This window comes from Canis lupus, chromosome 4 (genome assembly GCF_011100685.1).
Source record: "Canis lupus familiaris isolate Mischka breed German Shepherd chromosome 4, alternate assembly UU_Cfam_GSD_1.0, whole genome shotgun sequence".
NCBI lineage: Eukaryota > Metazoa > Chordata > Mammalia > Carnivora > Canidae > Canis > Canis lupus.
Window position 1 is genome coordinate 10522212 of NC_049225.1, and position 72089 is coordinate 10594300.

At 44.8% G+C, this 72089-nt stretch overlaps 2 long non-coding RNA genes across 6 annotated transcripts; one reads left to right on the plus strand and one right to left on the minus strand.

Moving 5' to 3' along the window:
* The first annotated feature begins 18926 nt into the window (after window positions 1-18926).
* On the plus strand, window positions 18927-46586 carry LOC111095446. Of its 5 annotated transcripts, XR_005357829.1 has the most exons (8): window positions 22589-22762; window positions 23114-23187; window positions 23285-23514; window positions 34449-34641; window positions 36161-36427; window positions 43910-44060; window positions 44869-44910; window positions 45876-45931. It is a non-coding gene; the product is annotated as an uncharacterized LOC111095446 (long non-coding RNA). The 5 variants fall into 5 exon arrangements; XR_005357830.1 differs by lacking the exon at window positions 45876-45931 and adding an exon at window positions 46278-46586 and having other exon boundaries at window positions 23114-23514; XR_005357828.1 differs by having other exon boundaries at window positions 23114-23514.
* Window positions 46587-62024: 15438 nt separating this feature from the next.
* On the minus strand, window positions 62025-68688 carry LOC119871615. The gene is made up of 3 exons (XR_005357557.1): window positions 68471-68688; window positions 63802-64021; window positions 62025-62441 (listed from the first exon to the last, which is right to left on the minus strand). It is a non-coding gene; the product is annotated as an uncharacterized LOC119871615 (long non-coding RNA).
* Between the last annotated feature and the right edge of the window lie 3401 nt (window positions 68689-72089).

Below are 72089 nucleotides of genomic sequence, written 5' to 3' on the forward strand. Positions count from 1 at the left end.
AAACACTTGTGAAGATTGTAGTCCAGGGCTCAGGCTCATTAAAAGACTGAGTCCTAATCATAAAAACATAGATTTTCCCCTCCCCTTCACCTCACCACATCAGTAATGCTCCTGTATAATATCAAGGGAATACAAAAAAAAAAAAAAAAAAAAAAATTAAGGGAATACAACAACAGGACCATCATTATGTCTGATCATATTTAAGAAGACTTTATGGAAACCCAAGCATGGACATTGAGGGGAGACAAAAGGACACCAGAGGTAATTTTAGCCTGTGACACTTACAATGATAGTAAACAGTAAACACAGCCTAACTCCTAGCCAAACAAACATAAGACCTCACACTAAAAATCTGTTTACCTCAGTTCCTTTTACTTAGTATATCCTGTCTGGTTTCTACCAAAAAATTACAAGTCTTACTGAAAGACACAGTTTGAAAAGACAGGGCAAGAATTAGAAACACAATCAGGTTTGGCAGAGATGTTGGAATTATCAGACCAGAAATTTGAAGCAACTATAATTAATATGATAAGGCCTCTAATTAGAAAAGTAGATATCATGGAAGAACAGATGGGTAGTGTAAGCAAAGAGATAGAAATCCTAAGAAATAATCAAAATGAATTCTATAAATAAAAATCACTCTAACAGAAATTAAAAATGCTTTTGAGGGCCTCATCAGTAGACTGGACATGGCCAAGGAAAGAATCAGTGAGTTTGAAGAAATGTCAATAGAAATTCCCAAACTGAGATGAGTGGGTGGCTCAGTGGTTGAGCGTCTGCCTTCAGCTCAGGGCGTGATCCTGGGGTCCTGAGATTGAGACCCGCATAGGCTCCCCACATGGAGACTGCTTCTCCCTCTGCCTATGTTTCTGCCACTCTCTCTCTCTGTGTCTCTCATGAATAAATAAGTAAAATATTTTTTAAAAAGGAGGGAATTCCAAAACTGAGATGCAAAGATAAAAAAATAAAAAGATGGAACAGTTTAAGCAGTGTAAAACAATTATAAAATGTGTAATATACATTTAATAGGAATACCAGAAGGAAAAAAGAGATAAAGAACAGAAGGAATAATTGAAGAAATAATGACTGAGAATTTTCCAAAATTAATGACTGATACCAAACCATAGACCAGGATGTTCAGAGAATACTAAGAAGGACAAATGCTGAAAAATTTATACCTAGGCATATAGTCAAACTGCAGAAAATCAAAGACATAGAGAAAATCTTGAAAAAAGCCAAAGGATAAAATGCTTTACCTGTAGAAGAACAAGAATAAGAATCACATATGACTTTCTTCAAAAACTGCAAGCAAAGAGAGAGTGGAATGTATTATTTAGTGTTGAAATTAAAAAGCCACCAACATAGAGTTTTGTACCCAGTGAAATTATCCTTTAATAGTGAAGGAAAAAATAAAGATTTTTCTCAGACAAACAAAAATTGAGGAAATTTGTTGCCATTAAATCTGCCTTGCAAGAAGTATTAAAAGTTCTTAGAGAGAGAAAAAATGATGTGGGTCAGAACCTTGGATCTACATAAAGAAGGGAAGAGCATTAAAGAAGGAATAAGTGAATAAATAAATAAAACCTTTTATTAAAATAAAAGTTAAATAAAACCTTTTCTTTTTCTTATTCTTACTTAACAGAAATAATTTGCCTAGAACAATGGCAATGCATTTGGTGATTGTAGTTTATGGATAACTGAAGTCAGTGACATCAATGTTATAAAAAAACAGAAGAGAGAAATTGGAAATAGTCTGTTGCAAGGTACTTGTAATACTTGTGAAGCAGTATAGTGTTATTTGTAAGTGGGCTTGGATTAGTTGTAAATGTATACTGCAAACTCTAGGGCAACTACTAAAAAAAGTTTTATAAAAGGTTATAATTGATCTGTTATTCAGGATTCTCCAAGAAATAGGGTGTGTATGTGTGTGTTGTGTGTGTGTGTAAATAAGGAATTGGCTCATGTTAGACTGAGAAGTCCCAAGATCTGCAATCTAGAGACCCAGGAGAGCCAAGTACAGGTCCAATCAGAATGTAAGAGCAAGAGAACTAGGAAAGCCAGTTGTGTAAGTTCCAGTTCAGGTACAAAGGCAGGAGAAGACCAATGTTCCAGCTCAACATCATCAGGTAAGCGGAGAGAACTCTCTCTGGTTCAGCCTTTTGTTCTTTTCAGGGCTTTAACAGATTGGATGAAGCCTGTGCATATTGTGGAGGACAATCTGCTTTACTCTGTCCATTGATTTAAATGCTAATTTCATCCAGAAACACAGACACATTCAGAATATTCTTTAAGGAAATATTTGGGCATCCCAAAACCAAATCAAGTTAATACATAAAATTAACCATCACAATTGATATGCTAAGAGGGAAGAGAAAATGGAATTATATAAAATGCTTGATTAGAACTGGAGAGGGGAAAAAAAGAATAGAAGACAAAAACAAACAAATGAACAAAAAACAAAAGCAATAGCTAGAGAATTGTAACAAATATGGGAGATATTAACCTAGGTATATCAATAATCACTTTAAATGTTAACTGTCTGAATATACCAACTAAAAAATAGGCTGTCAGAGTAGGTTAAAAAAAAAGACCCAACCATATGTTATTCACAAGAATCTCGCTTTAAATAAAAGGCACAGATTAAAAGTAAATGGATGCAGAAAGATAGACCACAGTAACACTAATCAAAAGAAAGCTGGAAGAACTACGTTAATTTCAAGCAAAGGAAACTTCAGAGCAAGGGAAGTTATCAGAGATCAAGAAGGCATAGATAATGATAAAGGGATCAGTTCTCCAAGAAAAAGAACAATCTTTAATGTGTATGCACCCAATAGCAGAGCATCAAAACAGAAGACAAAAATGATAGAAATGCAAGGAGAAATAGAAAAATGCAGTATGAGAGGTGGAAGCTTCGACTCCCCTTTATCAGAAAGGGACAGATCCAATAGACAGAACATCAGTAGGATATAGTTGAACTAAACAACACCATTAACCACCAACAACCATAGTTAATTGACATTTACTGACTACTTTAGCCAACAACAGCAGAATATGCATCCTTTGAAAGTTCATACAGAATATTCACCAAGATACACCACATTCTGGGTCATAAAACAAACTTAACAAATTTAAAAGAATAGAAATCATACAAAATTTGTTCGCGGGTAATAATAGAATTAAACTAGAGATCACTAATAGAAAGATCCTAAGAAAATCCCCAAATAGTTGGAGATTAAACAACATACTTCCAAATAACACAGGAGTCACCAAAAAAAGTCTCATGAGAAATTTAAAGATATTTTGAACTAAATGAAAATGAAAATACAACCTACCAAAATTTGTGGAATACAGTGAAAGCAGTTCTTATAGGAAAAACTACAGCATTGAATGAATTTGAAGTATTATAAAAGAAAAAAGATCCATTATCTAAGCTTCTACTTTGGGAAACTAGAAAAAGAAGAGCAAATTAAATCTCAGGTAAGCAGAAGAAAAGAAATAATAAAAACTAGAGCAGAAATCAGTGAAATTTAAAATAGGAGATTAAAAGTGAAAAGCAATGAAACTCAAGCTGATTCTTTGAGAAGATCAATATAATTGATAAACCTGTAGCCAAGTTAACTAAGAAAAAAAGAAAAGATACAAATTACTAAAAATCAGAAATGAAAAGAGCCAACACCAATGATCCCATGGACATCGAAAGGATAACAAAGGAATAGTATGAACAATTCTATGTCCACAAATTTGATAACCTAGATGAAATGGATTAATTTGTTGAAAGTTGCAACTTACTGAAAAGCACACAAAACTCATAGAAGGAGAAATATATACCTTGAACAGGTCCATATCTATTAAAGAAATTGAACCAATAATTAATAACCTTCTAAAACAGAAAACACCAGTCTAGTTAGATTCATTGCTGAATTTTGCCAAGCATTAAAGGAAGAAACTATTCCAGTTCTTTATACTCTTTTCCAGAAAATAGAAGCAGAAGGAATACTTCCTAACTTATTTGATGAGGCCAACATTACCCTAATACCAAAACCAGAGAAAGACATTACAAGAAAGGAAAACTACTGATCAGTATTTTTTATGAACATAGATGCAAGAATCCTCAACAAATTATTAGCAAAATTGTATCCAACAATGGATAAAAAGAATTATACACCATGACAAAATGGGATTTATTCCAAGTATGCAAGGCCAGTTCAACCCTGAAAACGAATTAGTGTAATCTTATCTGCTCAGGCTGCTATAACACAGTACCATAAAATGGGCCTTAAACTAGAGAAATTTATTTTTTTCACAGTTCTGGGGACTGAATTTCCAAGATCACAGTGTTGGCAAGTTTGATTTCTCCTGAAGCCTCTCTCCTTGGCTTTCAGATATCTACCTTCTCCCTATATCTTCACATGGCCTTTCCTCTGTGTGCATATCCCTGTAATCTCTGTCCTTGTGTCCTAACCTATTCACAAAAAGATCAGTGGAACAATCAGATTGGACTAGAGTGCATTTTAAATTAATTACCTCTTTAAAATGCCCCATCTTTAAATATAGTCACATTCTAATGTACTAGGGGTTAGGACTTCAACATGTGAATGTTTCTCTCTCTCAAATAAATAACTAAAATGTTTTATTTTTAAAAAAATGTGTGTGGGGGAGGAGCCCACCTGGGTGGCTTAGTCAAGTGTCTGCTTTAGGCTTAGGTCATGATCTCAGGGTCCTGGGATTGAGCCCTACCTATGTCAGGCTCCTTGCTGCATGAGGAATCTGCTTCTCCCTCTCTATTTACCCCTCCTGCCCTCATATGCACATTCTCCACCCACCCCCCAAATAAATAAATACAATCTTTTTTTTTTTTTTTTTTTTTTTAAATTCATGAGAGACACAGAGAGAGAGGCAGAGACACAGGCAGAGGGAGAAGCAGGCTCCATGCAGGGAGCCTGACATGGGACTTGATCCTGGGACTCCAGAATCACACCCTGGGCCAAAGGCAGGCACTAAACTGCTGAGCCACCCAAGGATCCCCAATAAATACAATCTTTAAAAAAATGTGAATTTTAGGGAGGACACAATTCAGTCCATAAAAGGAATATAATCACTATAATTAATATTATATATAAATATATACAATATATTTATTAATTATTTTGAACAATATTTTCAAGATGTTGATTCTTCTCAATTTGGTCTATATATTCAAAGCAATCAATCCCAGCAAGTTATTTTGCGAATATAGAAAAACCGACCAAAAGTTTATGTGGAGAAGTAAAAAGCCCAGAATAGCTAACACAATATTAAAGGAGAACAACAAAGTCAGAGGACTAACACTACCCAACTTCAAGACTTACTATAAACTACAATAATCAAGACAGTGTGGTATTGGTAAAGGAATAGACAAATAGATCAATGGAACAGAAAAGAGAGCCCAGAAAAAGATCCACAAAAATATAGTCAACAAGACCTCTGACAAAAGATCAAAGGCAACTGGATGGAGAAAGGATAGGTTTTCACATAGTAGTGCTAGAACAATTGGGCATCCGAATGCAAAAATAAGAATCTAAACATATATCTTACAACTTTCATAAAAACAAACTCAAGGGCAGCCTGGGTGGCTCAGTGGTTTAGTGCTGCCTTTAGCCCTGGGTGTGACCCTGGAGACCTGGGATCAAGTCCCACATTGGGCTCCCTGCGTGGAGCCTGCTTCTCCCTCTGCCTGTGTCTCTGCCCCCCCCCCCCGTGTCTCTCATGAATAAATAAATAAAATCTTAAAAAAAAAAAAAAAACTCCTAGAGGATAACATAGGAGAAAAATCTATGTGACTTTGGATTTGGTGAGGATTCTTTAGATATAAGACTAAAAGTATGATCCATGAAAAAAATTGATAGCCAGAGTTTATTAAAATTAAAAACTTATGATCTGTGAAAAATACTATGAAGAGAATGAAAAGATAAGTCACAGACTGGGGGAAAAAATCTTTGCAAAACACACATCTGATAAAGATCTGGCATTCAAAATATACAAAGAACTTCTAAAAGCCAACATAAGTAAACAGACAACCTGATTAAAAAATGGGCAAAAGACCTGAACAGATGCTTCACCAAAGAAGATATACAGATGGCAAATCAGCATATGAAAAGATGCTCCCCATCATATGTCATCAGGGAATTGCAAATTAAAACAACAATGAGATACCACTACACATCTATTAGAATGGCCAAAATCCAAAACACCACTAACACCAAATGCTAGCAAGGATGGAGAGCAACAGGAACTCTATTCATTGCTGGTAGGAATGAAAAATGCTAAAGCCATTTTGGAAGATCGTTTGGTAGTTTCTCATAAAACTACACATACTTTACTATATCATCCAGCAGTCTTATTCCTTAGTATTTACCAAAAGGAGTGGAAAATTTATGTCCACACAAAAACCTACACACAAATGTTTTATAGCATTTTATTCATAATTGCAAAAACTTGGAAACAACCAAGATGTCTTTCGGTAGGTGAATGGATAAATAAACTATAGTTTATCAAGACAATGGAATATTATTCAGTTCCAAAAAGAAATGAGCTATCAAGTGGTGCCTGGGTAATTCAGCTGATTAAGCATTTGCTTTTGGCTTGGGTCATGATCTCCAGGTCCTGGAATTGAGCCCCACATCAGGCTCCCTGCTCAACAGGGAGTCTGCTTCTCTCTCTCTCTCCCTCTTCTCCTCACCCCCTGTTTGTGCTCTCTCTCAAATAAATAAAAATTAAAAAAAAAAAAAAGAAATGAACTATCAAGGCACGAAGAGACATAGAAGAAACAAATTCATTTTACGAAATGAAAGAAGCCAATCTAAAAAGGTTCATTCATACTGTATGATTCCAACTCTATGGCATTCTGGAAAGGGCAAAACTATGGAGACAGTAAGGTCAATGGTTGCCAGTGGTGGGGGATGGGAAGGATGGACAGGTGGATTTTTAGGGCAGCAAAGTATGATACTACAGTGGTGGATACATAACATTATATTCTTTTCCCCTCTACTCATAACACTTCTGACATCAAATGTGTGGGGTTTTCCCACATTAACCAATTCTAATCTCCCAACACCAACTAGATGTCCTACAATTCAATTCTGACACTCCTGGGAGCTGGTGAGGACTCACAAAACCCAGAAAGTGTAAAACACAAAGAGTGAGTGTTTAAAACAAGTGTCGATATTGGCTCACCAATTGTAACAAATGTATCACACGAACACACAATGTGGATAAAGGAACTTGGCCTGGAGAAGGTAAGGCTGAGCAAGTATATGAACTCTCTGTTTTCTGATGAATTTTTCTGTAAATGTAAACCTGCCCTAAAAACAAAAGTTTATTAATTAATTAATTAATTTTTAAAAATATTTATTCATTCATGAGAGACACAGAGACACAGGCAGAGGGAGAAGCAGGCTCCATGCAGGGAGCCCGATGCAGGACTCGATCCCAGGTCTCCAGGATCAGGCCCTGAGCCGAAGGCAGGCGCCAAACCGCTGAGCCACCCAGGTGTCCCGAAAGTTTATTAATTTAAAAAAATAGAAGAGCAGGTGGTTTGAGGTCAAGTAAATTGAAGAGATGACTAAATCAGAATGGTGAGGCAGATGGGAAGAGAGATATGACACAGGTATTGACATGGAACACACAGAGAGGGCCGGAGGAATGGGCATGTTGACAATGGGCCAAGGAGTCGGGAACTTGTTTTGACAATATCTCCACTCTGCCTGGTCAAAGAAGAGCCTTTCAGGGGCAGACCACTGGACCACAAAACCATGAAATATGCAGATAAGGCAGCTGAAGAACTTATAAAATATTTTGTCTTTTAATTAAGTAAATCTTAACCTGTAGTATAATTTTTCCTACTACTTTTTTTTCTTACTAATTTTTAAAAATGTATTTTATTTATGTTAGAGAGAAAGAGCATATGAGCACTGAAAGGGGCAGAGGGAGAGGAAGAGAAGCCGACTCCCCACTAAGCAGGAAGCCCAAGGCAGGGCTCCATCCCATGACCCAGAGATCATGACCTAAGCTGAAATCAAGAGTCAGACGCTCAACTGACTAAACCACCCAAGAGCCCCCATCCTACTACTTCTTTACCAAAACTTTTCTTTCATAGATAATTCAAAAGTAAACTAAATCCGAGTCCCTTGGTGATTCTAGGCTGGGGTCCAGGTGAGTGAAGTCTTCCTATATTACTATTCTATTCTGAATTGTCCCTGTCTGTAGTGATGAAGTAGTTTCAGTTTCTGGGTATTGTGGAAGGTAGTAGAAGAACAAGTACAAGCTCCACCAGCATTTGCCCTCAATGGTCAACCTCTGTGTTTGCTGCTAAAGCCTTATATACATAAGGGTTAAGACCCTTTAATCACCTCATAATGACTCAAATAAAGACCACCTGTGAACTCACAGCACCTGATCACTTTCTCTGAACTTTGGAATCATAAGCTCCTGCCAGTGGGATAGCTCCTTTCGGATGTCCACAGGTGCTCAAACAAAATGTGTCCGGCACTGAAGCTGGCTCTTCCTCCTGTGATCTGATCCCCTCTGACTGAGGATGGCACCATTGTCCTCCAGGTGCATAAGCCAAAAGCATTGTCTCTTTCTTTATTCTTCCTTCCCCTTCCATACCTGTGTGTCCTATAGAGCCTCCACTCCTTTTCCCTACCTTAATATAGAGCACACTTATTTGTCATTTGGAGGACAGTTTCCTTTGTTGTTTTCTTTTCTTTTTTTTTCAAAGATTTTATTTATTTATTCATGAGAGACAGAGAGAGAGACAGAGAGAGAGACGCAGAGACACAGGCAAAGGGAGAAGCAGGCTCCCTGCAGGGAACCTGATGTGGGACTTGATGCTGGGACTCTAGGATCATGCCCTGTGCAGAAGGTAGGCGCTAAACCACTGAGTCACCCAGGGATTCCCTTCTTTTCCTTTTTGAAAAAAGATTGATTGATTTGAGAAAGAGAGAGAGCATGAGCAGGGGAAAGAACAGAGAGAGAGGGAGAGAGAATCCACAAACAGACACCCCTTTGAGCATAGATCTCAGGACCCTAAGCCCATTACTTGAGCTGAAACCACAGGTCGGTCACTCAACTGACCAAGCCACCCAGGCACCCCTACTAGTTGTTTTCAAGGAACCCTGTTCTTTTCCATTGAAAAACTTATCTGTGTAATTACACACCCATTGTGATGGTTGATTTTCTGATTTCCTCTTTTGACCATAAGCTCCATGAAAGCAGGACTCTTTCTTTCTTCTCCCCATTTTATTTCCAGTATCTCTACGGAGCCTGGTGCATACCAGACCTTCATAAACATTTGTAGAGCTAGTGGGTGATTGAAACAACTCCCTAGTGATCTCCTGCTTTTGTGTTCTCCAATCCCTTGTCCCCACTGTAGCAAGAACACATATCTGATCATGATGTCATTTTCCTGATGAAAACTTTGCAATAGCTTCTCATTGCCCTCAGATAAAATTCAATGCTTGACAAGGTTTCCGATATTATTTTCCATCATTGCCCCTAAGAGCTGGGAGCCAGTCTCATTGTGTAAATCCTCCCTCCAGCTCCTTTCAGGCCTCCACATTTGTTATTCCCTCTGCCTAGATACTTGCTCTTTGATCCCCTTTTGTTTGACTTGATCACTATTTCTGATTTTGACTTGAATGTCACCCCTGCCGAGATATCTTCCCTGACCCCCTCCATCACACTAGTGCTCTACACACCAGACTATTTCCTCTGTCACTTTACTCATCTGACTATATTTTATTTGCATTCTTCATTGCCTATCTTCTTTATAATATATAAATCACCTAAGAGCAGACATCTTTCCTATTCATTGGACTCATCGTAGCTCTTGGCTTGGGGTAGACCCAGTCAATCCTTGTTGAATGAGTGAATAGATAAATGAATAACCAAAGGGCAAAGCATACTGGCTAATACTTCTAGGCTCTAAAAATGGGATGGGATATAGAGTTCATCCAAGATTTATTTAGTGAGCATGCATTAAGGACATGCTCTGTGCCAGGTCCTGAAGCACAGATAGTGTCATGGAGATGGACATAGAGAACAATTGTTGTAACAGATGTGGTGAGTGCCTTTAGAGCATGGAATTCCCATCACCACCACCACCACACTGGGGAGACCCTGCTCCACTGGGCTCCCAGAGACAGACAAGGAAGACGTGGGTGCTTTCCACCTCTCTTGCTATTTCACTCACAGATTTTGTCCCTTCATGTACTCATCGAATTTTTCTCTCACTATCTATGATGGAAAATTAGTCAGAAAATCATGGGATGTAGAGAAACTTGAAAGTCATCTAATCACTCTCTGTCTGGACTTACTACCTCTCTCCCATTGGCTCTACCTTTATGTTGTCATCCCTGCATACTAGCTCCCTCAGAGTGTGGTCTAAGAACTTCTCAGATCTAACTTGCCTTGAGGGTGATAAAAGGAATTAATTAGATCTCCATTTGTCAATATTGATTGAACTCCAAAACACAGTGCTGAATAAAGTTTGACAATGAAGCATACAGTACCTTATTTATGTAAATGAAATACTATATAAAGCAATAATATACATTTTATGGATGTGAACACAAACACAAACAAGTCAAGTGTGAGAGAAGGGATGGGAGGATGCAGTAATAATATGAGATTGTGTTATGGGACAGTGGGACCAGAAGCAAAGGTAAAGGGACCCAAAGAAGAAATAAATGTCAGCATGTATCAGACAGCCTGTGGTATGGTGCCACCAAGGAAATGGTGACTCGAATTTGTTCAAATTTAGCCCCCACAAGGAAAAACACACAACTCAAGGTATGTTACATGTAGAGGAGGCTCTGAGGTGGACAGAATGCAGAATCAGGGGAAGGGAGAGGATGGGTAAGAGGAAGACGCCAAGGGAGATGTGAGCAATGTGCGCATGCACTCTCTGGAACTTCTGTTACAAGGTACATCTGTCCACAGAGGGAAAGAAAAAAGAAACAAGAAATAAGAAAGTCCGAGCAGTGATGCAGGGGAAAATAGTCCAACATTTTTTTTTCTGGCGCTAGAAAAGATATACAGACATGTCCCCTGTGATAGAACAAACAATCCTACAAGAGATCTTTAGCTTTAAACATCAGATATGTTTATATAAACTGAGTAGCAGTTAACGTCATGACTTTGTGAGACTTAGATTTGGTATTTTTAAGGCAATGTCACAAAGGATTCATGGGCTTTTGAGGTTGCTGATATAAATATCCAGCCATTGACCCCTTAGGCTAAATCTCCAACTCCTGATGGAGGAGCCATTCCCAGTGCACGGTGGCACCCAGCACTCACTGTCCCAGGGGCTGGGATACCACCCACCTTATTCCCACATCCACATTTCTCTTTCTTGCCTTCAGGCTTGTTTGTGTTTCTTTGAACTTTATCTAAATTGTGTTATATTTTTAAAAATATTTTTATGTTATTATGTTTTGCTGTCTCATTGATCTGTCTCTGAACAGGGTGAGCACATTTCATAGAAAAACACAATTCAGTTAACTGCCTATTGGAAGTAAGTTATTTAGACTACAAAGCCCTAAGCCCACAATGCCAACTTGCCTGGATCTAGAGCCCTGCCTCTGGCCTGCCACTTGCTAATTCCAATTTTAGCTAATGGTGAATGTTCTTCCTACTTTCCCCTCCATAACCACCCAGCTTCCACCGCAATTACTGTTATACTTTGTAATGCAACAGTAAGACTCAGTTTCACCTGAGGCACCAGTCAGCAAATGGCCAGCACCCCCATGTTTCAAAGATGCGAGGCAGCCACCCTCCTAGTAGGGCTTTCAAAGGAGATCTTTGCACATGGTGTCTTGCTACCTATAAAAAAGGATGGACAGAGGTGAGGGGTCCAAGGGACAGAACTTACATTGTGGGCACACAGTGAGTCCTTCCCCTTCTGTGGGGAAAGAATAGGGGTGTTCCTCCTCACCTCCAGTTTAAGGAGAAAAGCTTTAAGCAGACACAGCTGGGCACTGACAAGGGGATCTAAGTCTGACACTGGCCTGAGAATGTGAGGGGGACACTTGACCGAAATGGCTGGAGGGAGTGAGAGTAGGGGTGCAGGTGGAAAGTTGTTAGTCCTCACAAGGGATGCGGCAAGGAGACGCTCTGGTCTCATGTGAGAGAGCAGGCCCTGGGCCTCTTTCCCCTTGATACCCCAGGATAGAATGCCCCCCACCTCCTCTGTGCAGATGAACCTCCAAAAACCAGGGACTGAAAGGGAGTTGTTGTGGCCAGCTGGCAGTGCATCATGTGACCTCCTTGAGAAAACTGGAGGTGAGAGGTCCCTAGAAATGTCAGGAGTAGGTTCCCAAAGGACTCAAAATAAGCCTACAAGAGGATCTTTAGATAATAAGAATATCTTATTCTCCAGAGAAAGGCTGTTTTTTTAATATCTGCTGTGGCCACAGGGCTCCAAAGCCAGAGAGAGAGAATCCTTCTCTCTGTGCTAAGGCTCTACCCCCTTTCCCTCCCCAGCTACAGTTCTGGAGAGGTCAGAGCTAGGGAGAGGGGGTGGGGTGGGAATGCTGGCAAAGAGAGGAGGCCTACCAGGTGTTACTGGTTAAATTGCATTTCCCCCACTCCCTGAAGTCATATGCTGGGGTCCTAACCCCCAGTCCCTCAGAATATGACTATATTTGGAGATATGTCTTTTAAAAGCTTTTTAAATTAAGTTGTAAATTTTAAATCCAGTATACTTAGCATACGGTATTATATTAGTTTCAGGTATACAATATAGTGATTCAACAATTCTATACATTACTCAGTGCTCATCAAGATAAGGGTACCTTAATCCTCCTCCCTTAATTCTCTCTTTCTTTTTCCTTTGCTCATTTGTTTTGTTTCTTAAATTCCACATGAGTGAAATCATATGGTGTTTGTCTTTCTCTGACTTATTTTGCTTAGTATTATACTCAAGCTCCAACCATGTCGTTGCAAATGGCAAGATTTCATCCTTTCTTATGGCTGAATAATAGTCCATTGTATGTATGCATCACATCTTCTTTATCCATTCATCAGTTGATGGACACTTGGGTTGCTTCCATATCTTATCTATTGTAAATAGTGCTGCAATAAACATAGGGATGCATGTATCCTTTTGAATTACTGTTTTTGTATTTGGGGATACATGCCCAGTAGTGCGATTACTGGACCATATTTAGTTCTATTTCTAACTTTTGAAGAACCTTCATGCTGCTCTCTAGAGTGGCTGCACCAGTTTGCATTCCCACCAACAGTGTACAAGGGTTCCTTTTTCTCCACATTCGTCCTAATACTTGCTATTTCTTGTGTTTTTTATTTTACCCATTCTGACAAGTGTGAGGTGATATTTCATTGAAGTTTTGATTTGCATTTCCCTGATGGTGAGTGATGTTGAGCATCTTTCATGTGTCTATTGGCCATCTAGATGTCTTCTTTGGAGAAATGTCTGTTCATGTCTTCTGCCCTTTTTTAATTAGAATAATTGTTTTTCGAGTGTTGAGTTACATAAGTTCTTTCTATATTTTGGATACTAATGCTTTATCAGATTTGTCATTTGAAAATATCTTTTCCCATTCAGTAGGTTGCCTTATAGTTTTGTTGATTTTTTTCTTCATTGTGCAGAAGCTTTTTATTTTAATGAAGTCCCAATAGTTTATTTTTGCTTTTATTTCCCTTGCCTCAGGAAACATATCTAGAAAAATTTTGCTATGGCTGATGTCACATAACAAAAAGAAATAAAAGGCATATAAATTGTTAAGGAAGAAGTAAAACTTTCATTATTTGAAATGACATGATACTATATATAAAAAGCCCTAATGACTTCACCAAAAGACTACTAGAGCTGATTAATAAATTCAGTAAAGTCACAGGATATAAAATCAATGAACAGAAGTATGTTGCATTCCTATATACTAATAATGAGGTGGCAGAAAGAGAAATTAAGAAAACAATCCCATTTGCAATTGCACCAAAAACAATAAAATATCTAAGAATAAATATAACCAAAGAGATGAAAGACCTATACTCTGAAAACTAAGAAATACTGATGGAAGAAATTGCAAATGACATAAAGAAGTGGAAAGACATGTCACGCTCATGGATTGGAAGAACAAATATTGTTAAAATGTCACCACTCAAAGCAATCTACACATTTGGTGCAATCCCTATCAAAATACCACCAGCATTTTTCACAACGTTAGAACAAACATTTCTAAAATTTGTATAGAACCATAAAAGACCCAGAATAGCCAAGGCAATCCTGAAAGAGAAAAACAAAACTGGAGGTGTCATGATTGCAGACTTCAAGTTGTATTACAAAGCTGAAGTAATCAAAACTGTATGGTACTGGCACAAAAATAGACACATAGATCAATGGAGATAGGGTGTTTCAAGGGCAATTAAGTTAAAATGAGATCATCGGGGTGGGCTGTAATCCAACCTGGTGTCCTATAAGAAGAGATTAGATTAAGGGAAGACCATGTGATGGCACAGGGAGACAGCAGCTGACCACAAACCCAAGAGAGAGGCCTCAGAAGGAACCCCTGCTAATATGTTGATTGTGAACTTCCAGCCTTCAGAAAAATGAGAAAACAGATTTCTGTTATTTAAGCCACTCAGTCTATGGTTCTTTGTTATGACCACCTAAGCGGCTAGTATACCATGTCTCTTTCTCTCTGCTGGCTTCCTATAATGGGCCTGAGTTTTCACTTTGAATGAGATTCACAAAGGGAGTGTTAATAACTGAACTACAGTCTTTCATGGAGCTCAGATTATTAGCAAACTCCGTGTTCATGGGTGGGAACATGAGCTATAGCCTCTCTTTTTTTGCCTGGGTCCTAGAAGAGCCAGCCCCATAGGTGGGTTTGCAGGAGAGGTCAAGGCAAAACTTGAAGTTGCCTCATGACTACGCTACAAAGGCCCTGCTCTTTTAGCATCCTCTTGATGTAATTCATGAAAGCAACAGCCCCATCACGGTCATCTTACAGGGCTCTCCCACATTTTATAGAGGAGCATACACCTCCTAGGTTAGATTTTTGGCTACACCAATTATTCTCTGGAGAAGATGGAAGTCAGAATTCAGGGTAATGAAGTTACTAAAGCATGCCCTGCCCTCAGCAAAGTCCTGGCTTTAGCTCTGCTGCTCACATCTGGGGTGATCTACAAGTCTTATTGAGGCTGTTTTATAGTCTATTCTCCAAAAAGATTCCTCTCTCCAGGCTTCAGTGACATTTCAGTTGCTCTCCTTCAAATCACTTTCCCAAATTTAGGGGCTTGTCTTGGATTAAATCTGCTGAACCAGGATTTGTTGCAAAAATGACCCTACAATTCCATAGAGGTGTGCTGAGTCCCCAGGAATAAGAAAATTGACCCCAAAGGAGAGAGATTGTTTTGAGCTTGTTCTCCAGAATACTCAGGGGGTGATCTGCCCCAGTGGCAGGAAGAGGCTGCAGAAATGGATTCTGAAATGAATGTTGAAATGAAGCTACCTCACCCTGGATGCACTAGCCCAATTTCCTAAGTCCACCCAACGAACAAGAGCAAACCCCCTCACTTCCCCTAAGACCAGCTCTCTCCCTCCCAGGAGGAGCACGGCCCCTTCCTCTCCATATCACAGAAATGGCCCTTGCCGTGGACAGCAGTTGAAGTGAATATTGAGAGGTCCTGGGGCTGTCGAGTTAAAATTACTTTAATTTGGAAGTGGGTCAGCCTCCACTCAGTCCTCGGTGAGGAAGCTGAGCACTCAGCACATTTGGCAAGGTTAATAAGACAAATCATGTTGTAGTGAAGCCTGTGAGGATAAGCAGAAGGCCCTGGGGGTGGATGCTGGGGGTAGCCTGGCCACCAGGCATCCCTGGGTTAACTCAAGGCTGATGCCGCATCAGTGCTGGAAACTGTTGACATAGGTCTTGTGCGTCATCGAGCCCTGGGGGTGGTCCAGGGATCCTGGTCCTGGCAAGCTCATAGAGTGCCTGAGGATGCTACTGCTGTGCATGATCGCTACTCCGTGTACCAGCAATAACTACTAGGGACTCAAGCCAAAATCAGCCTGCTGGGGGAGAAGAGTGCTTGAAAGACACGTTTGGAGGCCTTCATTTGGCTCCTTCAAAAAGAAAACCAATCGAAAATGGCACCCCCCCCCCCCCACCATCTGAGGATTCTTCACTAAATGTCCAGCAGGTTCTAGGAGCTTCTCAACTCCCAGAGTGATGCATTACTCTGCAGTTATTAGTCCTGTGCAGCACCACTGAGTATAGACCCATCAGTTCTTTGTGGGTACTTGGAGCCTCAACTCTTCTGAACAGGTACAGGGTTGCTTTTCTGAAATCCACCTCACCTGCTCCTGCAACATAGCCACTCCCAATTTCTCAGACAGCAGACACATTTCGAGAGAGTTGCTGTCAGTCTTAGGAAGCTTGAGTACACCTGGGGGAACCTGTTAAAGTCCAGATTATACATACCTATGAGAACGGTGAGGATTCAGAGCTCTGACCACCCTGGATGCTGTGGGTGCAACTGTAACAGTGGTCCCCTGCTGGTGGGGCAGGTTGATGGTGGGGAGACTGGGCATGTGGGGGGCTGTGGGGTGGAGAAGAGGGTTTATGGGAACTGTGACTTTCCACTCAGTTTTGCTGTGAACCCAAAACAGGTCTAGGAAAAATGAAGTCTATTTTTAAAAAAAGAGTTCAGATTACTGGGGACCCACTTACCCATCCAGGAGGGATTCTGATTCAGCAGTGCTGGAGCTGGGCCTGGGAATCCACATTTTGAAAAGTGTTCTATATGCCCTGGTGCCCATGGTATGTGGGTCTCCCTCAGAGGACCAAAACCACTCAGTCCTTGAGACAGCTGGCAGAGGCAGACAGAGTGCCACAGCCTGAGCTCCCCTCTCTGGGGGCCAGTTGCCCCCTCCCCCCAGCAGCTGGGGTGAGCTAGGTACCCTGGCCTGGGGGCGATGCAAGAGGGTCTGGCTTCCCCCACCCTATGGTCCTGCCCTTTGGGTTGGCACATTGGGGCGAAGGTTTTCAAATGTCTACTTACCTGGCCCAAGGTTTGGTGTAGGCGGAGGTTGGATTAGTACAGTGAATTCCTTCCTGGCTGTTCTCCCAGCCCCGGGCTGTTCTCCTCTGCAGCACCCATGCATATACTGACCACCCAGTGCTCCTCTTACACATTCCCATTATGCCATCTCCTTCCTCAGGAGCCTTCCCTGACTCCCTGTTACGTTTAAGGTCAACCGCCAACGCTGGTGCCCCTGATCTCCAGGTCTTCGGAAGCCCTGGGTCCCTCTGCTCCTCCCGGGCCCACGGAATGGCCAGCTTCAGCCAGGCCACTGTGCTTTCTGTTTCCTGGAGATCGGCTCTCCTTACCGCCCATCTCCCTTCTCGAGTATGCACGGTCCCCTCTCCCTTCCCCATGCACCTCATAGCTTAGTTTTGCCAGCACTTGGCTTACAACTTACCTCTGTGGGCAGCTTCTCTGCTTGATTCCCCAGGCCCCAGGGCATATAGAAGTGTCATTGCTGAGGGCCCATCTACCTGAATTTGCCTGGGTGTGTCCTTCCACCTGTTCTCACCCTGCCTCCCAGCGAAGAGGCTGGTACTAAGGCAAAGGAGACACAGGACAAGGACCAACAGTACGGAGCCAGGGGATCTGGCCTCAAGGACAAACTGCCATCTGGGAGCTCTAAGACCAGCACAAGTTACTTGGTTTCTCGGAGCTTTTGTTTCTTTACCCTAAAGTGAGAATAATAATGAATAGTAATGCCCTTTTCCTAGGACTGTCGAGAGAGGGAAAGGACAGTGGTCATGGATGTGAATGTGCTTGAAATTAGAAAGCACTTCCCAAGATTCAGCAGCTGTTAGGCTTTATCAAGCCTGGTTCCTCAAAGACCAGGCCAGGCTTGGCCCAGACACAGGACCAGAGAGGGGCCGCTGTCCTGAAGCCAAGACTTCTGTAGGACCTACAGAAACTGCACTCAAAGGCTTGGAGGCAAGAGCAACAGGAAAGAGTGTGGGCTGGAATATGCAGAAGACAGAGATGCAGAGCTGACCGAGTGGGCACCCGGGCAGCAAAATGTCCCCAAACTGAGGCCTGGACAAGATGGCAGGCAAGCTGCAGAAGGAGGCTGAGGACAGACCCCAGTTTCTCTGGTTGAGGTAAGAGCATCTGGAACATTCTTCATCCATGGTCCACCTGTGGCCTAAAACATCACTGGGGCAGTCCAAGAACATGTACCTGAGGTCAGGAGTCACAGAAACTCAGGAAGCTAACAGGTTCTCCATTAGAGGGTGGTTGTTAGTGCAGGATTTAAGGAATCTGGGTTGTGTAATGATCTGGGGATCTGATCTGGCTTTGAAATACTTTTCTGTGGCCTCTCCAGTGTTTTATAAGTTCTTGAAGCTTCAATTCGTCCCCCGTAGAATGGGGATACTCATAACTACCTCATAGCATTGAGGATGAGTATTTAATCAGATAAGGCACATAAAATGCTTAGGACAGGGCAGGGCATATAGCAAGTGGTCAGCAAATCCTAGTTCTAATTATCATTCTTATTGTCGCAGAGACTACTTAGGTGATCAGTAGAAGCTGGAAAGATGTGAGTCTTCCCTGTACAAAATATAGATAAGGAAAATATGAATCCACCTGCTGCCATCAAGATCAAGAGAAGCTTCACCAGGCTGATGCTGGGAAGAGCACCTCCCATGCTTGCTTCAGCCCAAGAATAAGTCTGTGTCTCCAAGAGGCAGACAGGGGCTGGGGAGCATTTTTCTAGATCAGTCTCTGTTGTCCAGACTTCCAAGTTGCCCATCCTTTCAAAAGACTGCTTTCCAGGATGGTTACCTTGAAAATGCTTGCTGCTGTCAAGCAGTTCATGTCCAATAACTCAACAGAAAGTTACCAAGTTGGGCACACAGTGACCTGCCTATGAGGGAAGCCCCAGTGGGAAGGGAAGCTGTGGGGCTGGAGATCTGGCCGCAGGGAGGAGCACAGCCTGCTCTGTGGTCCTGCGGCGGGTCTGAAGAGGTGCAGACTGGCCAGACCACAGGTAAGCGCAATGTCCGGGGTGACTTCTTTTGATCTGAGAGATAGCTACACCGTAACTGAAGGATTAAACTCATTTTGTGGGTAAAAATTCGGAAGCAGTGTGTTGAAGTTGGCAGTTCAAGACCACTAAGATAATGCTAGGAGAAGGAAGAAGAGAGAAGGGAGGAGAGGAGCAGGGAGAGCTGGAGGCTGGACCAGCTCCTCAACTATGAGACTTTTGACATGCTTAATATAAATAGTACTTCAATTCATGTTTACTTTTTCTAAAGACTAATTTGCTAAATGTTTCTCGCACTGCTGTTCAGCTGCTATGTGCTCTTAGGGGGATTTCTCTGAAGAGGTAGCCAGGGAGCAGCCTTATTAGGGTCCCACTTCTCAGAAGGCACTGCTGGTGGTGTTTTTTCCCAGTAGAATGACATTTAACCTCATGAAACGTTTGGGAACAAGTGTAAGGGGCGTAAAGATCCTGCAGCCCCAGTCTGCGTCAGAGCTAAGGGCGGGGGCCACGCCACGGCGGCTCTGCATCCCACCCGGTGCAGGGTTTGGAACAACATAACACAGAGCATGTGGGCTTTTCTTTGGAAAGCTGTCACATGGGTAGCAATCTGTGTGTTCTCCCATTATATAGTTTGATGTCTTGTGAGAATAGAAAGATTTCAAAATTAGCATCAACATTTGAGAAGAAATAAAATTTCTTCCATATGCTGCTTAGCTTGGGTGGCAGCAAAAAAGGCAGAGCTGAACCCCAGAATGTTCTGTTTATCACCTCTCCCCACGGTCCATCCAAAACTGTTTTCAGACGTGCTCCTGCCTCCACGGTGGCCTGAGTTCTGCTTTCTCTGCTCCTCGCTCTTTCCTGCCCCCGTCTCACGCCGGGCCTCTCTGGGCTGGCTTGGTGCCTGCCCTTCCTGCCTCAGCCTCGCCAAACATTGACATCAGGAAGGTGAAGGCCGGCCAACCTCCTCTTCCTCACTCCTTAGCTCTTCTGGCCAGGCCCTCCCGGGGTGACACAAGCCTGGTTGTCTTCCAATTGAGCCACACCATATTCTCCAGAGGCCCTGCCACACGGTCCCTTGACCTAAACATACAAACAGATGACACTGACCCTACGTCAAGGCTCTGATGGGGCCCTCAGATTCAAAGAGCAGAGACCCTCAGATCAAGTTAAGTACAAATTTATGGACTTCTCTGGCCTAGAAGTATTCTGTTTTCTGACTTGTTCATATTCTGGAGACATAGGTCTCTGGGCATTTTATGGTGCCCTATTGTCCAGAAAATAAACAGCTAAGACCTTGACTTTTTTTTTTTTTTTTTGGTAAACTAAACAGTCTCCTGTGTCTCACCCAAGTAAATGACATTTTTCTTGTTCATAAAAGCCCCTGCGGTAAACAATAAATTCTCATATAAAGGAGATAGCACAGAATCTTATTAGATGGGATTTTACTCACCCTGAGGAAACCACCCATTTGATCCAGGTGATCTATCTTGGAAAATTGTCAACTAGTTCAAACTATATAAAAATTCATTCTTGGGGCAGCCCGGGTGGCTCAGCGGTTTAGCGCTACCTTCAGTCCAGGGCCTGATCCTGGAGACGGGAGATCCAGTCCCACATCAGGCTCCCTGCAAGGAGCCTGCTTCTCCCTCTGCCTGTGTCTCTGCCTCTCTCTCTCTCTGTGTCTCTCATGAATAAATAAATAAATAAAATCTTTTTAAAAAAATTCATTCTTAATATGCCTACATCTTTCTATTTGGCCTTTTGTGCTGTCAGAACATAGAGACTCCACTGCCCAGGGTTCAAGAACTGGGCTTTGGCCTTGGGTCTTCCCCATCCCTCATCCCCTTCCTTCTTAAGACCAAGGAAAACAAAATAACTTTGATATTAATAAAAATTAATTTACATAATTTATTATATTAACAGATGGAAGTAGGAAGATACATTGTTTTCTTAACATACATGGAAATAATGGGCAGCATCCAACAGCAATGCATTCTAAATAATTATTCATGGACTTGAAATAGAAAGGAGCTTCCTTACCTGGGCCCTTTGTCATTGGCACAGATCAGTTTACTGAACCAGATAGTTGACATCTTGAAGCCTTTGGGAGTCTAAGGTCAGGAAAATGTCAGAGGAGAGGGAAGGGGAACAGGAATAGGACAGGCACGTGGGGATGGGAGCCAGGGGCTCCCCAAGGGCTCATGGGCATCTCACAGTGGCCCCTGGCATGCTGCCAAGTGGGGTGGTCCTCCCCTGTTCATTCTCTGTCCTCTGCCATCCCCTCCTGAGTGTCACACTCTAGCTCCTGTCCCAGACTAGGAAGACAGGAAGAAAGCATGGAAACAGCCTTAAGCCCATTCTTCTTTCCTGTCCTCAGAATTAGCTGGGGAGTGTTGCTGTATCAAGGAGGCCAGACAGAACAGACTCTGATTTCTCTCTCATGTAGCAGTCCAGAGACGGGAGGGTCCAGGCAGATGGGTGGGCTCAATGAGGGCCTCCTAGACCTAGGTTCCTCCTCTTGCTGCTCTGCTGTCTTCAGCTGTGGTCCTCAGCCACATGGCCACATCTGCATTGTAGCCTGTGGGACAGAAGTGGAGTTGGGGGACAGGATTTTTAAGGCGTGCCACCAAGAAGTTGCACTTAGCACTCTTGCTCACCTCCCATTGACCAGAGGCTAGGCAATGCCAACGCAACCTCTAGGGAGATGAAAAATTTTAGTGTCTAGCTGGGCAGCTCTGCGCCCTGCTAAAGCCCTAGCAGAGGGCAAGAGTAAGAGAATCGCTACTGGGAGCTTGTCGGCAGTCTTTGCCGCATCCTCCCTCCTGGGGTGGCCTGGACACTGAGGCCAGAACATGGAGTCCTGGGCTCCTGCCCTGCTCCGGGTGCTCCTGCATTTCAGTGACTGAGGCTGCATCAGTCCCCTGCCCCCACATGGCCTGATTTGAGGGGCTGGCTGACTACCTTGGCTTCTATTCCAGATTGTGTAGTAGAACTAAGGACACTATTTCCGGCTGCTGACCGCCTGCCTGAGCTTTGAGGATCAGCAGCTGAGACCCTGGCTCTGGCCCCTCCATGTGCCGGCAGGGGTGTCTCTGCTCAAGCAGCCTGAGTCCTCAGAGGCCACAGAACCCCCTTGCCCCCATGCCATTGTCTACCCTCGTAGGTCAGGCCAGTCCTTCTCCCTTGGGCCCTCCTCAAGTGACATGGCACCTGATGGGGTGTGGGAGAGGGTGATGGAAGAAGTGTCTGAGGGAGTGTGCTGGAGGCAAGCCTTGAGCCCTGAAGCACTCAGTGCCACAGGGGCTGTTATGAATTGTGCCCCCCTAACGCCCCATTCCCATGTTGAAGTCTTAACCCCACCACATCGGAATGTGACTGTATTTGGAGACAGGGCCTTTAAAGAGGTGATTAAATTAAAATGAGACTTAGAGTGAGCCCTAGTCCAATCTCACTGGTGACCTTTAAAGAAAAGGAGATTGGGACACAGACACACACAGATGGACGACCCATAAAACCACAGGGAGAAGATGGCTGTCTACCACACCGCGGAGAGAGGCCTCCGAGGGAGTCAACCCTGCCAACACCTTGGTCTCAGATTTCTAGCCTCCAGAACTGTGAGGACGTAAATGTCTGCTGTTAAAGCTGTCAAGTCTGTGGTACTTTGTTATGGCAGCCCTACAGACTGATACAGGGGTGAGTAGGGACAACTGAGGATATGAACTCTGATCACTTGGTTGTCAGGTGCACACTTCCTCACCCCCACTGTGGCCAGGACAGGGCAAGGGGCTCAGACTCAGCAGCAGAATGCAGGGGCTGAAGGAGATGTCAGCCTCCCCTGTGTTGGCAGGGCTCCCAGGGTGCTGTCTACAGCCCTGCATTCGGGAGCCACCCACAGGTACGAGAGAGGAAGGGGCAGCCCTATGGGGCTCAGTCACCATTCTCCAACCTCTCTCCTTTATTATGAGTCTCCAGTTTTTTTCTTAATGCATTTTGGGGTTCTGTGTAATATTTCACTTACCAAAAAGAATCCAATTGGTTTTGCAGAAAAAGAACTTAAAAGCCACTGACCTAGGACAAAACGTTCATTTTATACCTAAGAAAATCATTGGCCAGAAAAGGTAAGTGATGGAACTGTCGTCACATAGGGAGCTGGAAATCTCAGAAACAGAGTCCAGATCTCCTGACTCACAGCCCAAGCGTCTTCCCATCCCACAGTGACGTCTGTCCCAGTGGGAAGGATGGAAGGCCGCAGATGTCTCAGTACCTCTGGACCAGAAAAAGGTTGTGTTCCAGGATCCCAAGGCATCAGCCTGGAGCTCAGGAGGCTTGGGAAGAATGGATCAGTGAGATCTACAGCAGAGTGCAGGAATTCCAGCTCAGCCCTCCATGGGACATCCAGACTTTACTTTCCCTCGCTGTGATGTAGGAAGGGCACTGGAGGAACAGTGAGTACAAGTTACTAAGTGAATTGTTGTAGGTGTTAATGGGAAGCAAGGAGGAAGTCTTAGAAGGAGCAGAGTAAGTGGTCTTCATCAGTGCTCCTCAAATTTTCCATGCAGATTCTTACTGAGTAGGTCTGATGAAGCCTGATTTGAGGTTTCTCACAAGGTCTCAGGTAATGTAGATGCTGTGACAGCATTTATGATTTTATGTGTCAACTTGGCTGGGCCACGTACCCGATTATTTGGTCCAACACTATACCAGATGTTTCTGTGAAGGTATTTTTAGAGTGAGATTAATATTTAAATCAGTGGGTTTTGAGTAAAGCAGATTGCCCTCCATAATGTAGGTGGGCCTTATCCGATCAGCTGAAGGCCTCAAGAGAACAAAAACTGACCTACTCCTAAAGAGGGAATTCTGGCAGCAGACAGCCTTTGCGCTCAAACTGCGACTCTTTCTTGGGTCTCCAACCACTGGCCTGCCCTTCAGATTTTGAATTTACCAAGCTTCCACAACGATGTGAGCCAGTTCCTTAAGATGATCTCTCTCTCTCTCTCTCTCTCTAAGATTTTGGACAGGTTATTCCAGTATTATTTTTTTAAGATTTTATTAATTTATTCATGAGAGACACAGAAAGAGAGAGAGAGGCAGAGACACAGGCAGAGGGAGAAGCAGGCTCCATGCAGGGAACCCGATATGGGACTCCATCCCAGGACTCCAGGATCAGGCCTTGGGCCGAAGGTGGTGCTAAACCACTGAGCCACCCGGGCTGCCCTGGACAGGCTCTTCCAATTCTTTGCTGCCTTCTCTGTAAAATGGAGATTTTACATTTAGCACAGTGCCTGGCACTACTTAGGAAACTCTTAATAAATTCGAAAAATAACCTTCATCTACACAGTGGGGATTATCACCATAGTACTGGGAAAAACTGTTAAGAAGTCTCGGCTTCTCTGCCTTTAGGAAATCTTGCCTCCACTCCTTCTAAGCAGTTAAAAACCTCATCTTCGCAATCTCAAGGAAATGAGATTGTACTGACCTTTTCCTGAAACCCAGCATCTCTAGACTCAATCCCTCCAATTGTGTTTTTAGTCTTGCATCCTGTCCTGGAGAAAGCCCTTCCTGGCACGTGAAGGGACCAGCCCTCTTTTCCGGCCTGTCTGCTCAGTCCTGGTGGCCTCACTTCCCACCTCTTTCCTCGCTGCCTAGCAGGAAGAAGAAAGCAGCAGAGGGTTTTCCAGTCAGGACATGCTTGCCATCAGCTTTTTTGCTGTTAACAGAGCCAGCTTTCTCTTCCTGTTTTAATTGGCATCAATCTGTTTATTACCAGTGTGGTTCTTTGGAGAAAAACCAGAAGAACAATCTCATATCTGAACAGCAAAGAGCACTGGTCTCCTTTCTGCTTGCTGCTTGCTGTCTATCTTTAGGACTTCTGGCTCCTTCTGTCTCATGGGCGGGCAGGCACATTGAGTTAGTGTCATGTGTAGAGGAGTTGACTGGTATCAGGAGAAAGTTTCTGCAGCACTATGGGTAGCTCCAGGAGTTTTGCACAGAAGGGACTTGGAGGTAGGAATTTGTTGGCAGGTGGGGGAAGGTACTAGAATTGTCCTACACCTGTGTCTCTAGAGCAATCACTCTGGTTTTGTTCAGAAGCCATATTATAAAGCATGGAGGTGGCAAACTTTGACACTGGGCCAAATCTGGCACATCTCCTGCCTTTGTAAATAAAGTTTTATTGGGATACAACCCATGCCCACTCATTTGCCTATTGTTTATAGCTTCTCTTGTGCTACAGGGGCAGATTTGAGTAGTGGTGACAGAGACTGTATGACCTGTATGCACAAGCCTAAAAATACTTACACCTTGGCCCTTTGCAGGAAAAGTGTCCCAACCCCTGACAATGGCAAAGCAATGACAATGACAATAACAATGTTTATACAAACATGAGAATGCATCCTTTGCACATTTCAAATAATATTTGTATCTGGGGATGTCTTGGTGGGTGTGATAATAACGATGCCTTGTGAGGAGAGGAGCGTCTGGTTTTCCTAAGCTGCCCATTTGTACCGTGATGGTTCAGATGCTTGCTCCTTGGCCCAGGATTTGACTCTGCAGAATGTCAGCCCTAAGGTCCTGGCTTCTGCCTTGTGTTCAGGTCCAGCTTCTGCCCAGAGCTCCTGCTCTCCTCTTATTCTGAGTTGTTTCTCAGTTTTTTCAGGCCATGGGATCCACGGAAAATGACATTATATATAAAAGGATGAGGCTGCCCCCAGTGAAAATGCCATGTGTAAGAACTATGCCACCCCAGGCCCTCTCCAGGCCCCCAAGACTGAAGCCCAGGCCTGTGGATGAGGGCAAGGCCACTGACTGCCTGGAAGTTATCACCACCCCTGAGGAGTCTGAGTGAGCGCTCACGTGGGTGGTAAGAGCTCTTTGGATCTGCTAATCCAGGAGGTCAAGGAGCATGAGCTACACTTTCCTGCTCCTGCTCCAGGATGGGACCTCCTGTCCCCAGAGCTCCCAAATGGACTGACTGTACCACCTTAATAAGCACCTGGTACAGCATTCTAGATCCGTGGATGAGTTCTCCAGTGTTTTCTCCTCCCTTTCATTTAAGCCTAACTGAAGTTCTGACATTAGGCCAGACAGCTCCTACTCCCTCTGTCTGTAGCTGAGGAGATGGGACCTTGGAGAATGGAAGCAGGCTGCTCACGGTCTCATAGGACCCAGGCTGGCGAGGGCCCGCAGCACCTTCAGGGGTGTGCTGGTGCAGTAAGCAACGGGCTCTCTCCTGGAAGTGGGAGTGGAGAGTGTGCAAGCACAGCGCCCGCCTGGTCCTGGTGTAAGTCCTCCCCCAACCCCCTAGGCTGGGCTGGCACATGGGTGCGGCTGGGCCAGCGTGGCAGGAGGAAGAACGGGGACTGTGCGCCCAAGGCAGGCTCTCAGAAAGGAGGGTCAGGGTATTGGGCCCCTGCAGCTTGCCTGTCATGGCTTGACACCCGGCTCTGCTACTCACTAGATGTGGGGTCTGAGAGTCAGTTCCTAAACCTCTTGGGGCCTCCCTTCCCTTCTGAGGGCTGAACAGGCATTGTGGGTGCAGCATGGGAGCAGACCTGACACAGGAAGAGATCTGGACGCCTCACCGGGACTCTTGGACTCTGGGAGCTGGTGTGCAGAGAGCCCTGAGCGCACCCACCCCCATCACCCACACACAACTAAAAACGAATACAGCACTGAATCATATATTTACAAAACCCCAAAACATTCAGAGGTTTTTCTCATGATGCCTATATCAAAAAAGTTTTTTTAATGAAAATCATCAAAATCTTAAAAAACGAAAAGCGTTGGGGTCCCCATGTTGATATTATACTAAATTCTTACCTTTTCTATTGGATGGCCCAGGATGGAGGTAATATGTTTGGGAAAAATGGGCACCTGGTATCTTTCAGGACCCAGCTGGAAAAGTAGGAAGAAGTAAAGGTGTCCAGCTTGGGGTAACTAGTCTGGGCTCTATTTAGACGGATCCCCACAGGATTGTGCCCAACTAGCTGCCTTACTACTTGTCTCAACCTCTCCTGAAGTGTTTGCTGACTGCCTCCGAGTGCCTCACAAAAGGGTGAAATCCGTCTGCTCAGAGCTGGCTTCGAGCCCAGCGGGTGCTGCTGCCACAGTGGATGTTGGCCAAGGGCAGAGAAGGGTCAGGCTCGGGGGGCCTGGGGTCGAGTGGGGAGTCAGGAGATCACTGCTGAGGCTGGCAGCCAGGGTTGGCTCCCCAGATGGAAGGAGAAGCAGATGAAGACAGGAGGTGGGGTCAGCACTCCCCTGCCTCTGCTGTGTGATGGAAGGGTTTCCTTCCTCTAGCACCTCAATGGCTTTGATTCTCCCTTTGATCTTCTCTCCTGGTTTGGTCCCCAGCTTGTCCTCAGGTGAGAGAGCGGAGCCTCAGGTGAAGACCTGTCTGCTGGCTGGCCTCCACCGTGTGGGGGGGGCCACTGCTTTTCAAGCCCCCACCCTTGGCTGGGCAGGGGTCAGGAGAAGGGTGCACCTCCTTTCCTGGGGCAGAAGAATATACCCAGGACTCAGCTCTCCCTAAAGTCATCTTCACACCCCTCTCATGAACTCATTTTCCCAGTAAGTAGGCTAGAGGCGGGTGATGGGCTGAAATTCAAAGAACTAGTATTTGGCCACTTTTGGCGCCTCTTGAAGGTGCTCTATTTTGAGGACGTCTCTTTAGAAAGCAATGCACAGGGGATCCCTGGGTAGCTCAGTGGTTTAGCGCCTGCCTTCGGCCCAGGGCGTGATCCTGGAGTCCTGGGATTGAGTCCCGTGTTGGGCTCCCTGCATGGAGCCTGCTTCTCCTTCTGCCTGTGTCTCTGCTTCTCTCTCTCTCTCTCTCTCTATGTCTCTCTTGAATAAATAAATAAAATCTTTAAAACAAAGCAATGCACAGGTGCTCACAAACTGTCCTTTTCAGCAAAGATCTTAATGCAACAGGGCAAGTCCTCACGTGACATCCTGTTACACTCTCTATACTGATTCTACATCCTGACTGTGGGACCAAAGAAAGTCCAAAGCAATTTGAAAAATAGGCAAAAACGCAGCAAGGGTCTAGGTGCTGTTTTCTTAGTTGCTTGGCCATCCCTTTCAGTCAGACTCCTAAGGGGGGCTGTGCCCCAAAGAAGGGGAGGACTGCTGGTCTGTAGGGAAGTGTGGTGCATTGCCAGCTTCCTCCGCACCCTGGGGCTGCCTTGCCCACGGTCTCCTGACCCCTGCAACTCTTTCACCAGGTCCTTAGGTCCCCTTCCTCCACAAATGAGGCCTCATTTTCTAACTGGATTCTGATTTAAGCAAATGTTTTATGTTTTCATCATTTACCAGTTGAATCTGGGATCTACTGCATAGCTGAATCCTATTTCGTGGGGGCTCTGTGGCTCCGTGCAGGTGGATGCACTGAGACTTCCCCTGTGTGGTCCTGCCCACGGCCTCTGTGGGCACTCAGACCCTGGCGTGACAGGCTCCCCCATGTGCTCTGTGTCTGCTCAGCCTTCTGCAGGAAAATCCATCACCTACTCACCCTGTCCTAGCATTGGCCAAAGGACCCCTGACCTGTGGAACCAAACAGCTAGGAAGCCGGGTCCCCTGAATTTCCTTGGCAGACCAAAAAAAGCTAGGGACAAAGGCAGAAGGGAAATGCTGTCCTTATACTGCTTTCTCTGTTCTTTCTCAACTTCCTGATTGTCCTATAAACCTCTGTACTGTGAGTCTCAGTAAGGTGCTAGGTGAGGAAACAGAGAAGTGTTCCTGTTTTAGCTTAACTACAAACTCTGAACTTTGTTACTTCTGCTAAGTGACAAAGGCTATGCACTACTGGCCCTCAGGATGGTTGTGAGGACAAAGCTGGCGACCTGCAAGAGAGAGTTCCCAGGACAAATGTCTGCACAGATAGGGTACTTGGAAGAGGCGGAGGTCCTTGGGTCCTACCAGCCAGAGCGGAGTCCGATTAAGGCAGAACCGACCTGTGCTTTGCCAATGAAGAAATCTCTAAACAGAAGTGTTGGGAAAACACAGCAAATCCAATAGCAAGTCCTTTCCAGAGGCCTCCTGGGCCAGCGTCTGCACCAAGTCAGTCTCTTAGTGTCCCACACAATGCCTACCGGATTCGCGTTTGTTACTGCAGCTGCTGATGGGAAAGGCTCATGATCAAAGCTATGCTTATTTATATACCTCCTTTATAGACAAAATTCTCAAGTCTTTCTGTGATATTAAGGAGGTCGATGAGGCATGCCTGTTTTGTGCACGTGTCTGGTATGTGCATTTATGGACGTGAGTCAGAACCCAGGGCCACCTGTTCCAGACTCCCATGACAAATACTCAATGCTGTCAGACCAGCGCTCTGGGTCTTTGTGCCGTGAAGAATGTGGTCACAGTAGGGTTAAGCCCGGAGAAAACGGAGGCATGCAGCAGATCTTGTTCTTCCAAGGGAGACTTAGTAGATAAGACAGAAGGCAAAACCACAAACTGGATGCAGCAGGGACAAAACAGGCTCTTACTGTGACACAGATTGGAGAAATGTGCTGCCCTTGCCATTACCCTCCACCCAGTGTGAAGGGCAGAGAACGCTGTGAGCACCCAATGGCTTTATTATGGAGTAAAGTTTGGATGACCTGGGCATGAAGTCACAGATCTGGGTGGCCAGACCCACGGGACACCTCAGCTGTGTGAAATGATGCCAAGAGCAAGTCTGCACACCCCAAAGAGCACCACCTCCTTTCAGTTCAGCTTCACTTTTCATTTCACAAGAGGGCCTGTGAGCCAAGGACAGAGCATGGCTGGCCTTGGGTGGCGGCATCTCTCCAGTCGTTGGATGCTCAGAAGGCTTCTTACAGATATTTGCCTAATTCCCACTTTAGACTGCACCCCCTGGGTACTTGGTCCTGGGCTTTGCAAGCCCTCCGTGGGCTCTCAGGCTCTGTCTCACTCTTGGAGTACATCTGTTTTATGGCTGGCAGAAGAAATTCAAGACCTATAGGCCATAACCAGATCTTAAACAGCAGTGGCTTTGCTGAAATCAATTTCCCAGTGACAGATGAAGCATGGACTCCATCGATCACCTCTTCTCATAGGCTCCTTTCTCTCTCGTGGCACCTGCCAGCCAGCTGGTGCTCACCAAGCTGAGCTCTCTAGAAAACCATGAAGATAGATGTCAACTCCAAGATTTCAAGTCCTTGCGCCTTACAGAGCCAGGATTCTTGGAAACACCTGTCTGGGTACTTCTGTCGCTCTCTCAATTGGCTTGTCTGTCTGTCCATCTCCCACACACACATGCACACAGGGGCATGCACATACATGACCTTTAAAACTCCCTTTCTCTTTATTTTCCTTTTTCTTTTCTTTTTTAAGGTTTTGTTGTTGTTGTTCGTTTGTTTGTTTTAGAGAGAGAGAGAGAGAGAGAGCGCGCACCGGCACGCATGAGAAGGGGCAGAGGGAGGGGGAGAGAGAATCCTGAGGCTGATCACAGAGCCTGACCCAGGGCTTGATCCCAAGACCCTGAGATCATGACCTGAGCTGAAACTATGAGTCGGATGCTCAACCAACTGAGCAACCCAGGAGCTCCTGTTTTCCTTTTTCTCAGCATCTTTACTTATCACACTTAAAATACTGGATATGCTGTCTCTTCCCCTTGTAGGTCCATATCAACTTTACTCTCAGGTTTTGTGTAATTTCAGAAGGGACAGGAAAGAAAAGGTATCTTGGCAAGACCTTCTTTTATTGATCCATTCATTGATTCACCGAATCATTCAAGAAAACTCCTCTGCTACGTGCTTTGCTAGTGGCAACAGGTGAGATGATAAATGTGATGAGGTAGCCTCGCTCTCATAGTGTTGGGTGTCTGGCAGGAAGCCATCGGTGTTTGGAGAAAGTTCTCCTGCTACCACAGACGGATGCCAGCCTTGCCCAGGCCACAGTGTGAAGCCAGAGTTTGGTCTCAATGCTTCTTCCCTCATTCTTCCTCTCAATATCCACCCTTTTCTGCTTTCTCACTGGGCCCAGGATCCCAGGATGATGGGTGGTCCCTGTGACCTCATGGCTGGGCCATGGCTCCCCTCTCTGCATCCCTACTCTTCATGGTCATGGTCTGCCTGCTGACTGCCCTTCCCACACAATTGACCTCAAGAGTCACCACTGACCACTGAACTGAAATAATCACACCCACCCTGACCACCCCTTGAGACAGGGGCCCTCTCAACTGATATCCTAGCATATTTATAGAGATTGATAGCTTAAAGCCTTTTATCCCTAAAATAGTACTTGAATGAGGCAGTGTTTTTGTAGCATTTTAAAACTCAACACTGAAGCTAGGAGAGGTTGAATGACCTGCCCAAGTTCATGGAACTCCTAAAAGGCAGGATCAGGCATCAAACCCAGATGTCTGACTCACACCTGCTTCTCCCACCAGGTGGAATCATGAGGTGGCCAGGGTTCGGGGACAAGCTCTGAAAGCTGTAGAGTGCCAACCAAACACGAGGTACTAGTCTGCTTCTGTTTATAGTTGTGATTTTTAGGATTTTTAGGGCCTCAACCCAAAGTCCATGGGAGATTTTTTGAAACCTCAAACCCCCTACATGATAGTTCCACACTTTGCTGGGTGTTACTATGATTTATTGGGTATGCCTTCTTTAGTAGATGGGGAGGGCTCTTGAGGTGGTGAATATAGAATGTGTAGGGGATGGGGGGCCTGGATCAGGAGTAGGGGAAGTACATGAAGGGACCCAAACTCTTGGCTATGGAATTACTAATAATAAGATAAATATGCTGAGTTAGTCCAGGAAGCCCTTGGCATCTGAGTTTTCAGAAGGTCCAAGGTGTTCCTGGACACCCTTGGGAGCTGATGGCCCTGACCTGGCCTGCACCTCAGAGCTGATCATTGGTTTGCTGAGTTTATCCCCTGCTCTAAAGACGGCTTCCACTCTAGGCTCAGCTGAACTTCTCTGTTTTGAATCACTTTGCCAGCCTTTGGCTTCCTGAATGTTTGAGAGAATAGAAATCTGGATAATTATTAATTGGCCATTTAGCTGGCAAAGAAGGGTATGGGTCCTAGAGCTAGCAGATGGAGCAGCAGCAATGAGGGCACAGACCAGTCTCCCCAGCTCCTGGCCTCTTACTCCTGTTCTCCTCTGGGCCTCCTCCAGGCTGCCCCTGCCTGCAACTTGCCAGCTCCCTCTACTCTGCACTTCTCTCTCTGTTCAGTTTGATCCTTTCTCTCCCTGAATCTTTCTTTCTTCTCCCCTCAGTCCCCTTTCTTCATTAATTGAAGTTAATTCATAATATGACTTTGAGGCTCATTAAAAGTTATTTGTAGGATTTAGTAAGCCAAAACGTGTTTATTTAAATATTCATTGAGTTTAACATCTTCCATCCTTCTCACATTGAACTTCTCATGTTCAAGTGAATCCCAGTGGCTCTGTCCAAATTCTGTCTGTCTGAATTCTGTTTTAGGTAGGTCAGGGACCTTGAATGCTCACCCTTAAGGGCAATGAGGATGTGGATCTGGGCAGGTGTTCTGTCCACAGTTTGCTGCTTGGCTCTCACTCAGCAGATGTTATGCTTGATCCCTTAGTGTACTTCCCTGTAAAATACAGGCTTCCTTCAAGGAATGGCAGTTAATGCATGCCTCATTCTGAGCTGGGTGCCTGGAAGGACAAAAGAAGTAACAAAATACCTGTTATTCTGGGAGTAAGAATACTAGCCTGGGTATACTGGGAGGCTGGTTCAGAGAACTCAGCTGCATTTCCACAGAAGAAAAACAAGACACAAAGGATAGCTTTATGCCCTCACCCATTCTGCTGAGCTCCAAGACAGGCTCTCTTGGCTGATAGCCAGCCTTGGGAAGGGAGATATGCTTGTACACTCAGGCTGGCATGATTGCAAGGTGCCTCCTCATTAATTTCTTCCGTTGTCACTGTGCGTGAGCATGTGTAGCTTTAGGAGGAAGCAAGCAAGCATTAGGAGCACCTGACAGAAGCTTCTCTTTCCTCCCAGGTCTAGTGCGGGGGAGGGGGAGGTGCGGGGGAGTGTGTAGGAAACAGGGATATGCTCACAGGAGGTGATTATGCAAATAAGTAAATGATTTTATGAAGAGTTCTTAATAAACATAGGAAATGTTTATGATTTGAGGTTATGTAAAAAAAGGCACACTCCCAAATCACCTATTACATAGTGGGAACTCCATGGCCACAATGGTCCTGAGGGGGAACCTGTAGGGTGTCCTGCGTCAGGACCACATTCATCTCTGGGAGTCTGGTGGCCCTGTGGGCAGACTGAGCGCCGACAAGCATCCTGGGAGGGAACAAGGCCTGAAGGAAGAGATCTGTGCTTGGCCAGTGACAGGGCTTGGAGGGGGGGATATTGACCTTCACTTTGGCCCCGTCCTCATGGGTTTCCATCTCTGTCCTGAGAGTGCAATCTGGGAACACACAGAAGAGAGCCTTTGCACTCAGGGTTCTGTGGGGTGCTGGGTGGCAAGGGCCCAAGTGCCTTACCATCTGAGAGTGGCAAGAAAGGTGCGGGATGGCCCCTCTACTCTGCCTAGGGCTGCCTTTCACCTCTCCTGCAGAGGGTTCCGGGAGGAAGGGGCAGGGTACCTAATGCAGCCAGCACTGTCTAGGGAGTCAAGTCCCCCTCTCCAGGTGGCTTTTGTCCTGAATTAAATGTGTCTTTTATTTTTGGTTTTCTGATGTTTTGTCATCTGGGGCCTTGTTGACCCTGGAAGGACTGTTCCTCCCGGGGCTAGTCAATTCCTAAAGATAGTAAACAACTCACCCAAAGGTCTTGCTTTCCCAGTGCAAAGCAGCCAATCCAGAGCACACCCCATTCCCACCTCCTCATCCAGCTCTCGTTCTGGGCTACTATCTGCCTGCCCTAAGTGCCCAGGGCCAGGGATCAGAAAACAAGGGACAGGCCTCTGTCCCCAAGCCCTGAAGTTATTCATGCTAGCCAAACCTCAGCCTGCTTGCCCTGCCTCTCCCATGCCTTTGCCCAAACCATAGTAAAAGGCTCTTGCCCACGTTTGCTCTTACAACCCTCCCGACCCACCCCGATGCTTCCCTGAGTGTCCTACATGATCCCTCGGTGACGTAGTGTGCCCCTTTCTTCTGGAATCTGTGGGCCACAAACTATCTTCTCCTTGATGGTAGTTTCCTGATCTGTTAGCTTTGTTGTATATCAAAGAAGGCCTGGGCCTGGCCTGAGGAGGCCAGGGGAATAAGAGTAGGCCATGGATAAAACCCATGAAAGTCAGCAGGGAATGTGCCCAGACGATGCCAGAGTGGGTTAGGTGATCTTTTCTGCTTCTATGTACCCATCTTTTCCAAAGGTCAGCAGTGAGTATGCTGTACTTGGGTGATGGAGGAAAGGCTAAGTTTTGTTTTTGTTTGTTTTTAAGTGGTCTCGGTCTCTGCAGAGGAAAGATGAAACAGTGGGAGTGTGTGCTCTGCCAGCACCATCTCTGCTTCTTTGGGTCTTGATGAGAAGCAGCAAACCGGAACCTCTACACCCGGAGGCAGGAACCGGCCCCAGTGTGTCACCTGCTGATCAGCCTCATATCCCGGCCCCCCAGCTGGAGAGACTTTCACTCTGTGAGTTCAGTGAGAAACCACATGTGTTCCTGGAACAGATTCTCGGCCGACTCCAGGGATGCTGGTGGGGCAGCTGTGTCGAATTAGCAGGAGTGGGCAGGCCCACCCCACACAGCTGCAAGACAGCAGCCCATGGGGCCAGAAAGGAAAGGGAGGGGATGCTGCGCTTTCCCAGCCTTGGAGTATAGGGACAAGGCTCAGGGTGGGTCCCAGGCAGGCTGTCCTCAGTCTCAGGCTGGCGAGTGCAATGGAAGGCACCCAGCCTTGGCATCAGGAGACAGACAACCTTGCACAGTGCCCCCTGCCAGCTGATGAGCTTGCAGACATCATTTATCCTCTAGGTATGATTTTACCACCTGTGAAATGGAACCATCATGGATGGGTAACATTTTCAGATCCTGACTTGTGTAACATTTCAGATCCCTCCCCTAAATCTAGTAAAGATTAGGCTCTGAGTCCTGTGCCCTCAGGGTGGCAATGCAGGTGAGGAAGAGATGGGATTAAAGTCTTCTGACTCTTCTTTCCAAAAGCCTAAGCCTCAGAAAGAGAGAGGATTCATGGGGGTGGCGTGTGGATCCATGACCTTCAGCCATGCACCAGAGCTCCCCTTTGATCACATCCTCCTCAACACTTGTTTCTTTTCTTTTTTAAAAAAATAACGGCCATCCTAATAAATGTGAAGGGGTATTTCATTATGGTTTTGATTTACATTTTCCTACTGGCTAGTGATGTTCAGCACCTTTTCACAGACTTACTGGATATCTGTAGATCTTCTGTGGAGGAATGTTTGTTCAAGTTCTTTACCCATTTTTAAATTGGGTTGGTTGTTTTTGAGTTTTAAAACCTCTTTATATATGTTGGATATTGATCCCTTGTCAGATACATGATTTCCAAATATTTTCTCCCATTCTTTGGGTTTTGGTTTCACTCCCATGGTAGTGTTGTTTGATGCAACAAATTTTGCAGCAGTCTTATTTATATATTTTTTCTTTTGATGCTAGTGCTTTTTGTGCCATTTCCAAGAAACCATTGCTAAAACCAATCTCAGGAAGATTTTTCCCTATGTTTTCTTCTAGGAGTTTTATAGTTTTAGTTTTCATGTTTAGGCCTTTGACCAAGTCAGATTATTTTTTGCATACAGTGTAAGGTAAGGGTTCAATTCAACTTCATCCTTCTGCATGTGGCTATCCAAGTTTCCCAGCATGGTTTGTGTAGTCTGTCCTTTTCCTACTGAATGACCTTGGAAGCCTTGTTAAGAATCAACTGACCATATAGGCAAGGGTTTATTTCTGGACTCTATTCTACTTCACGGTCTATATGTCTATCCTTATGTCAGTTTCATACTATTTGGCTTTTGTTGTGGCCTCAGTAAATTTAGCAATCAGGAAATAGGAGAGCTCCAAAATTGTTCTTTTTCTAGATTGTTTGGTTATGTGGGGCCTCTTGAGCTTTAATATGAATTTTATCATATTAACTAAATCTTTAATTATGTGTTAACATTTCTCCATCTTTATTTCAGTTGAAACCTCTTCAAATTATTGTGGGATATGGAGAATAAACACATGAGCCCTTGGGCCGGTTGCCATGCATCCTGAGACTATCTGCAAGGGCCCTCCAGTACAAGTGCCTGATCGCACTTCATGCTGATGTCTTAATGAGAAGTTTAAGGACGGTGGTTGTAAAGGGGCCCACAGTGCTTCTGGAAAACAGCAACAACAAACTATAGTAAAGGATGACTCTCCTTTTCCTGGGAAACTTTACCCAAAACGATTTTAAATCCTCTACAGTGAGTTTATCAGTCTGATAGAAACTTCTAGTTTATTGTTACTATTATCATTATTAATTTTGTTTTATGTTGTTTTACCCATCTGTGTGTGTGTGTGTATGTGTGCACATGCTACAGAGGAGGCAGAGGAAGATTGATTGTTTTTCCATCCCTAAAGTGGCACAGAAGTGCCCACCTCACCTCACTCCTCAAAGGGACTGCCCCTTTACCTCCTGCCCTAATACACTCAAGGATTTGGCTTCATTATCACTTTCAAGGAGCTCAAAATTTGGCAAACTCCTTCTGAAACCCTTCACAACCCCCTGTGGAGAAGGTCATCTGATACCCATCCATCCCTTTGCTGCCTTTGGAGTTAACTCACTCCCTGCTCATGACTGGACAGCCAATTAATAGCAAAGCTGGAGAGAGAACAGGACTCAGGAGCTTCCCGTTGGTTCCAGAGCCTCCTGAATCCAACTCATTTAAACTCCTGCTGTGGCCCAGGATGGTGCCCAGGGCTCTCCTCTTGAACATGCATGTACAGAATTCTGAGAATGAGGCAATGAGTCCCACTCTTGTTGTCATCCCTTTCTTCAGTGCTCTGTCTGCTGCTGAGAAATCGACTTGTGAGCTTCCAAAAATGAATTTTAGATGGAAGAATTGATGAGAGATAAATGAGACAGGAAGAAGAGGCAGAGGAAGAAGATCTTTTTTAACAGCTGACTCCTCTTCCCCTCAACTTGTGTTTATAAGACAAGGAGTTCAACGGATGTTTGGTGTCACTCTTGGCTCTGTCGCCTGAAAACTTGAAACAGATACAGTGTGTAAACCTTTAAAATGAGTAAGAGGATATCTGGGCCGAGTGGGGAACAGCTCCCAGTGCGGCCAGATACCACATCCCTAGCTGATGCTGAGGCCTGGCCCAAGGACTTCTGGCAGGACTGCCCCCACCAAAGGTCCCAAGACCTGCCTCCACAGGAACCAGAAGGAGGGAACAAAACCTCCTGGGACAACTGGTCTATCCTACTAAAGAGTTGTTTTGAGCTCCCTTCTCTTGGTAGCTAATGTTCCCTTTTAAAAGAGAGACCCCAGAAATGCCACAGAGTAGCCTGTGCTAATATTCCAGTGCACAAACCACCAACCAATTTGTACAGTGGGCTGGTTTGGCCATAAATGTAAGATTTTTTTCCTCAGAGTCTATACACAGATAAGTGTGTTTGAAAATTCTAACTCCTTTGTGTGTGATGAAAGCATTCAGAAATTCAAACTGTGGTGTTCTGCTAAGGACTTATCGAGGCAAGACACTATCTAAACATTTAACTTTGACAACAGGCCAGCAAACAGAAATACCATATGTGAATTTCCTGCTTGTTCTTTATCTGAGACATTATTGGTGGTGGTTCCGTCTTTCCTCTGTAGCACCCCCATCTTCCATACTCATTTAATTATGGAATTAGTAGAAACTGATTTCAAAAATACGATCCAGAGAACAGGCCAGTTGCATGGGCATGAGACAGAAGGACCTGTATTTGATTTAGTTCTCTGCTGTCAGTGTCTCAAGATTCTTAATAACTTTTGGACAAGGAGCCTCATAATTTCATTTACCACATTTGCGAATTATGTAGCTGGTCCTGTTCGGATATACGACTTCCCATCTTGGCTCAAGCTTGTGGTGTGCCTTTAGACAAATATTCTACTCTTTGGGCCTCCGTTTCCTTGTCTAATTTTCTCCCCAAGGGCAGTGGTTGCATATTTATTTACTGTAAATTCCCAACCCCTAGCATGGTGCCTGACACATGTAGGTGCTCAGTAAATACCAGAGGAGTGAATGAATTAAGGTCAAATAAAATTTGTTGCTGGAGATTTGAGAAAGAGTGCTGAATTACAGAAACACATTTCCTAAGAGTTATAAAGACAAGCATACTGAATGGTCAATATGAAATGAGGATGACAACAACAACACTTCCCATCTGATAGCTTGGCTGGTAATTTACTAAATAGTGGATGAGAACAAAAGAATAGAGCTTTCAGTGAATAAACCTGGGACCGGTGCCAGACATTTCATTGGATCTTATGAATTCCTCATCTTTACATGAGCATTCATGGAAAAAAGCCTCACAAGCTATAAAGAAAGCTCTGGATATTACATTTCAGGCCAAGGTCTAGTTCAGATGCAATCTGGGAAAAGCATCATTTGGAAAGCTGTCTGCCTGCAGAATTTTATTCCTCATTAATATTTTGGTCTTACTCAAGACAGAGGCAGAACTAAAGCCTGGGCCTGGGAAGCAAGATTTCTTGTGAGGATGTGTTCAGGCAAAAGTGTGGGCCTAGCCCAGATCGAAACGAAACACCAACTCCAGCAAACTGGGAGGCATTTAATCAATGGCTGTGTTGGCCTCTGCCTCAGACTTCTTGATCATCTTCCTTGCCTCTTTCCCCATCCCTGGGCACTGGCATCCTCGGCAGAAGCTTCATTTAGAATGTGCCTTACCACTGAGCTTCTGGGGGATACAGGCACAGCTGTGCCTCAGATGTGAGCAGGTAACTGATCAACATAGCTGAGCTTTTACTCTTCAGTACTAAGGTTAGAAGGGAGGTCACAGACCATAGTAGCTACTGAGTATTGGATACCTACTATGCGTCAGGTAACGTGTCAGGTGCTTTGTGTATATTATGTTCAATCCTCAAAGTTCCTGAAAGAACCTAATATTATACCCATTTTAAAGATTTATTTATTTAGTTTGGAGAGAGACAGAAAGAGAGAAAGAACATGAGTGGGAGGGGCAGAGGGAGAGGGAATCTGAAGCATGCTCCACACTGAGCATGAGCCGGGTACGGTGCTCAATCTCATAAGCCTGAGATCATGACCTGAGCCCAAACCAATAGTTTTGGCTGAGCTTAACCAACTGCACCACCCAGTTGCCTCTATTCCACCCATATTAAAGGTAAGGAAAATGAGGCTTAGATAGGTTATTTGGCTGAGTTCAAGCATTTACTAATGGTACAATTGGGATTGGAACTCATAATCCAGATCTCTCTGTCTCTAAAGCTTATACATATGCTCGTTCTCATCTACTACCTGCCTCCTGACTTCAGGCTTGGCCATGACTCCTGATAGAATTTGGGTGGGTGTGTTGTGGACAATGGCTCTAAAAGCACTTGCCATGAGAAAGCGTGCCTCAACAAACCATTGTCCCTCAGACTCAGCCTCAAAATGGGCCGTGTGGAATAGACTGGAACTGGGTTTGAAGCTGGAGGGTAACTGAGTTTTGGGGCCATTTGTTCTACACAGCACCATTACAGCAATAGCTGATTAATACAAGCCTAGTGTCCCTCCATAGGAAAAGAGAGCTGAGGTGATACATATTATGAATTCAATAAATTCTTATTTATTGATTACTCACTCTGTGCATTGAGTTTAGTTCTGGGGAATACAGTAACTAATGAGTCAGACACCATAGGCTTCCTTGGTTTTGCTTGCTGATTTATCCTTTTCTACCCAACTTTTTTTTTTTTTTAAACAGATTTTATTTATTTATTTGAGAGAGAGAGCGAGAGAGCGCACACAAGCTGAGGGAGGGGCAGAAGGAGAGGGAGAAGCAGGCTCCCCACTGAGCAGGGAGTCTGAACAGGGCTCCATCCCAGGACCCTGGGATCATGACCTGAGTCCAAGGCAGATGCTTTACTGACTGAGCCACCCAGGCACCCCTTTACCCAACTTTTAAGTGTTAGCATGAAGACTCCATTATAGATCATCTCATTTCTCTATAGCCCTTCCTAAGCAACTGTGTCTCTGTCCAGAGCTTTAATTCCACCCACATCTATAAATCTCTGCTGTGCTGAGCTCCAGATTGGCAGAGCTAACCAAATTTCCACTGCCTACTTCACTTTGCCACCTGCAATCTATAGGCCCTCCAAGCTTAACATTTCCAAATCTAAACTTAATGTTCCATTTCCCCAAATCTGAGCTTTCTCCTTTTGGCAACCAGAGAGGAAGTCTTGTCCTCATTCTGTGCTGACAGAGCAACTCGTACTTCTCCTTGTTAGAGCTTACAAAAGTCATAATTAAATCTGTTAGGTACTTGTTTGTCTCTCTCATGGGAATATAGACTGCTGGAGAGCATCCACAGATGTGCAGGTGATTATATATATTCACCTGCAAACTAAGGTCCTAACTTTCCCATAGCTCTCAAGGCTTTCTGTGGTCTGGCCTCAACTTACCAGGTAGGCCTAACACTCTCCACTCATAATTGCTCTTTTGCCAGAAAGGGAAAGACCCTTAAATGTAGGAAGAGTATGATCTATTGTCCTGCAAATGCAGGAGGATGCTCATGGCCCTAGACCTTGCCTGCTGGCTCTGAGGAACAGCCCTCTCTGAGTCTGCTGTCCCCAGGAGCAGACGCTTTGCTGCCCCTTTTACCACTCTGTCTTCCCGCTTTCTGAACTATCCCTGTGCAGCACAGAGAGAGAGAGCACAGAGCAACTGAAGCAAAACTGAATCCTGGCAAGCGGAGGCTGTGGAAGGGAAGGTGGCCTATGTGCTCTGACCCCCTTGCGTCAGAGCTCACATCAAGCCCTGGGGTTGGTGTGTCACCTTTTTCCTTTTAACAATTTTCGTGTACTACAAACTCTAATCTTCTTGTCCATTTCTGGAAATCCCCTCATTTTACTACTTTCCCAAAGGCCCATTTAAAATTTTGGCTTTGCCATGAGCAATGTTTGGATCTGAATAGCTCTAAGATAAAGTGAAATGTTTCAAGTTAACATTTTCTTTTGTTTCAAGATTTCATGTGTATTTTTTTTTCTGGTTAAGACCGCAGTCCAAAGTCCACATTTCAGATAGCACATCCAAGCTGCAATCTCAGACCAGTGAGCTCATGTGGTGTTTGTCTTGGCTCAGGCCGCCTGGCCCAACAGGCTCTCAGGGTGGGTCTCCTGATTAGAGTGACAGTGACAGTCCGACAGTCCAACAGTTGACAGTCGGGTCCTGAGATTTTGTTAAAGATGAGGCCAATCAGCCTCCTGGGGAGCTCCAGCACCTTCCTCAGGACCTCAGGAAATCGTCACTGATCCCCGGTTGGACTTCCTTTGCACCTCTGTGGTCTTTGACATTGGCCAATGCTCTTCCGCTCAACTAGGATAGTGGTGGCAGCTGGTCAGGGACATTCTAAGCAGGTTGTGAGGCAGACTGGGGAGTATACACATCCCTGACAGTCTCTCTGAGCAGATGTCATGCCTGCATCCAGGGCCTGGTTTTCAGGCCTTTGCCCATGGACCAGCTGATCAGCCCATTCCTCACCTGCCAAGTACAGTTAAACACACAGAGACCACACTGTCCAGTGAGAGCTGCACCCATTCCTGTCCTACCCTAGCCTGAGTCTTTGCCAACATCCACACCCCTATCTAGAATCCTCCTGTGCTGTTTCTAAGTTGCCCCCAGAGCCCCACGAGGCCTCTCCTTGCCTGTTGGCATCAAAACTTCCTCCAACCTCACAGGAGCTGGCATCCAATTTCTTTTCTAATAGACCTCCAAGGGCCAGGCTCCACAGACTCTGGGGCTCAGGCCACTTGGCAGCTTCTGGGGATGCAGAACTTAGGGCTTCCAGTATCTCCTGAGGTCCAGGGGGGATGACCATGTTTGGACTAAGGTGGTAGCACCATATTGATTACATTTTGAATTCTGTGAGGTGGCATAGAAACTAACTACCACTAATGATACCTTTTCTGTGAGAAAATATAATGTGTTTTCTATTCACCTGTTCCACACCCAGAGCTCTGGGATGTGTGGGAGCAGCATCTGAGCTGTTAAGTTTGGGTCTGGAACAGGCCAAGTTCAAACCCAACCATTATGGCCAATGGTTTTCATGGCCTTGAAGGGCTATGTGTGGGTAGCATAGCCAAACCTCAGTAAATGAAGTAAAATGAAGACAATAATCAAATTTTTAAGTCTTTGTAAGGGACAAAGAAAATGTATGTGAAATCCACTGCATGAGGCCTCCCATATAGCTCTTGATGCTATATAAATCCTAACCATCCTCTCGATAACTTGTTTCTAAGTAAGAGATCACTTGTCTGTTGGTAAAGATCTTCCATGGAACTTTCTGGAAGAATATAGCAGTACAATAGAGGTCTTAGAATGTGAGGGTGGGTTCTGATCTGTCACAGCACTGTGTGACCATGTCACCCACAATGACTCTGGGCCTTGCTTATCTGATGTGTACTATGAATGGTTTGCCTAGAATTGTTGATTTTCAAGCCAGCTCTGGCCACACAGAGATGCTTGGGGAAGAAGAAGAGAGGGGGAGCTCTGTGCCCATCTCCTGGCTTCTGCAGAAGAATCTTTCTTTATCAGGGCCCCCATAAGCTTTCATTTGAAAGAAAGTTTTGTACTTACAAGGGAAAATTGAAAACCCCAGAACTAGGAGAGAAGTAAGGAATCCCAGATCTAACATTCTGGAACTGAGGCTCTAGCAGTCTAGCATATGACAAGCTGGCATTGCACTCTGCTCTGTAAAGGTTTCCCTTCTGTAAAGGTTGACTCACTCACAGGATGGTAATGAATTCTTGTCAGGGAGAATGGCGCCAGGATCCAGCTCATAACCAAGTAGGCTGAACAACACTGATTATACAAAGGGCATGTCAACTTGTCGCAAAGTACCATATGGTTGATTATTTCTAATAAAATGAGCTCACATTGGATTGCCAATCTGTGTGTGTCTCCACTGTCCCAGAAAAGACAACCTAAATTGATTGAAGGCTGCAAGTCTTCAGAAACTGCATTGTGGATATGGTCATTGAACTCAGCTGTCACTACCCTTAAGCCAATGTGGCCAGCAGAGATGTGCATGTTGATGGGGTGTGCTTCTAGGCTGGCTCTCTACAGGTAATGGGGTTATGCTGGGCATGGGGTCAGCATGGGCTCCTCACCAGGGGCAGCCAGATGGTCTGTGACAGATGCTCATATGTTGCCAAGTCCTCACTTAGTTCCTTTTATTTCTTCTCCTGCCATTGTCCCCACCCAAGAGACAGAGCTGGGTGGGGAAGGGAAGTCAGGAGGATTCTAGGGGTTTGGGGGTGCTGCAGTGGCAAAGTTCCTGGAAGCAGCCTGCTGTGTAACTTGTGACAAGATGGCTCCACTCACTGCCTTCCTTCTAAACCAAGCCTGGTCTCTGCCCCAGTCACTCTGAGGTCTGGGGAGAGTCTAGAGCTGCTGCCCAGGACAGCAGCCACAAGCCACATGTGGCTATTGAGCACTTTAGGTGTGGCAGTTCCTAATTGAGATGTTCCGCCATGGAAAACACATACTGGATCTCAAAGACTTAGTACTCAAATAAAGAAAGAACATAAAAATTTTATGAATAATCTTATATAATAATTTACATATATCTTACTAATAATTACACGTTGAAGTGATAACATTTTTGATATAGTGAGTTAAATAAAACATGCAATATTACTAAAATTGATTTCACCTCTTTCTTTTTTCTTTCATGTGGTTACTAGGAAATGTAAGATGACACATGTGGCTCATATTAAAATTCTGTTGGATGGCCCTGGACTAGAAAGAATCAGATTTGCAAGAGGCCCAAATGGACCCTTTCAACAGATTCAGCAATGTTCACCAAGCAACTCTGTGTGCCTAGAGCTGTGTTAGGTAAGGCAACAGGGGTGGGGAGTGCTCCGCTCTCTGCCCCACAGATGACTGGCTGAACTGCTAGGGGAGGGTGGGAGGGGGAGCTAGGTGCCCTGATAGTCAGAGGGGCTTGGAGAGCAGTGTCCATGGCTACTCTGGGTTATACCGCCACATCTCCCTAAGAATGTCTACTCCTGGAGCGTGCCCTAGAAATGCACAACAGAGGACATTCACACATGCCCACAACAGTTCCCAGAAGCACACAGGCCAAGACAGTGGAGGATCAGTTCTGACCATATGCCCGAGAGCACCTGGCCCTCCTCTCTCCTCCACTGAACACCCTCACCATTCCCATGTGGTGACTGTCAGGCCCAGACAGCTCCGAGATTTTGGGGAGCTGCCTGTCCTCCTCTGGGTCCTCTTCCTGTGGGGAGAGCCAACACGTAGTGCAAATCCCGCGATCATTTGTGGACAGGATAGACAGTCTGATAGAGAAGGGCAGGAGGGAAGGAGAAAGGAAAGATGTTGTCACAGTCCCCCCAGGGGAAAGCCATGGCTCACCTTGGACAGATGGACTAGGGCAAGGTGTGCATGAGCAGCTCTGGCACTGCTTGCCCTCAGCAGGTGAGGGAGCACGTGTGTGGGGGTGGGGGGTAGGGGGGTTCCTCCTCCCTCCTTCCTGCCTCCCTCCCTTGCTCTCTTCTCCCTTCTTCCTCTCTCCTCCCTTCCTCCCTCTTGACTTCTCTCCCCCTCTCTGTCCCCACTCCTGGCCTCCCTCCCCCCTCCCTCCCTCCTGCTCTGTCCTTCCCTTTGATGCCTGGGACTACAGCATGGGAAGAAAGCAAGGCTCCTGCAAACATAAAAGCTGAAGGTAAACCCCAAAGCTTCCTTTGTTTTCCCTTAATCTGCTTCAGGCTCCCACTAGCTCAGTCCTAATTGAGTTAGTCCTTGAGTGAAAGGGGGTTTAGAGACGTTAAACTGTTATTTAATCACAAGTGGCAGGTGGGGTGTGGGGCAAAGGGCAGGAGAAGAAGGGTCCGTGGGAACCCTGAGCTGAGGGGCGCCCTCCATGCCCTTTCATTAGTATTTCAGCCAGGGTTTTCCAAACTGCTGACCATAAGCTATTAGGGGATTGGGAAATCAGTTTAGTGGATTTCTACCAGAATGTTATAAATGTGGGGGTGGCCTAGGGTGGAGAAAAGGAACAGAAGGCACTGCATACAGTAAACAGAAGTGTTGTTTTGTGAAATTTTTGATTCAGGGGTATGTGTGCTTGCCCACGTGCGCGCGCGCGCGTGTGTGTGTGTGTGTGTGTGTACACCAGGCTGTAGGTCACCAGCACCAAAGTATGAAAGCTACTCTGATGTATCACACGCTTCTAGAAGTAGAATCCCCAATGTGTTTGGATCTGGAGACATGGTAACTCACAGGGAGTGGAGTACCCATCAGGCGAACAGAGCTCTGCAAGAGGGCCGGGGAAAGGATTTGGGGTTGGGGTAAGGGGCAGGCCAGAGGACTTGGAAATAGGAGTTGTGGGCTGTGGCAGAAAAGGCAGCGGGGGAGGTGGGGGTGGGAGGTGGGTGAAACCGAAAGACCTGAGGGTCTAAGCCAAGTCTGAACACAGTAGCTGGACCCCAGTGGGTGCGTGGCTCCTCATGCTGAACGTGCTGAACAAGAGAGGGACATTGTCTTTCTGCATGTTCGTGAGTGATGGGGGAAAGGAGGACGGCAAGGGGCAGATGGTCCTGGAGAAATTTCAGAGCACGCTAGCACGGACCCACAGTAGGCAGCTTTCCCCCAGCCCAGAGGACCTTTCATTTTTTTTTTCTCTTTTAGATTTTATTTCAGAGAGAGAGAGAGAGAGCGCATGTGTGCAAGCATGAGCAGGGAAGTGGCAAAGGGAGAAGCAGACTCCCCAGTGATCAGGGAGCCTGATGGAGGCTCCAGCCCAGGACCCTGGGATCACGACCTGAGGACCTGAGCGGAAGGCAGACACTTCACCAACTGAGCCACCCAGGTGCCCTGAGCAGAGGGCCTTTCTATTTCAATTTTTAAATAGCCCACCTTATTCATTTGCCTTTCATCTTTTATGTGTCACAACAGTCAAAGAACCTATTAGTCAAATAATGAGCACTTGGGATTCCCACTGACCTATTTGTTCTATTTCTAAAATAATTTTTCTCGCTGAATTTTTTCTTTTGGTTCCCTCTATGTCTTATTCCCATTAAACTGAACTAGATCGGTAAGTGGGGTATATTTGAAAAAGCAATCAGAATGGTGAAGTAAATCCTGGTTGATACGTAGCCCTGTGGAAGGAAGCAGCTCATCTCTAGAAGAACAAAGACAAGGCCCTGCGATGCTCCAGTGTGCGTGCCTGGAGGCCAATCCGACAGCTCCCAGGCCGTGAAGGTTACCAGTAATTGTCTGAGAGCTACGTGATTCCTTCACACCCATGCAGAACCCTGAGAATCTCATGGGGAAATAGAACTTTATCTCCAAGACAAACTTTGAAGTTTAAAAATAAAAGCAGGCCCGCCGTTTCCTAGAGCTGGTGTTGAGATTGCCCAGAACGGGTTATTTCTGTACAAATAAACAAGCGTCCAACAGGCTAACGAGCTAATCACCCTTTCAGATGGCTGTAACCTCCTCCTCTAAGGCCGGCCCTGGGGAAGGGTCGTTTATTTTGGGCTAACATGTTCACATCAAAGGAGAGATTTTAGAAATCACCTTTCTTACGGAGAAGCGGGGAAATCCATTATTTGATGAAGGGGACATGGGACATCCTGAGGATTCTCTGTGTTGGTTGGGCTTTAGGAAACAACAAAGAAACAGTCAATTGGTGAGAAACGATGTGCCTATCATTGCTCTTGGTGGCAGGCAATTACTCACAGAGAAAAGCCCAACACTATTTCTTTCTCCAGAGTCCCAGGGGACAAGCCGCAGTGTGTAGGGATGAGGGAGGAGCAGCGAGCACTCAGCCAGAACAACTTAGCTCCCTTTTACTTGCTCTGCTTCCAGGGGTGGTGGCAGACTTAGGGTTTCTTCCCTTCTCATGTGTCCCTTAGTCGATCCCAGCAGGACTAAGTGAGTCTGTAGTGCATACCTCTCAGCCCTGTGGTGTTTCTCCCTGCCCGGCCCTGACTTTCTTATGTGCCCACAGACCCTGGCAGTGGCTCCCAGTCCCAGGACCACCTGCAGCGTCACCTGGATGTGGGGGAAGCCACAGGCCCAGCGTGCATACTCTGCCCTTTTGAGAGGCACACACCGGGAATTCTCTGTGGTCCTTCTGGAGGACCGGGCTGCCTGAGTGCGGTCTCAGCAAGCCCATGTGGCCCTGGCCGCCCGCCATCTCTCTCTGTGGCCACCTTGGCGCCCCCAGGTTGTCAGCCCCCCTCCTCTGCTGAAGACCCGGGGCCGGCCCTGGCAGTCTGTCTGAGGGAAGCTGTGGCTGCTGGACAGCTGTGCTCACGGGCATGTCCTACAGGGCACCAGGCTACTGGGATACAGACTTAGGACAGCCTGCAAGCTTGTCAAAGGCAAAGGCTGCAGAAGACCCTTCCCTCTGCTCCGATGCCTACCACCGTCCTGCGATTCTCCCCATCTCACACATGAGAAAAACACAGTTTCCTGAGGGTCAAGGAATTGATGGAGTTCCAATAGTTTCGAAGTGGCCAATTCCAAACTAAAAGTGAAGCTTCATAATTCTAAAGTTGATTCTGTGCTACTGTATCAGGCTCCTCTTGTAACTCATGGATAATTTCATGTTGGTGGAACAGACCAGCGATGTATAAATCCTGCCTCAGTGATACTGAAGTGCAAGATGATGGGGCCCTTCTTTCGTGATCAGAGTGATGTGCCCCTCTCCAGGGAACCCTGGCCTTCCCTGGACTAACCCACCATATTTGCAATGAATTCTCCTACCCCAGTATTTCCTTCTCCCAAAAAAAGGGGCTTTGTAGAGGAGTCAGGATATGTCTGAGTCAGGGTGAGATTAGACACCTCTCTGGATTTGTGGAGAATAGCATATTGTAGGCTCTGGCTGCACCCCGGCACTTCCGCACAGCCAGACAGAGTTTCTGTGTTGCTTGTTTGCAAGAAAAGGGCTCCTATCTCTGTGTAGACTGAGCGGGCGATGGCAAGTGTTCTTGTTCCCATCATTGGTATCTCTGGCCCAGAGAGCCAGGGAGAAAATAATGATTAACTTTGCTCCAGCTTTCCTTTCTGTGGACGCTCTGGCAAAAATGTTCTAATTTTTCCTTTTGTTCTACTTGAGGAAATCATATCAGGAGGGAAGGTTTCATTAGGACGAATGGATTAAGTCCTGGTTCCTGGCCATCTAAGCCTCCCCGGGGTCCCTCCTGCCTCCTCCCAGCACACCAGTTGGCCAGTCTGGGCACTCCTCCCAGCATGGGGTCCCAGGCAGCAGCTACAATGCACGCTTTGTTCTGGAGCCTTAGGAAGGCAATTGACTACTCAAAAGTTCCTCCACTGACCAGGCCTGTCCTTGACATCTGGCATCTCTCCCAGGATCCAACTCCAGCAGGATTTTGAAGTAACAAAATTAGAGTCTTTTGAAGTGATTTGACAATTCTCCTCTCTCAAGTTTAAATTACATTTACCACTTAGTGTGTCTAGATGGTTCTAACACTTTTAGAAATTACCGCCTCCCAAATCCCTGGTAAATATTCCACGGAGTTGTCTTTCTAGAAGAATGTGACTCCATCCAGTAGGACCTCCTGCCCCAGCAGATGGTGGTAACATATCTTTGTTTACTGAGAGTCTTTGCCATGCACGGAGCATTTTATATCAATTGTCTCTGATATTCACAACAACACAAAAGGTAAATAATAAGATCTTTACTTTTTTTAAGAGATCAAGATTTTATGCGATTACTCAACTAGAATGTGGCAGAAGGCAGATTTGAACCCATATCCTTCTGATGCTAAATAAAACCTGTGAGGCTCCATGGTGTCCCTCTAAGGGACAGCTGTCCATGACCATATTTACAACCATGTGTGGACAACAGTTCCTGATGGAGCAGCTGCAAATGTCACAGTAACATGTAGAATAGGCTTCAAATACATCCAATCGCTATGTCATGCAATCGACTCCAGCCTGACTCAAATATTGTGATTGTCATAGTAGCCAGCATAGAAATAGACAGAATTTAAATCTTTTAATACCCCCTCCCAGCCCCCTCCTTCTTCCTGGGACTTTACCTTTAGAAAGTTGGAAGTAAAATTCCTACCCAGTACCCCATTGTAAGTGGAGCCTGTAGTTACCTGGGTTATTTTCCATTCAAGGGTGGTAAGACTCAGGATCAGGATTGATGCAAATATACACCCACAAAAGGGAAATCAACCCTAAATGTGATCCAGATCCTCTGGATCTATGTACTGCATTGAACGAACAAGGGTCAGAGGAACATGTTAAATGACACCATGAGAATCTCTAGGAGATCCAGACCATGAGAACCTTCACAAGACAAATGACCTGGTTGGTTCTCCAACAGCCATGTGCCCAGAAAATGGAAGGAAAGAGAGGGTAGAATGTACTGATTAAAAAGGCTTCAGAGATACAGCAACCAATCGCAAGGTACGGATTTTTTCTGAATCCCAAGTCAAGTAAATGAAATACAAAAAAATGGTAGGCCAATTGGGGAAATGTCAACAGTGCCTGGATATATGACAAAATTAAGGATTCACTTCAGTTTTTTAAAGATGTAATGATCATGTGACTAAGACTATATGTTTTTCAAAACAGTCTTTATCTTTTAGATTTACAGTCGACCCTTGAACAACACGGGTTTCAACTACATGAGTTCACTTACACACAGATTTTTTTTGGTAAATCCAGTACAGTACTATAAATGTATTTTCTCTTCCTTACGATGTTCTTAATAACATTTCCTTTTCTCTAGCTTCTCTATGGTAAGAATACAGTATAGAGGGTCCCTGGGTGACTCAGTCAATTAGGCGTCCAACTCTTGATTTTGGCTCAGGTCTTGATCTCACAGGCGGTGAGTTCGAGTCCTGTGTTGGGCTCCATCACAGGCATGGAACCTACTTAAGAAAAAAAAATTACAATATAGAATACATATAACACACAAAATATGTGTTAATTGATTTATGTTATCCGTAAGCCTTCAGGTCATGAACAGGCTATTAGTGGTTATAACAATGTTCACAAAACTTCTTCCACAGGAATTTAGGCAACATAATTAGTAGTTGGTGTAGAAATACAAGGATAAAAAAGGTGTGAAAGTGTAAGACAGAGAGAATGGATCATGAGTAGGAAATAGATTGACATGCCTGGACTGGGATCCTTGCTCCCATCCTGTAAGCTGATATAGGATTCAGGGTGCAGTGCAGGGCTGCCCACCTTCCTGCCTGGCTAGCTTGGCTGGCAAAGCCAGTTCTTCATGAAACAGCCTGAAGGTCTGGGATTGCCCAAGGGTCTCAGCAAAGTGCTGCCACCTGGCAAAGCGGATTGCCAAGAAAACTGAAAAAGCCAGCAGAAGCTAAGAGCATCACACACCAGAAGCAGAGGTGGGGGAAGAGTGGGAGGGAGCAGGGAGGTGGCTGGGAGACAGTCGGAAAAGGATGCACTTTAGCCAGGAGGTCAGTTCTGGGACCATGAGTGTGGGCTGGATGAGAAGTGTCCAAGCAGGCCCTGCTTGCCCTTTTCTTGGTGCCTTTGGCCCTTATTGCTGGACCTCCCTCTCTGGTCCTTAGACTTCTCAGACCTCAGGGCAGGAGTAGGTAAGACCCCAGTAGTAGAGCTGGGAGTGGACCATTTCTCATCAGTTCACCCAGGCCCACTAGTGACAGCTCCAGAAGAGGGCTAATGTCTAGACTGTCCTGGCTCTCTGGGGGCTGGTGTCAGGCACTTAAGGCCCAGATTTGCATCCCAGCTTCTTCTTATTGGCTTCAGCCCTTGGACACATCATTTATTTGCTTCATCTGTAAAATGGGAGAAGTAATACCTCTGGCAAAGTTTTATTTCTGTATGTCTGAAAATTAAATGAGGTGCTACATGTAAAACATGCAGCAAGTAGTGGTTATTATCATTACTAGAGAAGTTTGCTTAAAGGAAGTTTAGAGACTCTGAGTGTTTCCACTTTTCCCGGAACAACTCCCCTCCACCCCAGAATTGCTATGATAATTGAGATGATTGCTGTTTCTAGACAGGGATGTGGGAGGCATAATGAGCAGAGGACAGTGGGATGTTGGGGAGAGAACGGGGACTCCAGGGCCAGGCATAGAAGGATAAACGCCTGTTCCTACTCTCACCAATCTCCAGCACGGAATAAAATTTCTGGAACTTTCAGATTTTCCTCTTGCTCAAAATGGTTCCTATTGTCCTTTGCACTTTATTAACAAACAACAACCAAAAAATTTCTTCCGTAATCAAGCTCTTCATCCCCATCAATGTTATCATGAAAGACTCTAGTACCCTCTTGGGAGCATGGATGTAAAGTATAAGATAATATAGGTAAAAGTTCTTGGAAAACACTCAGGCTATTGCAAATCTCTTTCAAAGAAAGCAAGTTTAGGGAAACAAAAGAAGCATTGCTCCCTGCCCCAAAGTACCAGTATCATCCATAGCAAAAAAGGTTTTTGAAGATGGTAAATGTTACATTAAACCACAGAGAACAATCTTCATAGAGAACAGTTGTCTCTCCATCTCTTTCCACCCACAGGAGAGGATGTTAGCTCATCTTCCGTTAAAGGGGTTGATACCCACCTTCAGCCTCTTCCTGGTGATCACTTATAAGTTAGAAATTTGCCCTCCATCTGTGGCTTTATTCACACTGGTCCCACCAATGGGAGCCAGAGCCCAGGGAGAAGAGTGGCATGCACCAACTGGAGGGTGGAGCTGGAAGCCAGAGGCCCCTCTCCGGGCCCCTGGCACAGCTTTACCTGAAAGCTAATTGGCTCCAGGAAGATCTAGATGTGAAATCACTTTCAGGTCCTCAAAAGAAAGTTGCTCTGATACAACCAAATGTTTCTCCTTTCAGAGGAAGGATGCTTACCATTGGAGACAGGAGCCCCTGGTGTCACTTGGGAACTGAAGACTCACCAGGAGCCTTCTCCAGGGATATGGGGCAAGTGGCACACCCTCAGGCACACAGATGTGGTCCAATTCACCCTCTGTCCATTGGGTGGTGACAGTAATGTCCCCCACCAAGTTGTTGTGGGTGGCCATGGCTACGAGCAGACTGTGTCAGAACCTTAGAGTGGCTAATTGACAAATTCAAGCTGGAAGCAGACCAGCTGGGGCAGGCAGCTGGACCCAAGCTCAGGCAAGCTGGCACATAGCAGGGCCCAGGGGGAGCCAAGCTCTCTGAAATGGGCCACCCTCTCCCTGTTCCCCTACATCAGCACCCCACGTTTTCTCTCCTGCCATCTATTAGAGCTAGCTCCACCAGCTGTGTACTGGGAAACTCTTGCTGAGTAATAATCTCTGCCAAGTTGTTAATGACAAAGAGCACTGAGTTTGTCCTTCTCAGAGGTATATGAATTAAAAATCCGTTTCATTTTTTTGTGCAACTATATGGCATACCATGACATTTTTTCAAAGCAGATAGCTCATCCAGCTACTTTTATTTTGTCTTGGGTTTTTCTCATTCTTGTTCATTTGTATAAACAAGGTTCATGTAATCAAACAGAGCACCTGCTATGCACCAGGCATTGTCTTAACTGGTGGGTGTGGAGCGGAGCACACCAGAGATGGCCCTGCCCCAGTGCAGGGCGTGTCCAGGGGTGAAAGGGACAAAGCACAAGTCAATGCAAGTGCAAGGGGCAGCTAGAGCCTGTGAGAAGTGCTGCAAAAGCCAAATGGGCATCGTGGTATAGATAACGAAGGGGACCTACCTGGACATGGTGCCTGGAGCCCCTCCTCTGAGGAAAGGGTATTCAATCTGTGGCCTGTGGCCTCGTCTTCTCTGTATCCATATATTGTTGTACAACTTACACATTTGTCATACAACTTCCTATTTATTAACTTGGTAATTCCTTATTTTATGTGAATTGGCCAATTGTGTCTTTTTCCCAATTAAGGGATTATATCCTTTAATTCGGAGATAGGCGGTAAAGGAAGAGCGACAAGCAGAGATGAGAGTAGCATTTGTTAAGCTCATGTTAAGCCTGGCAACGCTCAGGCTCCTTGCACTCTAGAAGTATATTTTGAGGAAGACCACCCCTGCAACGTGCTTCATGAAGAAGTGTTCTGCGACCAAGTAAATTTGGGGAATGCTGAATTCTGTGTACATCTCCCCGTTGTCCTAGAGATTCATAATGCGCTTCATGCCATTAAGAGCTCTGAGAAGTCCTGCAAGTAAAAATAAACAATCTCTTTGACTTTAGCCTGTCAACTTTTTCTCTTTGATACAAGTTCTGAAGGATCTACATAATACTTTACAAGCTGTGTGGTCCAGTGCAGAGCCATGAGACCCTGTGGTTTTTGAGCACTTGATCTAGGGTTGGCCTGAACTGAGATGTGCTGTGAGGATGACATGCACACCGAGTTATGAAGAGTCTGTGCAAAAGAAGAATGTAAACTATCTCATTAACAATTTTTATACTGATTAACTGTTGAATTGATAATATCTTGGTGATAGTGGGTTAACTAAAATGTCAGGAAACGTACCATTACTCATTTCTTCTTTTTTATGTGGATACTAGAAAATTTAAAATTACATCATGGCATTAAAACAAACTCTGACTACATTAACAAGGATAAATTGCAAAACATAATTTTATATAGAAAACCAAGTTACAGAATGAAAAATAAAATACGAGAGTATATATCTAATGTTTAAAACCATGCAGAATGATAGTATCAATGAGCACATACCATGCATGGGATTAATACCAGAACTTCAGGTAACTCATCTTTCTTGTAGACTGACCACTGGGCCCTTTTTACTTCTTATCCCTTTAAACACATCACAGAGCTTGTATTCCTCAGAACACAGCTTGGGAAATCCACACTTAAAACTTTAATCTCTGTCAGTGGAATTTAAGAGCTGGCTCAATGGGTTGGAGAAGGAGATATTTTTTAAATAGATGATCTCTCTGGCTAAAAACTTCTGCTTTATGTGTAAAACCAGGAGGAGGCAACAGTAAGGAGAATTTTCCCGCATACGTGTGAGGAAAGACCCAATGAGCCTGGCTAGTCTCTCAGCCTCATCCTTCAGAGGGAGAACTGACGCCAAGGTAGAGTCGTGGCACTCTTCATGGTGGGGGCTGGGGGGTGCCTACCACAGGCACAGAGAGGTGGGCTATTCACCGAACTACTTGTGCGAAACACTGCTCAGCCACTGGGGCTCATTAACTTACCCATTTGGCCTTAATTTTCTCAACTGTAAAATGGGGATGATAGTGGTCACAGTTGACTAGATCATCGTGAGGATTAAGTGAAGTGCTATCAGTGCAGTGCTTAGACTAGTCCTTGGAATGTGTTTGTTCAAGAAAATAAACTAAAATAGAATCCTGCCCTATCAAAGCTGAAGCTTTGGTCTTAAAGAGCCGCCCAGACTAGCACCCCAGGCCTCCAATGCCAGGATCTGGTCCTGTCCTCAAATGCCCACAGAGTTCTCACAGGTATCGGTGGCCACTGCAGAGAACGTCCAGGACAGACTTGGCATCGTGCAGACAGAAACAGGGTTTCCAGTCCCTGACACAGGATTCTCTTACATTCTGCGTGAACTGGCCGCTGCAACTGGGTCAGTTCTATGAATGCCCTTCAGTCTCCGGCGCTGGATGTGTGAAAGTTCAGGCCCGGCTGATGGGAACGAGGCATCTTGCACTTTCCCTTTGCTCTTCCCAAGCACTCCAGACAGCTTTCTTTTATTTGCTTGGCTGGTTATCACCTAAATAAGGCGGCCCGCTTACGTATGTGGTCATCACACAAGTGAAACAGCCTGAGATAATTTGAGACTAGTTTCAGACCTTTGCTTTCTCTCTCAGGTTATCTAAAGTTACTGAACAAGGCACGTAACTCAGAGCAACTGAGACAATTTTAGCCTTTTTCTTCTTTTCCCTCCACAAAACAGGAGGACTGTGGGTGGGAGTCGCCGCTTGTTCTTATCAAGTGGGTTTGCCGTTTCGCTCATGAGTTAACTGTAGTCAGATCTCATTAATTTTTATTCAAATAATTTGAAACGTTGTAAATCATACAGGACTCAGATTGATGTTTCTGATCCTTGACAAACAGTATTTTGGTGAAAACCATGGGATGGTGAAGAGTCCCAAATTTAGATCCAAAATAGGTGGGTTCAACCCTTAGTTATATACCAAGAAGTTTTCCCATAAGGCCACTGGTTTCTTAACTTATATATTCTCATCCGTAAACTGGAAATCATAGTAGAAGTGCATACTTCGCAAAGGTGTAAGGATTCAGCAAGACAATGAAAGCGAACAACCTTTGTAAACTGCATATGCAAATAAAAATAGTATTGTTTATACGCAGTGTATCATAGGAGTACAAGCAGGAAAAGTAAATTATCCAACATAATAATGCAAAGCTCTACAAGCATTCTTGTTATTGCTAACCCTCCCTTTTTTTCAATTTTTTATTGTATTTAAATTCAATTAATTAACATATATTGTATTATTGGTTTCAGAGGTAGAATTTAGTGATTCATCAGTTGCATATAACACCAGGACTCATTCCACCATAATGCCCCACCCACCTCCTTTCCAGCAACCCTCAGTTTGTTTCCTATAGTTAAGAGTCTCTTATGGTTTATCTCTCTCTCTCTGATTTCTTTTGTTGTTGTTGTTTATTTATTCATGAGAGACAGAGAGCGAGAGAGACAGAGACACAGGCAGAGGGACAAGCAGGCTCCATGCAGGGACCCTGACGTGGGACTTGATCCCTGGTCTCCAAGATCACACCCCAGGCCGAAGGTGGCGCTAAACTGCTGGGCCTCTGGGGGTGCCCTCCTTTTTTTTTTTGTATGTTTTTTTTATGGGAGTTCGATTTGCCAACATATAGTATAACACCCAATGCTCATCTTGTCAAGTGGCCTGCTCAGTGCCCGTCCCCCAGATACCCCATCCCCCCTCCCACCTCCCCTTCCACTACCCCTTGTTCATTTCCCAGAGTTAGGAGTCTCTCATCTCTGTCACCCTCACTGATATTTCCCACTCATTTTCTTTCCTTTCCCCTATAATCCCTTTCATTATTTTTTTATATTCTCCAAATGAATGAAACCATATAATGTTTGTCCTTCTGACTGACTTACTTCACTCACCATAATACCCTCCAGTTCTAACCATGTTGAAGCAAATGGTGGGTATTTGTCATTTCTAATGGCTGAGTAATATTCCATTGTATTCATAAACCACATCTTCTTTATCCATTCATCTTTCGATGGACACCGAGGCTCCTTCCACAGTTTGGCTATTGTGGACATTGCTGCTATAAACATTGGGGTGCAGGTGTCCTGCCATTTCACTGCATCTGTATCTTTGGGGTAAATCCCCAGCAGTGCAATTGCTGGGTCGTAGGGTAGCTCTATTTTTAACTCTTTTGAGGAACCTCCACACTGTTTTCCAGAGTGGCTGTACCAGTTCACATTCCCTCCAACAGTGCAAGAGGGTTCCCCCTTTCTCCACATCCTCTCCAACATTTGTTTCCTGTCTTGTTAATTTTCCCCATTCTCACTGGTGTGAGGTGGTATCTCATTGTGGTTTTGATTTGTATTTCCCTGATGGCCAGTGATGCGGAGCATTTTCTCATGTCCTAGTTGGCCATGTGTATGTCTTCTTTGGTAAAATTTCTGTTCATTCTTTTGCTCATTTCAGGATTGGATTGTTTGTTTCTTTGCTATTGAGTTTAATAAGTTCTTTATAGATCTTGGATACTAGGCCTTTATCTGATACGTCATTTGCAAATATCTTCTCTCATTCTGTAGGTTATCTTTTAGTTTTGTTGACTGTTTCTTTTATCTTAATTAAGTCTCAATAATTCATTTTTGCTTTTGTTTCCCTTGCCTTCATAGATGTATCTTGCAAGAAGTTCCTGTGGCCAAGTTCAAAAAGGGTGTTGCCTGTGTTCTCCTCTAGGATTTTGATGGAGTCTTGATTCACATTTAGATCTTTCATCCATTTTGAGTTTATCTTTGTGTATGGTGTAAGAGAGTGGTCTAGTTTCATTCTTCTGCATGTGGATGTCCAATTTTCCCAGCACCATTTATTGAAGAGACTGTCCTTTTTCCAGTGGATAGTCTTTCCTGCCTTGTCAAATATTAGTTGATCTCTCTCTGATTTCTTCTTATTTTTCCCTCCCTTCCTCTATGATCCTCTGTTTTGTTTCTTAAGTTCCACATATTAGTGGAATCATATGATAATTCTCTTTATCTGATTGAGTTATTTCACTCAGCATAAACCCTCTAGTTCTATCTGTGTCATTTCAATCTCCAACCCCTCTTTTTAATGGACTGTGATCAGCTTCCTAACAACCTCTTTGGAATCACTTCCTTAGTAGTACAAAATTGTCTTTTTAACACAGCCACATATTTTATAAAAAGTCTCCTATGTTGAAACGTGTTCTTTCCTACCGTTAGTACAATTAGGGAAGTCAGTACATGCTTCCATTTATAAATGGAGAGATCAGGACAGGCTACATAGTTTGTGGACAGAAATGCAAAATGAAGATGTGGGTCCCTTGTCCACAAAACATTAACAGTTTCAAGTGGTGACAGCAGAGCATCAAACCAAGACAGGGCCCTTCCTGGGTGACAGCAGTGATGCAGGAAGGTCAGAGGCTGATAGCAGGGAGGTAGGAGGGTCACCCTTGTGCCAAGTGTGTCTCAGTAGCTAGTAGGAATTTGCCCATTTCTGATGCCTGGTTCAGATTCCTATGATATTAAAGAAGTTAGAAATAGATATATTGACACAGCAAACATGTACTAGGTGTCTGCTCTGTACATAAGACTAAACTAGATCCTGAAGGAGTGGAGAAGAAAGGCAAGCAGTCAGAAAGAGGAAATAATAAAATAAAAAAGATTAAAATAAAAAAGATTAAAAATAGGTCTCTGGCCATCCTTCCAAGGGAGCAATGAATTCTAATGTGAAGAACAGGGAAAGAAGACTCTTGAAAAGAAGGGGACTTTGAGTTCACCCCAGAACCTGGGTAAGAATTGAATGACTTCCTATCCATCTCCACTCACGAGTCAAGCAGACCCTTGGGCACTACTGCTTATTTGAATTTTCTAATCCTGGGTAGGCTCCCAGAAACCCTGCTAGGAATCCCACATGATGGGGCCAGCCAGGATCAAGAGTGACAACTTTTGGAGAGAATAGTTTGTTTCCTATGGCTTATTAAGTGTTTATATGGAAAATAAGTTAGTTGGTGAAATCCCAATCAATCACTCATCATGACTTCAAAAAATTATTTTTAAAAACTACATATTCTTGGCAAAGTGTACGAAGATAAAAGATAGCAACCTGCTTCAAAGAGGGGTCCTGTAAAATGCAAAGGCTGAGGTCTCCCTCTTCAGATTTCTGTGAAAGGAAAGCTTGACTTGGCTGAATCTTTCAGAGATACACAGGAGCACCCTCCACCCTGGAAAGAGAGCTCTGTGGGCACAGGCACATCTTCACTTTCATGCTATTGGTGCTCTTCACCTCCAGTAGATTTGTCCCCTTACCTTCCTTGCTCCTTTCTCCTCCCCTCCCCCTTCCCTTCTCTTTGAGTACTTGGGTCTACTTAGCCACACATTATCTAAATCCTACTTAAGATAAGCAGGAAAAGGGATTTAGGAGTTCAAGTGCAAAAGTCCTTGAGACATTCAACTCCGTGTATGAAAACAAAAGGGAAGTGAATAGGAAACCAAAGTGGGGGAAGAGATGCAGAGAAATTTCTAAGAACTGACTGTGGAGTAATATTTGCAAACAAATCATATAAATATATTAATCACTGGTAGCACATCTGTGGGTAGCTAGGAAGATATTCCCCCCATAAGGCATAAAGGGGGACACTTCCAAAAGTCTTAAAATTGAACATTTTTTCGCATAAGATTAAATTTTGGGAAGGTAGATTTTGGAGGGTATAGGCAGTGAGGAGTAGAGATAGCAAATTGCAATAGAGAATTGGTTGCTAAAAAAAAAGAAAAAGAGAATTGGTTGCTCAACAGGAACCTCAAATGTGTTTACAAGTCCCTGATGCTCCCATAGGACTAGAGATCTGTGAGGTGCCGTTGCCAATAGTCTCAGCTAGCTGGGTGGGTCCCCTCCCACCCCTCTGAGCAAGCCCTGCAGACTCTGCTAAAACCTTTGCCTGCCCTGAGGTCTCTGGTCTGGGAGGGAAGAAACAGATGGCGAAGGAGAGGCCTTGCCTCTGGTGAAGGCAACAAAGATAATGAGAAGACACCTGAATTATTTTTTTTTATAAAACAGAAAGCCATGCAACAACATCACAAAGGTCATGAGGCAAGAAAGAAGTTGAGCCCAATTCTGTTGCCCCATTTTTCACCTGAAGGGCATTTGCTTAACTGGGGTCCCATAGACAATTCTTAACATGCCTGCGGTGTGCAAGGACAACAGAAGTTTCAAGGCGTGGCTGTCCAATTTTCCCAGCACAATTTGATCCTAACTGTTCTGACCCACCCCTGGGGCCTTTGTACCCCATCACTTCAGAGTGTGCAGGAAAAGGCCTACTTCTGAATGCCTCTGTAGAATTGGCATCATTTCTCCCATTAGCCTCTTATGCTATCTTAAGATCTAGCCTGGAAGCAAAAGACAGTCACCACTGACCCCCAACTGAACTGGCCCAGTTGCTGTTCCTTAAACATTCTTTCTAAGTTCCCCCTGATGCAAATGTCAAGGATCTCCTGGGCTGGAGGGAACCACAGGGGGCAGGTCCTCCAGATTCCACTGACATTGTCCAGATACTGCTGGAAGGAATCAGGCAGGAGTCAAATCCCTTCCAAGAACATTTGTGTGGAGGCTGTATGTTCTTGGTTCTGGGATCCTTACCTCTAAACTAAATGATATGGATACCCAGCACCTCTCTTGACCAGGGACAACCCTAAAGAGGCAGAATGCATATGGCGAATATGCATGAGGCCAAGAAAAGCAAGGGAGGTACTTGTTTTCATCAGTGCTCTGACCTTTTGTCCTTAGCCACGAGCTCTGGCTGTCCATCAAAGGTGAGCACTAGTGGGGCCAGTGCTCCCTAAGGTGGGGGTTGGGGGAAGGCACAGACCGATGGAGAGGGCTGAGGAAACTGTGAGGGGCACAAACACTATGTCTCAGCTCACACCTACCTTTGGCCTGCCATTCTCCCCGGGGGTGGGGGATATGTTGGCTTTCATCAGAGTACATAAACCATAACTCACCACACTTACCATAATTATAGCCTCGGCCTGAGCCGGGACCTGGCTGGCATTCCCAGCTGTCTGACAGCCAGAGCTAATGCTGAGTCTCTGATTTGAGAATATGCTTGGTTACCGAGTCAGTTTGTCACTCTGTTGAATCAAGCTTGTGCCCAACCCAACTCCAAAATTGAATTTGCTCTTCAGAGGAGAAAGGGATGGTATGAAGGAATCTATCCCATAAAGTGTTGAGACCAAGAAGAGAAGCAATGTTTCTCTAATTATCTTGGAGTTTAAGTATTTATCTTCCATCCAGATTTATCTGCATCCTATCTATGTGAATTTGATCAGGCATATTGGCTTCTCTATACCTCAGTACAGTCATCTGTAAAATGGGGGCAGTGACTCTCCCCACAGGGTCATTGCCAGGATTAAATGAGTAATCATGGAAATGCTTTGTGCTTTTCAAATATTAGGTATTATAGTCTGAACAATCTAGAAAAGACCACTCCTAGCCTGGCATAAAAAGCTACTCTCTCCCTGACCCCCCCTCCCCACAAGGCACCCTGTTCCTACCCGCCCCCCCCACCCCCCGCCCAGTGCCTTGAGAATCATTTGGCCACATTCATTTTCATAACCCTGTTCTTGATAACTTATGTCCTCTTGGCATCCATGCATTCACCGCTGTGACACTGTCCCTCAAATGACAAGCTTCCTTGTTATATTTTCTAAGCACTTCACTGGCCTTATCACTGCCCTGCTGAGGCACTGCCCTTTGTTGGTTGGGTCCTGATGTCTTGCTTTCCTCCTGTCAGCCCACCCCCTCCCTGAGTACTGGCTCACACACATGCCTGGTGCTGAGTCAGGCTGGAAGTTGGTCCTCTGTTAGACAGTGCAGCAGGCCACCACCTCATCTTGTGCTCTGGAAGCTTCCAGCAAGCACTCCTCAGCATAGGCCTCTTATCATGAGCAGAGAAGAAACCAAGCTTGGCTGAGCTATTTTCAATGGTCAGGAACAAGGTAAGGGAAATCAGAGACCCTTGTCAGAACCTAAAGGAGCTCCCCCAAGATGGGACCAGCTGTGCTTACCTTTCTTGGTTTATTCACTGAGAATGTATGTAACAGGTGCTGGCCGGGAGGGAAGGAGGAAATGGGCAGCGGGCAGAGCCTTTCAGAAGATGGGGCCTGAGATTAAGAAGCTCACCAGGAAGTGACGTGGGGAGGTACCCAGGGAAAAGGGGCCTCCAGGCAGTCCAGTTTGTTTTTCCAGTCTGGATCTCTGGCTCCTGGGAAGGGTGACTTCATCTCTTGAAGAGTTTCAGAGGTCCTACAAACATTTGATTTGCATTTCTTTTCTTTTTTATAAAATATTTTTTAAATCTACTTCAACCAGACAGGAAAGTACAGCAGAGAGTACAAAGTATAATACAGCAAAATACAAAGAATAATACAGCAAGCAGATTTTATAAATGTTGATTTTAGAAAACTTTAGATATAAATGTATGGCTCCAGATAAATACACATACAGGTATACATGTATATATGCATCTATGTATTTAATATGTGGGTTTTTTTTTTAAAGATTTTATTTATTTATTCATGAGAGACACACACAGAGGGGCAGAGACATAGGCAGAGGGAGAAGCAGTCTCCCTGCAGGAAGTGTGATTCAGGACTCGATCCCAGGACCCCGGGATCATGCCCTGAGCCAAAGGCAGATGCTCAACCACTGAGCCACCCAGGCACCCCTTAATATGCATTTTAATTATGAAAAGTAGCACGCACCCAGACAGACTATATACAAAATGTGTACATACTTATCAGACTAGCTCTGTGCCAACTTCAAAGTAAAGCTCCCTCCTCCTCTGCACCTTGTTTGAGGCTCACTGTACAGGAGCCGGTGGTGGGGCGGCCTGTAACTCTGTATGGGGGCATGAGTCAGTGTGCCTGCAGCACTAGACAAGACAGGCAGTGAGCAGCAGAAGCCCTGGGCTCCACTGTCACTGGATGGGTCCTTGTGCTTTCATCCCTTCCTGTGCAGCCTTGCTTCACCTCTCTTGTCTCCATGTCTCCACCTGTAAAATGGACAGGAATCATGCCGACCAGATAGCATAGTTGGGAGGGCTGAAAGAGCTATAGCTCATGCAAAGACTTAGAACCATGCTGGCCTGTGGTAGGGCCTCAGTAAGCATTGACTGTGATTGCTGTGAACTATTATTATTGTTGTAGTATGTGTCTGCTTGGCATATGGTCCTGTCAAGGCATGACTGTGGTTTTTGTGGTTATTGTGAATTTTGCATACTTTTTGTTTTACTTCTACATTTATAAATGCTTTTTTTTTTTTTTGGCATAGTGGAAAAACTAGAACTTGATTACTGATTAAAAGTGAAAAGTTAGGGGCGACTTGGTGGCTTGATCAGTTGAGTGTCTGACTCTTGGTTTCGGCTTGGGTCATGATCTCATGAGATTGAGCCCTCTGTTGGGTTCCACACCCAGTGGGAAGTCTGCTTGAAAGATTCTCTCTCTCTCTCTCTGCTACTTCCCCTGCTCACTCACACTCTCTCTTTCTCATTCTCAAATAGAAAAAAATAAAAGAAAAAATTTAAAAATAACTTTATGGTATAGGCAAAGAGACTGGCTAGGTAAGATGGCATCACAGTAATCTCCCAATCAATGTTTCACCCAGTGCCACCCACACTGACAACCCTGTAGGACAGGAAGGCAGAGGGGTGGAATCGGGGTCCAGAGGGCAATGTCCTAACGACCTGTTGTCAGGGCTCATTGCTTACTGTGACAAAGATCTTCTCATGCTCTTGGTATGCTTATGCTCTTCCTGCCAAATTAAGATATCTTTTGAAAATAAAAAAAAAAAAAGGAGAAACATGAATATATGGCATTCATCTTATTTCAATGCAAATGGAATGTTACTGAAAAAAATATAAAAACAAATGAAATGAGAAGATAAAATACACGTATAGAGATGTGCAAGACAAGTTACTTCTATTACACATAAGAGATTGAGGCTATACAATGTGAGAGGAAACTTTCCTTATTTGGGGACACTTGGACATATATATAATGAGCAGGCTTTGGGAAATGTGACTCGTGCCACCATCTGGTAACAGATCCCACACATAGATCCAGGAAACCTTGCCCTGACCTGATGGCCTGGTACAAAGTGTGAGATCAGAGGCATTGTGCAGTCAACTGGGTAAGCCCATGTTCTGGGTTTCTTCATTTTACTTATTTTTGCAAAATATGTTGACACAGGTGAGCAAGGTTTGTCTTATGTAAAACCCAACACATTCACAACTGCCACAAAGAAAACATTCCATTCAGGTGGGTTTTTAATATACCATCAAGTGAATTAGAAAACATGCAGTGACATTTGTAGCCACGATTGGGCAGTCCCAGGAGGAGAAACCAAATGGCCACCTTGTGTTTTACTGGCTCTGCGTGTGTGTCGTTTCTACATTTGAAGATATGTAAAGCGGGCTTGCACTTCCCCATTTGCAGAGTCCAGGTTGCTGCTGGGTGGTGGTGGTCATTGCTCACCCGTGCACGACAAGGCTTAGTGTTGCTCAGTCTTGAGGACAAGAGGGGAGCATCCTTTTCAGACCTGAGTCATCCACATCCAGGCAGCTTGGAAGATGTACTGCAGGAAAACACAGGGATCAGTCTAACTTTGTGAAGTTTCATAAACATCTTCACCAGTTTTATCCCACTTATATTTTTTGTTTTATGAAAAAATGTGATTTTTAAAAAATATGAATAGGTTAAAAATAACACTTCTAACAATTATAAAATTAAATGATAAGAGATAAGAAATAAGATAAATGTCTTTGTCCAGTAATGTTTTTCCTTTCATAGTGGTGCTCAAGATAACAGTGTTAGCTTACATTTCATGCACCTTTGATTTGGGAAAATATGCTACATAGATAAATAAGTTGCATAGATAAACACTCTGCTAGGATCTTTCTTTCAAACTGGTATTGAAAGATGATACAGAAATGGTCAGTTTTACTAATAGTAATTTGTAACTTGTCTTTTCTTAATGAAGTCTAATGTCTGTACCTAGAGAAGATGTAATACTGAATATTTAAATGAGACACAAAATCACACATATATTATGTGTGTATATGTGTGTATGCATATACATATACACATAAAATATGTATTTTGTGTCTATATATATATATACATAAATGTGTTAAATGTGCCTTTTTTTTTTTTAACTGATGTAGAAACTCTACCCAACTAACTGCCAGATACAACATGGTTGTTCTAGTTTCCATGTTTTGCTGATATTTTTAATAAACGGAACAAATTCAATTCAGGCCATGAGAATCCCAACATTGTGATGATTGCAACTGCAAAGAAATTGTTGGCAACAAGAAAACAAAAGTCTGAACTCGATCTGCAAAATTAAATAAATTGGACTGTTTTAAAACTTTACTTAAATATTTTCCAGAGATGGAGTATTGGGGTATCTAAGATTTTGTTTTTTAAATGACATGGTTTAACACTCAAAATGTTTCAAGGATATATTAGAAAAATATTTTTGTAAAACATGGAAAAACATTCTTTGATTTTCTTTAAATTGCATATTTACTAATTAATGATTTGAAATAATCAGTTAGAACTTTTTTTGATTGGTGATTCAGCTTTGGAAAATGTTCTATTGTTCTCTTGAGTGTCTATATCAGAGGTCAGTAAATAGCAGGCCAAATCCAACTCACCACCTATTTTGTACAGCCCATCAGCTGAGAGGGGCTTTTCCTTTTTTAAATGATTGGAAAAAAGAAGAAGAAGAAGAAGAAGAAGAAGAAGGAGAAGGAGAAGGAGAAGGAGAAGGAGAAGGAGAAGGAGAAGAAGAAGAAGAAGAAGAAGAAGAAGAAGAAGAAGAAGAAGAAGAAGAAGAATATTTTGTGACATGTGAAAATTATGTGAAAAGAAAATTTCAATGTCTATAAATAAAGTTTTATTGGAATCCAGTGAGGCTTATTTATTTACACATGGCCTGCAGCTGCTTTTAAGATACAGAGCAGAATAAAGTAATTGTAACAGAGATCATATGGCCTACAAGTCCTAAAATGTTTTCTACTCAGCTTTTACAAAAAATTCTGTTAACCTCCAATCTAGATGAATTTGATGAAAGAACATCCTGAAGCCACAAAGTAAATTATTTAAAAATTATTAGCATGCTCAACTATTTATCTGAGCAAGCCAGACCTTTCTCAACATTCTGAAACTAAAAACGATAGAAATAAATCACTTGGTAGTGCTGTTATTAGTATTTCTGAACTTTTTCCTTTTTTTAGTATTTCTGAACTTTTTGTTAAAGTGTTTCTAATGATGCTTGTTGATTGAATCTGTAATTAATAAATGTTATAAATTTGAAGTAGCATAAATTTACGCCCATAAAACATCAGTTTGTGGCTTTCTATTTTGGGCTTTGGCATAAGATTTTATTTAAAAATGGAATCCATCCCTGTAAAAAAATGTGAGATTTATTGGAACATAAGAAGTAAGAGTTTAAAGAAGTAAAGACTTCTGGGTGTTGATGTGCCATCCTTCGAGGTCTCTATCAAACGCTGCCTCCTTCAGGTAGATGCTGACCACTTTGATTCTAAGTGTCCTCTTCTCAGGGTGTGTAGTAGCCCATTGTCTCCACCTAGGCAGTTCTCAGTCATTCTTAGAAATCTTTCCTCTGTTTGAATCTAATTTCCTTATTGAAGTTTTAAGTTCCTGAGGGCAAGTGAGATGTCTACCCCCTATTTCTTCACTGAGTGATCCCTTTGGGGAGATTTATAATTTATTTGAGTTTTTCCACTTTCTCCAACTTCTGAGTTGGGCCCGGGAGATAGCTTTAAGAGCTAATGATGGCCATATGACATTACACTTTTACAGTTAAGTATTTCTGCATATATGATCTCAGTTGAGTTAGGAAGAGCTGGTCATAATTCTGCAGGTGAGATCTGTGGCTTGGCCAAAACTCAGGAAACTAGGAAGGGCTCATTGGAATCAGTACCTGAATGTGTGGTTCCTAGTTTAAAGTTTACGACTGGACTTTGAGCTAAAGCAAGGCAGAATGGTAGGGCCCATGTAGGAAAACGGGTCATGAGAAGTGTCCCTGAGTGGCTGCCTTATATAATGGTTAAGGGACTGATGTGGTGGTCTATGTCATTTGGGACACACTGGACATCAAAGGGATGGAAACTTACTGAAGGTTTCACATGTATGTTCTCATTTAGTCCCAAGACAACTTTACAGAATAGATTCTAAATCCCCATCTTGTAGATGTGGACATGGAAACTTTATGAGTTCAGTAATCTGCCCAAGGTCATGCCACTGGGCCTCTGTGGAGTCGCACTTTAAGCCTAATTGTCCAGCATGGGGTCTGTGTCCCACCCACGAGGCTCCCTCTTATCCTACTACATATGCCTCCCATCTGGAGGGCTGACTCCTGCTCATTGGAAACCAGGGAGAAGAGCCAGTGTCCTCCCAGGGAAGCTAATCGTGGTGATGCGCCTCAGGACAAGGAAGTCCTGCAGAAAGAGAAGCCAAAGCCAGTCAACAGGGCAACACGAGTGAAGAGAGTAGCTGTGCTGCCCAGGAGCCGGGGCCTGGAGACTGCACCTTCCAGACGCCTAGGACCAAAGAAACCAGAGGCATCTCAACAGCACGGGAAGAGGCTGCTTCAAGGAAGCTCGGCTCCTGCGTCTCCTGCCTCTGGGCTACTGGGATGAGGGCTTGAAACCTGCCATGATTTTTCCATCCCTGGTTCCAAGCTCTTGGAAGGCAAAAGCTGTTCTTCTTTCTTTTCAAACTCATCTTCAAATCCACAAATCCAGCTGCTCACTGAGCAGCAACCTTCAAATCCAGCTGCTCACTGAGTCGGGGAAGAGGAGAATACTTTACTGCATAAATGGGAATGGGTGGGTTTCCAAGTGTACATGCTTGCTGTTGGCAGATTGCATCCGTCTACCTGCCACTCTGCTGTGTGATCTTGAGGAAGTTAGAAGTCTCTGTAATTCTTGGTTTCCTCATCACTAAAATGAGAATAATAATATATACCTGACAAGCTTGTGTGAGGATAAGATGAGGTAACGTGTGTGAAAGCACCAAGCCTGCGGTGGACACACAGGCAGCATGAAATGCTTGTGAGTCTGTCTATCTCTCTCTGTCACACACACACACACACACACACACACACACACACAGAATTATTCAGTTTATGCCCTTGGCATATGCACCATGCTTGGGAAAGTGAAAGATTCTGGCCAGTGGCCAGTGCCAAGGATGGGTGGCAAGGCTCTTAGGATTCCCGTCCTCAGGTCAAAAGGGACTATAGGAAGCTGAAACAGGAAGAGAACATGAAAACACCTGGCATCTGCCTTTGCGTTTTAAGAACCTGCTCACACGGTGTCTTGACTCACTGGACAAGAGGAGCTGAATCAAGCAGAAACGCATGTCTGCCAAAGAGCCTCCTGCACGCTTCCCCTGCCTCATTCCCCCTCCTGCACACCTCCCTCCTGTACACCTCCCTCCTGCACACACCCCTCCCGCACACCTCCTGCCTAGTATCACAATCCTGCTATGACCCAGGCTGCGGGACAAGGACCACAAGCTTTCTGCGGGTGGCCAGGGGAGAACACAGAACAGCCAAGAATATCCGGCTATCTATTCACATAGTATTTTCTTTCGCCTTGAAAGTGCACCACTTACAGAACGAGAAGCCATTCTGCTGCCCAGCGGCGGAGGTGAAGGGGAGACTACTGCTCCCCACCAGGCCTGCCTTACTCTTTCAGCTACAGTGAGAGTGGCTGACGCACGCTCCTCTGCTCTCAGGGCTGACCGATCCTTTCTTCCCTCAATGCAGCACTGAAGTCCACAACTTAGGAAGAAAAGTGTATATAGAAGTGATGAGGAGAGTGCCCAGAGCTTTCTCTGAATGCCTATGTGATGTCGTTTGAGGGCCTGCAAAACGCTGACAGGGAAAAACATTCCCCTTGCTGATGCCTGAGATTTCATGAGAAACTGGCGGTGCTCTGAGGCCGCTCGTGGGCACCATGCCCGAGACAGGGAATATCATCTCAAATACCTGTTGGCTCAAAGGCTGGGTTGGAGGCAGAGAGCGTGTCCATCTTGTGTAGCTGTGGCAAAGCAGGGTCTGCGCCGGGCTCCGAGACGCATGTTCGAGACCCATCACTTCAGGCTTCCGGCCCAGCACAGCTGAAGCCCTACGGAGGCCCAAGAAAGGAGCGCGTCTGACGTGATGTGCTGTGCTGTTGCGGGGGGAGGAGGGGACTCGGAGGGCCTCCCCCATCTGAGTGTTTGTCAGGATTAACAATGGGTGCAGCCAGAGCGGCTCCTCGGAGTATGGCCCAGGGCCCTGTGGCCGCAGGAGGGCAATAAATATTTGTTGACTGACAGACTCCACTTCTTGTCTTATTTATTACATAAACCCTTGGAGGCCTGTGGCTGCTGGTGAGCCCCCAATATGGCCCCGGCAGAAAACAGGAGACAATAAATGGAGACGGATGGTCTGTCCGGGGAGTGACACGGCCTTCCATTTGGCTGGCCCCTTCCCAGCTGTGCCTTCATCGAAGGACAGAGTCAGTGGCCTCCAACTGGCTGCCCGGCAACAGGGCCAGGCTCTCTTCTTTCCCCACTCCCTCCCCTGACCCCAGGCAGGATGGACAAAGGGAACTACCACGTGGGGGTTGGATTATTGGCCTCCAGCAGTCACACGGCCTGGCAGGGGGCCCAGGCTGAAGTTTCACAGAGTCAACAGATGTGCTTCTAATTATTTATTAGAACTTCTCTCAGTGGGAATCAATTCTTCTGAGGAGACCCTAAGAGCATCCAAAGGTTGGCCTGGAGGCCAATGACACAAACAGGGTGAGGAAAAGCAGGAAGGGCAACTGGGACATACCCTTCTCCGTTTATGCTCAGTCTCTAGATTCAGGTATGTTTTTATGTAAAAAATATGGAAAGTTACAGATTTAGATTCAAAGCCAGGAGTGCACTGGCTGCTGAAATGACCCGAACGTTGACTGTTATGGGCTAAGCTGTGTCCCCTGCCCCTGAAATTCTTATGTCAAAGTTCTAACCCCCCATACTGCAGACTGTGGCAATATTTGGAGCTAGGGCCTTTAAAAAGGTGATTAAAATTAAACGGGATCATTAGGCTGGGCTCTGATCTGACTTGGTCCTTCTAAAAACAAAAAAACAAGGCAAAGACACCCATAGAGGGAAGACCATGTGATAACCCAGGGAGAAGGCATCATCTCCAAGGCAAAGAGGCCTAGGAACCGATCATCCTGCGGACACTGTGGTCTTGGACTTCCACAGCAGGGAAAGAAAATTCTGTTGTTTATTCCATCCAGTGTGTGGTACTTTGTGATGGCAGCCCCAGCAGACTGACACAGTGACCACGGTAGGCCTTGGGAAGGCTGCCCTTTGTACTGGTGATGTGTCACAGTTCACAAAACGCACTCCCGGCTAAAGGCTTATGTGATCCTCACAACAGGAGTAAAGGGCAGATCTGGAAGTGTCCAAGGCACCTGGTCCTTCATCCAAGCTGTTAGGGACAGATATGTTTGGACCTCAGAATTCCTCATTTTAGATAGAATATGCTGCATATGCCACACATCACTAACACACCTAGAGGTCTGAGATAGCACCCATAACCAAACACATTACCATCGCTGAAATGAAACAGAACAGCATATGTAGATAGATATCTCGATACAGATATATATTTGCATTAAGAGGATATATATATATATATATTTCACATCAAATTTTGCCACCAAATGAGTTTGTGCTAAATGGAAAAATATTTTCTTGGTTTTGGGGATTTCAGAACTGTGCATAGGGAATTACAGACTTATTTAGGGCCCTTGCCCCTGTCTCCTGACTTTAATGCTCACAGAGGGATAAATCAAGACTTAGGGAGTTATTGCTAACTGGGGATCATCTGGCTCATAGAAGACCAGCTGGGCTCTTCTAATTCCAGGTCTGTCTTTCCAAATGATCCCAGAGGGCCAGCCTGTATAGTTTGTTCTCCCTCGGCTCCTTGCAGGGCACTACCTCCTCATCCACAGATCACCCACAGCCTTCATCTGTAGCCTGTTACTTTCCCTGCTTACCTGGAGAACTTCACAGCTGTCAACCGGATCTCATCTTCTAGGGTGACTTCCCTGACCCATCCAACTCTTTTAAAGTCAGAATTGGAAATGATGTTAAAGATACAAGTCAGGCTGTTCCAGATGAAGCCTGAGCTCCTTTTCACCCCCAACTAACCAGAGGGAACCAAGGGACCTCCACCGAACTCTGGGGATCCTCAAATACAGCCCAACAACCCCCAGTGCAGTATGACTCCCCCTCAATACTGTAAAGGGAACGAGCTCCACCATATCACAAAAGCAGCTGATGTTTATGAGAGGCAGACCAGTTATTACTAATCTTATTGCACAGCGTGAGAAGCTGAGGCCCCAAAATGACAGGGCAAGAAACCCGAGAGCAAGTAGGCTGCTGTTTACATACTAACCCGTGGGCCGGTGGCAGCATTGCGCATGGTGTGTCATACAGATATATGTTCCATTTTGTTCCATCTCCCATATGTTAAATGAAAGAGCAAGACATACTGTTTGAAATGATGCCCAGTTGTTTCTTAGAATGATGAGGCTTTTGTTCAGGAATTCTTAGTAGGGATGGTTTGCATAACATGAGCCACAAACTCTCACGCCCATCCTTGTGCCCTTGTTCATAACAATGCAGCGACTCCTGAGTTAACCAAAGAAATCCCAAAATATGTTACATAAGAGAGATTTTTATTTCTCTGCTCTAGAAACTGCCAAATGGAACTTGTTCAAACTTTCCATCTTAAAAAAAAACAACAACAACAAAAACTGCCTAAAGACTAAAGTCCAAAGTACAAGAGTTCAATCCAAAAAGGATAAAATTTTAAAAGGTTGTGATCCTGTGGATGTCCTGGATTGCAGTGAGAAATAAAATTGTCATGGTAGGAAAAATATGTTTTTAATGTGTTATGTATTTTGGGGAAGTTTCACCAAAAAACCTTGACTATCCCTGAATTTTCAAAAAGCCGCACCCCCATCTTTGTCTTTGCTTTCTTGATTCCATTTTGAAAGTCTCTTCTATATATTTGGAAAGAGCTCCGGGGACTTCAGAGTTTGGGGGTGTAGCACTGGTCAGCGACTATCTGAAGAGTGGTAGGGACTGTAATTGACCTTCCATAGGCATGCCCTTCTTTTCTGGATAACCGAGTCCTCTGGGAGGCGGGGCTCCTATCTCTTTACATAAAGATGACATTTCTCAGCTTTCCTTACAATGACATACAGCCCTTTGATAAAGTTGGGGCAAAAGGGATGAGAGCAGAGTGATGTAGCACAACTTCTGAGTTATGTCCTTAAAAGGACATGCTTGCACTTTGCCTCCCCACTGCTCTGTGAGATCGAGGACAATTTCCTAGGGTTTTGTAAAAGAGAACCAGTTCCCTGGTTCGGTTGCATCCCCCATGCTTTGGGTCATGTGATTTGGGACCCTTCGTTATAGCAGCTGAGCTTTGTGGGCTGACGAGTATAAGAGGTTACATGTGGGTGTGAGGATCAAAGGCTCCTGCTCCCTCCACATGCATTTGCTTCACTTTGTGACCCATTTTCTGCTTGTCCTTGCAAAGTCCTATCTGAGCA